Source organism: Lutra lutra, chromosome 7 (genome assembly GCF_902655055.1).
Source record: "Lutra lutra chromosome 7, mLutLut1.2, whole genome shotgun sequence".
Classification (NCBI taxonomy): domain Eukaryota; kingdom Metazoa; phylum Chordata; class Mammalia; order Carnivora; family Mustelidae; genus Lutra; species Lutra lutra.
In genome coordinates this window covers 148,269,312-148,341,400 of record NC_062284.1, presented here as the reverse complement: position 1 = coordinate 148,341,400, position 72,089 = coordinate 148,269,312, and the positions used below count along the sequence as shown (strand labels likewise).

General features: G+C 41.5%; 1 long non-coding RNA gene and 1 gene segment (V, D, J or C); one reads left to right on the top strand and one right to left on the bottom strand.

Moving 5' to 3' along the window:
• The first annotated feature begins 17,707 nt into the window (after positions 1-17,707).
• Positions 17,708-18,282, top strand: LOC125104237 (immunoglobulin heavy variable 3-23-like). The segment is given in 2 exon segments: positions 17,708-17,855; positions 17,957-18,282. Coding segments are annotated over 2 exon segments (372 nt in total).
• A 12,905-nt stretch (positions 18,283-31,187) lies between these two features.
• Positions 31,188-48,800, bottom strand: LOC125104258 (uncharacterized). The gene is made up of 3 exons (XR_007128629.1): positions 48,769-48,800; positions 37,417-37,420; positions 31,188-31,298 (listed from the first exon to the last, which is right to left on the bottom strand). It is a non-coding gene; the product is annotated as an uncharacterized LOC125104258 (long non-coding RNA).
• Between the last annotated feature and the right edge of the window lie 23,289 nt (positions 48,801-72,089).

The following is a 72,089-nucleotide window of genomic DNA, read 5'->3' as shown; positions in this document are numbered from 1 at the left end:
TCTGCTCGGCAGGGAGCCTGCTCCCTCCTCTCTCTCTGCCTCTCTGCCTGCTTGTGATATCTGTCTGTCAAGTAAATAAATAAAAAATCTTTATAAAAAATAAAAAAATAAATATTTTTAAAAAGGTAATTTATGGATAACAGAAGATATTGAGTATGTGATTGAATATGAGTGAGAGAAACAGTGGATGTCTGACAAATTCTTGACCAGAATGTCATGTGTCTGCAGGTATCCAGTGGGAGGTGCAGCTGGTAGAGTCTGAGTGAGACCTGGTTAAGCCTGGGGGTCCCTGCGACTCCTGTGCAGCATCTGGATTCACCTTCAGTCGCCATGCCATGAGATGGTCCACTAGGATCCAGGGAAGAGGCTGCAGTGGGTCTCAGGTGTTAGCTATGATGGAAGTAGCAAATGCCAGGCAGATTCAGTGAAGGGTCACTCACTATTTCCAGAGACAAAACCCAGAACATGTTGTATCTGCAGAAAAACAGCTTGAGAGCCAAAGACATGGATGTATTTTACTGTGGGGGAAAGACAGAGAAGGAACATCAGTGTGAACTCAGACAAACCTCCCTGCAGGGACACACCAGGGCATCGGCTAAAGAGGCACACAGATCACCAGGGGATACTTAGGTCACCAGGGGAGACTTAGGTGATCGGCAACATTCAAGACCAAACAGTACCCTTTCCACACCAGAAGCAGGTGCAGGTGGAGATTAAACACGTGTTTCCTGGAACAGTTTGGGGCTGCCTTTCCATAAACCAGTTTCCCCAACGAGAATTTCTAGAATTATTTGTTCTTACTTCTTACATCTGTGAATAGAAATGTGGGCTATCATAGAAGAAAACTCTATGTACATTCACAAAATGCAGGAAGTCACTTACACTTGATGAATCTTTTCCCTCAATGACAATTACGGACATTCTGATGTAAGCCTGCTAAGTCTGTAAAAGTTTCAGCTGGACTCAACAACACAGCATGACACAGCCCAGTGTAAAAGCTATGAGCCAGCATCATCATGTTCATGCTGGACATCAGGTACAGGGCCATCATGAAGCCAAAGCCAGAGAAGAATGGCCCCAATATGGGGGGTCATTGCATGGACCACATGCTCACAGAATCTATTTAGCTGACACCATCCAGAGGCAGAGGACCTGAAACACAGTTGGTACAGTTTGGTACAGTTGGTGAATCAGATGATATGATACACACTTACAAAAGATTATGAAATGTTAATCACCTCCATCATCAAAGCGTCTGTTGATTTCAGGGAATGCCTACCCACATGTCAGAAATGCTTCAGTAAACCTTAGAAAGGACACAAAATCTGGGATGTTTTTGTTGTTGTTGTGAGTTAGTGCTGGAAAATTCCATAGGGATCTGCAACATCAAGGGCACAGAACCTAGGCTTTCATACGAGATTTCCCATGTATGGAGCATGAGAAGACAGAGGAATGAGGCTTCTGGTGCCAGTAAAAAATCATCAGAAGATAAAGTGTCATGACTAATTCCATGCAACAATTACAAAAAGGAGTGAAAAGGAATATAAGTGATCAATAGGTGTAGAAGACCATCTGAGGGGCCCCTGGGTGGCTCAGTGGGTTAAAGCCTCTGCCTTCACCTCAGGTCATGGTCTCAGGGTCCTGGGATCAAGCCCCACATTGGGCGCTGCTCAGCATGGAGCCTGCTTCCTCCTCTCTCTGCCTGCCTCTCTGCCTGCTTGTGATCTCTGTCTGTCAAATAAAATAAATAAAATCTTAAAAAAAAAAGAAGACCATCTGAGTCCCTTGAAAATATGAATGATAATATATAAGCATACAATAATAATATTAAATCTATGAGAAGAGGGCAAGGGTAGTACCCAGTGTCTTAGGTGAAAGCTGTCCACTTCCCAAGATCACCAGCAGGTTCTGATGGTCTTGTGTCCCCTGTAAGCACACAAAGACTAGAAGCTTCAGCAGGATCCATGAGAAAGCTCAGGTGGAGGTGCTGGTTGGGAGGAGCCTTCCACCTCCAGAGATAAATTAGTCCTTCAGTTACTGATATCAGCCCAATGTGTTTAAATTCTACCATCACTACGTTGAAACCTAACACAAATTTAATGGAATGAGTGGGTGCGGACTTAGGGAGGCACTTAGGTCAGGAGTGTGCAGTCTCATAATAGGATTATGTCTCTCATACACCAGGAATGGGAAAGCTTTCTGCCCCTTGGGCCCATGTGAGTTAACAGGGAAAGGACCGCCTAAGACGAGAGTTCTCTCCAGACACCAAATCTGCCTGCAGCTTTGGAATGGCACTTCCCAGACTCCAGAACTGTGAGAAATGTGTGTCTAATGTTTGAAAGCACCCAGTTCGTGTACATTGTTACAGCAGCTGGAACACACGGAGACATTAGTGACACATGAACCTAAGCATTTTTTCTGGCATTTTCAGAGTTTGTGGCAGAGATGACTAATGGGATTTGAGTCTTACCATCATTTTACAGAGTTGTGTTATGCTGATTGCCATGAGCTGTGCAGCTCAGTCACTGGACATAATGTTGTTACCCCATGTCCCCAACATGAAACCTAGGTTGTGGGTTTCTGTGACTCTCCATCTGATCATGAGGGTAGGTTCCCCTTGATGTGTTCATTACTGGAAACCCTCAAGGCACCTACATTACTTGTTTATCCTTTATCGTGTTGTTTATATGCAATCCTTTTTCTAATGCATTTTGCACCAACTAGGTAACAACAAATAATGGCAATACCTAACAGCTCTGCCATCCTATTACCTAGTTAACCCAGGAACACACCTGTTTCAGTAAAGTTAAGTGCACTGATGATGAGTGGAACAGTTCTGAATTAGCAGAAGCAGTGGAGAGGTCCAGCTTTGTCCAAATTCAACAAGATTTGTACGCTTAGCTGCTGTCCCCCACTTGCACTCCACGACTTTAAGCCCAAGAGGATCAAGGAGGCAGTGGATAAAAGAGGTTCTCTAAGAGAGGGGAGCCCCTTGACTAGTGGTGGGGGTTGGTGAATGTGTGAGCAGCCCCTGGGGCAGAGGAATGTAGGCTCTCCCAGCAGTAGGATCATCTCCTCTGTCTATAACCAGGTCTCTGGGAAGCTCCATGTGGACATTCCCCACATGGGAGAAAGAGGGCCCTGGGCATGGTGAAGGGGGACCCCAGAGAGAACACTGTGGTCCCTAAGGGTACAGGGAGACCCTCCTCCCAGGGCACTCCCAGGAACTAGTACGCTTTCTCCCCTATTCCCAATTCCATACAAAGTCAGCTCCCACATGCCCATCGCTACCTGGACAATAGATGGAACACCAGCCCTCATTTACTTACATTTTTGTCCTCCTTACCCAGGACTTACCTATTTTCACCACCTCTTACATTTTCCTACATCTGTTCCATGGATTCATGATGTCACAGAGTCAAATTTCTGCACTGAGGTCCCTGCAGTCCTGAGAGCTGGGCACCATAGAAACAAAGACAACATTAGCAAACATTATAACTCCTAAAGACCAACCACAGGGTCTTTTACTCACCCTGAGCACAGAAGGTTCTAGGGAGGAAGACATTAAGCTGAGTTTGAAAGAGAAGCTTGGTGTTCCCTTCCCAGGTAACCTGAGACATAGAGACCCTACTAAACAGGCACCTTCAGGGGCTCTAGCCCCAGGATGAGCCACCCACCACCATCCAGACCCCAAATTCTCATGGGAAAGAGGAGGATGAGGGGGAGGCTGGAAGTGAGCTTTCACACAGGATCTAGAGTATGGAGATTCTTCAACTTGATATCTCTGTCCACTGTGGTCCTCATGGAAAGGTTCAGCATGTATGTTATGTTTTGGGGGTGTTGAGTATGAGAAGTTATTTCTAGATCATGGACATCAGCCCTTTGACTGTAGTGCCATTTAAGAATATCTTCTTCCATTTCATGAGTTACTCTTTATTTAGTTGACTACTTACTCTGTTGTGCAGATTTTTATCTTGATGAAGTCCAAAAAGTTCATTTTTTCTTTTGTTTCCTTTGCCTTTGGAGACATGTCTTGAAAGAAGTTGTAGTGTCCAATGTTGAAGAGGTTACTACCCATGTCCTCCTCCAAGATTTTAATGTGCTCCTGTCACACATTGAGGTCTTAAATCAATTTTCATTTTATCTGTATATGGTGTAAGAGAATGCTCAAGTTTCAGTCATCGACACACAGCTGTCCAATTTTCCCAGCACTAAGAGATTTTCTTTTTTCCACTGGAAATTTTTTTCCTGCTTTGTTGAAGATTAGTTGACCATAAAGATGACAGTCCATATCTGGGCTCTCTACTCTGTTCCATTGGTCTGTGTTTCTGTTTCTGTGTCAGTACCATGCTTTCTTGGTGATCACAGCTTTCTTGTAAAGCTTGAAATCCGGCAACATGATGTTCCCAGCTCTGTTTGTCTTCTTCCAAATTTACATAGCTAATTGGGATCTTTTCTGGTTCCATACTGATTTTAGGATTGTCTGTCCCAGCACATTAAAAAATGTTGCTGGTATTTTAACTGGGTTGAAATTGAAAGTATAGATTTTCTGGGAAGAATAAACATTTTAAAAACGCTTATTCTTCTGATCCATGAGCATGGAATAGTCTTCCATCTTTTTGTGTCTTCTTCAATTTCTTTCATGAGTGTTCTGTAGTTCCTTGAGTACAGAACCTTTACCACTTTGGTTAGGTTTATTCCCAGGTATCTTATGGTTCTTGGTGCTATACTAAGTGGAATCAATTCTATAATTTCCCATTCTGTATTTCCATTTTTAGTGTATAAGAAGGCAACTGATTTCTGTACATTGATTTTTTATCCTGCCACATTACTGAATTGCTGTAGGAGTTCTAATAGCTTGGGAGTGGAGTCTATAGGGTTTTCCATTAAAGTGTCATGTCATCTGTGAAGAGAGAGAGTTTGACTTCTTCATTGCCAATTTGGATACCTTTTATTTCTCTTTGTTGTCTGATTGCTGTTGCTAAGACTTCTAACACTATCTTGAACAAGAGTGGTGAGAGAGGCTCTGCCTGCCTCTCTGCCTGCCTGTGATCTCTGTCTGTCAAATAAATAAATAAAATCTTAAAAAAAAAAAGAGTGGTGAGATAGGGCAACCTTGTCATTTTCCTGATCTCAAAGAGAAGGCTGTCAGCCTTTTCCCATTGAGGATGATATTTGCTGTGTGTTTTTCATAGATTAGATGAAGTTGAGGACTGTTCCCTGTATCCCTATACTTTGAAGCGTTTTAATCAGGAACAGATGCTGATTTTGTCAAATGCTTTTTCTGCATCGATTGAGAGGCACATGTGCTTCTTCTCTTGTCCATTATTGATTTGTTCTATCACACTGATTGATTTGCAAATCTTGAACCATCCTTGCAACCCAAGGATGAATCCCACCTGGTCAGGGTGGATATATTTTTTTAAGATTTTATATATTTATTTGACAGAGATCAGAGGTAGGCAGAGAGACAGGCAGAGGGAGAGGGCAAGACATGCTTCCTGCTGAGCAGAGAGCTCGATGTGGGGCAAAAATTTCTCAATTTGCAATAATCACACCTTAGATAAACCTCATTAGCTACAATACTAATGTGGATAATCTTTTTAATGTGCTGTTGGATCCTATTAGCTAGGATATTATTGAGAATCTTAGCAACCATATACATTAGGGATATTGGTCTGAAATTCTCCGTTTTGGTGGGGTTTTTGCCTGGTTTGGGGACGAGGGTAATGCTAGGTTCATAAAAAGAGTCTCGAAGTTTTCCTTCTGCTTTAATTTTTGCAATATCTTTAGGAAAATATGTATTATTTTTTTCTTGGAAAGTCCGGTAGAATTCCCCAGGGAATCTGACAGGTCCTGGGCTCTTACTTTTTGGGAGGTTTCTAATCATGCTTCAATCTCATTACAAGACACTGGTCTATTCGGGTTGTCAATTTCTTTCTTATTCAGTTTTGGAAGGTTATGGGTTTCCAGAAATTCATCCATTTCATCTACGTTGCTAAACTAACTGACATATAACTGTTGATAATATTTTTTTATTTCTTTTCAGCGAAACAATATTCATTGTTTTTGCACCACACCCAGTGCTCCATGCAATAGGTGCACTCTCTAATACCCACCACCTGGTTCCCCAAACATCCCACCCCCTGCCTCTTCAAAACCCTCAGATTGTTTTTCAGAGTCCATAGTCTCTCATGGTTCATCTCCACTTCCAATTTCCCTCAACGCCTTTATCTTCTCCATCTCTCCTTGTCCTCCATGGTATTTGTTATGCAGAACAAATAAGTGAAACCAAATGATAATTGACTTTCTCTCTTGACTTATCTCACTCAGCATAATCTCTTCCAGTCCCGTCCATGTTGCTACAAAAGTTGGGTATTCATCCTTTCTGATGGAGGCATCATACTCCATAGTGTATATGGACCACGTCTTCCTTATCCATTCGTCTGCTGAAAGGCATCTTGGTTCTTTCCACAGTTTGCCAACCGTGGACATTGCTGCTATAAACATTGGGGTACAGATGGCCCTTCTTTTCACTACATCTGTATCTTTGGGGTAAAGACCCAGTAGTACAATGGCAGGGTCATAGGGAAGCTCTATTTTTAATTTCTTGAGGAATCTCCACACTGTTCTCCAAAGTGGCTGCACCAACTTGCATTCCCACCAACAGTGGAAGAGGGTTCCCCTTTCTCCACATCCCCTCCAACACATGCTGTTTCCTGTCTGCTAATTTTGGCCATTCTATATGGTGTAAGGTGGTATCTCAATGTGGTTTTAGTTTGAGTCACCTTGATGGCTAGTGATGATGAACATTTTTTCATGTGTCTGATAGCCATTTGTATGTCTTCATTGGAGAAGTGTCTGTTCATATCTTCTGCCCATATTTTGATATGATTATATGTTTTGTGTGTGTTGATTTTGAGGAGTTCTTTATAGATACTGGATATCAAACTTTTGTCTGTGCTGTCATTTGTGAATATCTTCTCCCATTCCGTCAGTTGCCTCTTTGTTTTCATGACTGTTTCCGTTGCTGTGCAGAAGCCTTTGATTTTGATGAAGTCCCAAATGTTTATTTTTGCTTTTGATTCCTTTGCATTTGGAGACATATCTTGAAAGAAGTTGTTGTGGCTGATATCGAAGAGATTACTGCTTATGTTCTCCTCTAGGATTCTGATGGGTTCCTTTCACACGTTGAGTCTTTTATCCATTTTGAGTTTATAAGAGAATGGTCGAGTTTCATTCTTCTACATAATGCTGTCCAGTTTACCCAGCACCATTTATTGAAGAGACTGTCTTTTTTCCACTGTATATTTTTTCATATTTTGTCGAAGATTAACTGACCATAGAGTTGAGGGCCCATGTCTGGACTCTCTAATCTGTTCCACTGTTCTATGTGTCTGTTTTTATGCCTGTATCATGCTCTCTTGGTGATCACAGCTTTGTAGTAAAGCTTGAAATCAGGTAACATGATGCCCCCAATTTCATTTTTGTTTTTCAACATTTCCTTAGTTATTCGGGGTCTCTTCTGATTCCATACAAATTTTTGGATTATTTGTTCCAGCTCTTTGAAAAATACTGGTGGAATTTCGATTGGAATGGCATTAAAAGTATAGATTGCTCTAGGCAGTATAGACATTTTAACAATGTTTATTCTTATGATCCAAGAGCATGGAATGGTGTTCCATCTTTTTGTGTCTTCTTCAATTTCTTTCATGAGTGTTCTGTAGTTTCTCGAGTACAGATCCTTTATGTCTTTGGTTAGGTTTATTCCCAGGTAGCTTATGGTTCTTGATGCTATCGTAAATTGAATCAAACTCTATTTGCACTTTCTGTATTTTAATTGTTAGTGTATAAGAAAGCCACTGATTTCTGTACATTGACTTTGTATCCTGCCACGTTATTGAATTGCTGTATGAGTTCTAGTAGTTTGGGGGTGGAGCCTTTTGGGTTTTACATATAAAGAATCATGTCATCTGTGAAGAGAGAGAGTTTGACTTCTTCTTTGCCAATGTGGATACATTTTATTTCTCTTTGTTGTCTGATTGCTGTTGCTAGGACTTCTAATACTATGCTGAACAAGAGTGGTGAGAGTGGGCATCCTTGTCATGTTCCCGATCTCGACGGGAAGGTTGTGAGCTTTTTCCCATTGAGGATGATATTTGCTGTGGATCTTTCATAGATAGATTTTATGAAGTCAGGAATGTTCCCTCTATCCCTATACTTTGAAGCATTTTCTTCAGGAACGGATGTTGGATTTTGTCAAATGCTTTTTCTGCATCAATTGGGAGGACCATGTGGATCTTCTCTCTTCTCTTATTAATTTGTTCTATCACATTGATTGATTTGCGAATGTTGAACCATCCTTGTAACCCAGGGATGAATCCCAGCTCGTCATGGTGGAAAATCTTCTTAAAGTGCTGTTGGATACTGTTTGCTAGGATCTTGTTGAGAATCTTAGCAACCATATTCATCAGTGATATTGGTCTGATATTCTCCTTTTCGGTAGGGTCTTTGCCTGGTTTGTGATCAGGGTAATGCTGGCTTCATAGAAAGAGTCTGGAAGTTTTCCATCTGCTTCAATTTTTTGAAACAGCTTTAGGAAAATAGGTGTTATTTCTTCTTTGAAAGTTTGGTAGAATTCCCCAGGGAATCCATCAGGTCCTGGGCTCTTGTTTTTTGGGAGGTTTTTGATCACTGCTTCAATCTTGTTCCTACATATCGGTCTATTCAGGTTGTCCATTTCTTTCTGGTTCAAATTTGGGAGTTTATAGCTTTCCAGGAATGCATCCATTTCGTCTAGGTTGCTTAGCTTATTGGCATATAACTGTTGATAATAACTTCTGATGATTGTTTCTACTTCCTTGGTGTTAGTTGTTATCTCTCCCTTTTCATTTATAATTTTATTAATTTGGCTTTCTCTCTTTTCTTTTAGATTAGTGTGGCCAATGGTTTATCAATCTTATTGATTCTTTCAAAACACCAACTTTTAGTTTCCTTGATCATTCTACAGTATCTCTGCTTTCTACCTCATTGATCTCTGCTCTAATCTTGATAATTTCCGTTCTTATGTGTGGAGTTAGTTTGATTTGTTGTTGATTCTCCAGTTCTTTAAGGTGTAGAGACAGCTGGTGTGTTCTGGATTTTTCAATTTTTTTGAGGGAGGCTTGGATGGCTATGTATTTCCCCCTTAGGATCACCTTTGCTCTATCCCATAGGTATCGGACCAAAGTGTCTTCATTCTAGTTACTTTCCATGAATAGTTTAAGTTTTTCGTTGATCCCCTGGTTGATCCAAGTATTCTTAAGAAAGGTGGTCTTTAGCTTCCAGGTGTTTGAGTTCCTTCCGCTCTTTTCCTTGTGAATGAGCTCAAGTTTCAAAGCATTGTGATCTGAGAATGTGCAGGGAATAACCTCAGTCTTTGGTATCGGTTGAGTCTGGATTTTTGAACCAGTATGTGGTCTATTCTGGAGAAGGTTCCATGTGCACTTGAGAAGAATGAGTATTCTGTGTTTTAGGGTAGAATGTTCTGTATATATCTATGAGGTCCATCTGGTCCAATGTGTCATTCAATGCTCTTGTTTCTTTATTGACTTTCTGCTTCGATGATCTGTCTATTTCTAAGAGAGGTGTGTTAAGATCTCCTACTATAAATGTATACATATCAGTATGACTCTTAATCTTGATTAACAGTTTTCTTATGTAATTGGCTGCTCCCATATTGGGGGCATAGGTATTTACAATTGTTAGATCATCTTGGTGGATAGTCTCTTTAAGAATGATGTAGTGTCCTTCTGTGTCTCTGACTACAGTCTTTAGTTTAAAATCTAAATTATGTGATATGAGAATGACTACCCCGGCCTTCTTTTGAGGCCCATTGGCATGAAAGATGCTTCTCCATCCCTTCACTTTCAGTCTGGGTGTATCTTTAGGTTCAAAATGGGTCTCTTGTGGACAACAGATTAATGGTCCTGTCATTTTATTCAATCTGTAAGCCTGTGTCATTTTATGGGTGCATTTAGGCCATTCACATTGAGAGTGATTATTGATAGATACGTTTTTATTGACATCATGTTACCTCTGAAGTCTTTCTTTCTGTAAATTGTCTCTATATTTCTGTTCAATGCTATTCTTAGGATTTTTCTTCTTTTATATACCCCCCTTAATATTTCCTGCATTGTCGTCTTGGTGGTTGCATAGTCTTTTAAGCCTTGGCGGCCTTGGAACCTCTTTATTTCTCCATCATTTTGAAGGTCAGTCTTGCTGGATAAAGTATTCTTGGCTGCATGTTCTTGTCATTTAGTATCCTGAATATATCTTACCCGCCCTTTCTGGCTTACCAGGTCTCTGTGGACAGGTCTGGCGTTATTCTGATGGGCTTTCCTCTGTAAGTAAGAAGCCTCTTTGTCCTAGCGGCTTTCAAGAGATTATACCTGCAATTATGATTCCTCAATTTGACTATCAGGTGCCTTGATGTTTCTCTGGAATCTATAATCTTGGGTGGAGACCGTTCGGCCTCTAGTACATGAATGTTGGTTCCATTCACGAGATTGGGAAAATTTTCATGAAGAACTTGTTCCACTATATCTTCTAGACTTCTTTCTCTCTCCTCCCCTTCCAGGATTCCAAAAATTCTGACATTGGAAAGTTTCATAGCATCATTTATTTCCCTGATTCTGTTTTCGTGGCTTCTAAGCTGTTTATTCCAGGCTTCCTCCTGATCCTTTCTCACTATCTGTTCATCCTCCAGATCACAAATTCTATCTTCTGTCTCAGTTACCCTAGGTTTGAGAGAATTTAGATTAGATTGGAACTCATTGAGAGCATTGTGAATCTCATCCTTGGTAGCTTTCAGCTCTGCCCTAACATTGTGAACATCATCTCTGGTCGCTTTTAGTTCGGCCCTAATCAATTCCGTTTGGTCATCCATGGCTTTCTCCAACCTAGCTATTGCCTGGATAATTGTTAGTCTGAATTCTCTTTCCGACATATTGTCTATGTTGATAGCCGTTAGCTCAGTTGCAGAAGTCCCATCCTCTGTATTTTTCTTTTGTTGGGCATTCCTCCTCCTACTCATTTTGGTAAGAGTTGACTGGACGGGTGTAGCTGGATGTATTGACCATGGTGCAGTCAAGGTGCACCTTGGAAGGTTTCTGAGCAATCAGGATTCCCCACCCAAATGAGAGAAAAAAGAAAAGAAAAAGACAAAGAGAGAGAGAGAGAGAGAGAGAGAGAGGAAAAAAGGGAAGATCAAAGAGAAGGTTCAGCCCAAATGGGCCCCAAAGTAAGATTTAAGAAGTATACAAACAAAAACCGACAAACAAAAAGACTGATAAAACCTTATGACAAGAGAAAAAAAAATATATATATAAGCAAATAAAGGAAGAACCTCATAAAAAGACCCCAAGTGTAAGATTTATATACTATCAGGACAGACACAAAAACACAGAAACACTGGTGGAAGAAAAAGATGGGAGAGTGGTTATAAACTCTGAGTGTGGGCGAGGAAGGTTGTTTTGATTCTTCCTGGATGTATCTTGATATCTTTGTTAAAGGACTCAACTTTCCTAAGATAAAAGGGGATTAAAAATTGGTTTATCTATAGGGGTAGCATTGATTGGAGAAAGGGGATTTTCTTGAAGTTTAACTCTATATGAATATTAGAAAATTAAAATAAAAAAGGAATAAACTAAACTAAACTAAAATTTTAAAAAAGGAAATTTAAAAAATAGAAATGTGAAAGAAAAACACAGGTGTATGTATCAAAAAGTTCAGGTTAGAAGTTATTATGGAATTTGATGTACTGGACATGTCGCTGTGATGGTAAATAGGTTAAAAAATTATCTATATAAAAAAGAAAATGAGCCAGAATAGTGGGAACAAATTAAAAATAAAAGTTGTCCTATGAAGTAGTGGGGGTTGTTCTCTTGTAGTCTTTTTTTTTTTTCTTTCCTGTTTGGTTTTCTGGGGGAGGGGCCTGCCACGTGGGTTTTCAGATGTTCCGTGAGTTAAGTCCTCCAGTCCCCCTCAAGGGGGTGGACTCTGAGGAAACCAGTTTTTTCAGGCTTTGTTCTCTGGAGGTTTTTATGTTTGTTCACTTTTTTTTTTCTCTCGCCTTGACCACTTTTGATAGTTTTTATAGGTTTAGAGGAAAGCAAACTGCACCCTGACCTCTCGTTCAGATATAATCCTCAGTCTGCTCTCCTGTGGGTGTTGCAGAGCCCATATAAATTCCCCCTTGGCCGCTGGCAGAGCAGTCGTGGTCCTTGGGGATGCAGGATCTTCTGCTTGTACCCAAAACCACGGCATTGGCCGCTGTCTGGGCAGCTCCAGACCACCAGAGAGGTTCCAAGCAGCGACTGCACACTGAGATTTTCCCACTGGCCCGTGTTGGGATTGCCTGGTATTTCTGGGTCTGAGATCGCTGGGCTTGCATGCACTTCTCTCAGAGGAGGGTGTGGGTCACACGCACCTCTCAGGCTCTGAGAGCAGGGCGTGGGTCCGAGAGCACCAGGCTGGGCCTTCGCGCACCTCTCTCAGGGGAGAGTTTGGGGCGAGCCCATGTCTCAGGCTCTGAAACAATGGCAGGGGTCTAAGAGAGCAGGGTGGGCCTTTGCACACCTCTCTCAGGGGAGGGTGAGGGACGCACACATCTCAGGCTCTGTTAACATGGCTCGGCATTCTCCATATGGTGAGGCTCCCAGCCCCTCACAGGAGCCGGACCCCATGTGTTCTCAGGTGCGCTAGCAGCTCAGGAACCAAGACCTGGTTTCTATGCTGCATTCTCTCTGGCTCAACGCTAGGGGAGGCTGTCCTGGTTCCTGGGACTTAAGCCCCTGTCCCTAGCCACCCCAATTCCCAGAATTCCCCCCCCATCCTTTGATCTTTTTGAGTGCTTTCAACCAGTCTCCAAGTTAATGCTGGTCCCCAGATGCAGGGCACTCTCGTATTAGGGGCATTACTTTCCAATCGGTCACCTCTGGTGGCTCCCTCCCCCTTTTGTGTATCTGCGGGTATCAGTCCAATGTTCCAACTCCGCTTTACCTGCCCACTGGCGTCTTCTGCCCCTGTAGTGATCCAGACGTGTATAATTCTGATCTCAGGCTGATTTCATGGGTGGTCATAGTTCTTTGGTAGGTAATCAGCTCAATTTAGGGTACAGGTTGAAAAGGCACCTCCTCCTATTTCCCCGCCATCTTGTCTCCCCCCACCCAAACAACTTATTAAAAAAATATAAAATCCTGCTATGTCCATTCTTTAGACAGGTGCTTATCATTAAAACCAGTGATTCTTTTTTAAGGTCTTTATTATATTAATTGCTTCAAACACATTCTATCTTGGTAGTTTTTACTTTAAAAAGTAAGAAACATCTTTAAGAACTGAAATCTCACCTCCAACAGGAATCTCTGCATTCCCACAGTACTTTTCCTGTCTCACGTTAATCAGTCACATTTTATCTTGTGTTCCAATGAGGTGTCCAGATCTCCTCTCCATTAAACACTGGAGCAGCTCCTGTGCATACCTGTTTATCAGGCAAAATACCACTTTGTGGGGACACACTGTGGAGAACCTCTGGATAGAACAAAACAGAGTCAAGTTTGCAACAGCAGGGGTTCTTCCCAGAAATTGTGGGAATTCTGACAATCTACATATATGCATGAGCTAGGAGCATTGCAAAATGGATAAGCTAGAGTGACAGACGTATTTCTCAGGAAAAGTCAGTAAGTTCCTATCAGAGGATGTGTTCATTGCTTAGGAAAATTTCAAAATGACCTCTGAGTGTGCCAGGACAAGCTCCCTCTAGGATATGTCCTAAAAGGAGAAGACTCTGACATTCTTTGGTAGATAAAAGTGCAGATTTTGAGCTTCAGAATGAAGGGGAGGCTTCACCATTAATGAAGGTAATTGACGTGGTCCTGAGAGAGAGAACCCAATTCTAGGCAGACCATGATGAGGAGACATAGATGGTCACTAAGAAGCAGAGGGTCTCTGGGAAGCCAGAGACAGTTGATAACCATGTCTCAATTCTAAGCTATTTGCACTGAAGTAATGTAAACCCTCTGCACTGTCACACATGACCATCTCATCATGGTAGTATCTGGAGGGGGTAGTTTGGAATGAAGAGAATAGGGTAGAAGTATCCTCCCCATCTGTACTTCTCAAGGACACTATTTCCAGAAACCTCAACCTAAGGGCTGCATTTATTCTCCTACCTGAATGGAACAAAATAAAAAGTGGGCAAATTAAGTTGCAAAAATTAAACCAGATGGAAACACATGAATGATAGTGATGCATCAGAGAACTGTTAATACACAGTGCAGGGTGGGGACGAGAATGCTAGAGAGGATGGACAGACAGAAAGGACCAAAACATGGACAGAAAGAGAAACAACAAAGCCAGAGATAATGAGACACAGTGAACAAACCCTCCAGCAATCCACAAGAGATACGAGGACTGGGGTGGAACTGCCCTTCTCACAGAATGAACGATGGAGACCTCAAACTCTGGGGCTGATAGCTGGGTGCTCTCCTTAACCGCTTCTTTCTCTCACTCATGGCCAATTAGTCAGCAAGTCTTGCCAGTGACAAGTTCAAGACATACTCAGAATCCAACCATTTCTCACCCCTTCACTGCTGCCATGCTGGACTGAGCTCCTATCAGTTTTCACTTGGAGTCCAGCAAGAATATCCTCACCTTGAAGATTCCAAGTTCCGATATCCCTGTCTCACTCCTAACTACTCTCCACACCAGAGTCAGTCAAAGGATCCTTTACCATATGGAGAAATAGAGGATTGCTGCTGGTTTATGGTCTGTCTTCCCTCCTCAAAGGTAAGCCCCATGAAGGCAAGTTATTCTATTTCTGTTCACTGTTGTATTCACAGAGACCAGGCAGGGCTACAGTTTGTGCAGTTAGAACCAAATAAATATTAGTTAATGAACTATACAAACAGTTATAAAATAGTACACTAGAATTCTGTGTAAAGAATAAAGGATTTGCATTTTGTCTTCATTTGTGGGTCTTCAGAAGGGTCGGGTCTGGAAATCATGTCATTTTTTTTTGTCATCATCACTGAGACTACAATGGTCTCTCCATAATGTTCACTGCATGAACTAGAGGAAAGAATGTCCGATAGGTTGACTACCTTCCATGGTGCCTAGAACTGGCCTGGGCAGGATATGGATGCTGTTCTGTACCCATGCACAAGAGCAGGTACATGTAAAGAGTAGAGTTCATAAGTAATGACCAGTCTGCAGGAAAACCACTACTCAACATGGGCTGAATGAATTCTGCACCAGCGACACACAGTCCAGATGTGATGAAGATAACTTGTCTTTGAGGACTAAGAAAATTGTAGGCATCTCTGCTTCTACCTTCTTGTGAACAAGTACCATGGTGGTATAAGTGTTCTGAGGAAGATGCTCACAGGGAACACTGGGAGCCACGAAGAAGTAAGTGATCATCATACCTGAGGAGTCCACGTAGTCAAGGAAGGACTTATGAGAAAGATTTTAGCTGAGCTGAACCATATCTCAGGACAATGTCTAGCAGATGAGAAAAAGCACATTGAGGGAAGAAGGCACAGACTGTGTGAAGGACCAGCACAAATAGTTGCCTTCCCAAGTGGATCCTGGGAGGAAGTTAAGAAAATGGGGAAGGACAAGAAATGCTTATAGCACATGTTCCTCTAAGGACAGAACCTGTGCTTTCCAATGCTCATGGACACTCCTCCTCTCAAACTACTCATTTCCCCCTAAAACGGTGACCAATAAAGGGGCTTAACAGAATTGAAAACATTGGTAGACAAAATCAGAGGAGGGAATCAACTATCTGGCTTCCACTCCAGTTTATGTGAGGACTGATGCATGTGTGTAGAGCACGGTGTTCCCTGTGACTGTCACCACCTACAAGGAAGAATGTGGCTTCAAACCAGCTCTGTCCCAAAGCATGACATGGCTGCCCGGGGGCTCCATGTGGGACAACACAGTCTTCTTCCTGATTGTGCAAGTCTGAGGCATTCCCATTGGATTTCCACTCCTTTGTTTTAAATGCACTTTGTACAAAGAAACGGACAGAATCTGAAACAGAGATCATGTTTTCAGGAAAGCATAATGGTTCTTATTTTCTGATTAAAATAGAAAACCAGGAGGGTGGCAGAGAGCAATAAATTTGCACTGTTTTGACAGAGGCTACATTCTAGTCACAGTTAATACCCACAGTCAAGGTCCACAATGGCTCAAAGTAAGTACTTGGATTCAGTAGGAGACACACATGTGTCAAGACTCCTAATGAGCTCAGTAATGCAGGAAAACTATTCTCAACAAAAGGAGATTCCACACGTGTCAGGTACACTCTGTGGGGGTGTGGGTAGTTGTGGCTCCAGAAATGGGTCCTCTCCGTGCACTGGTGACAAGGAAAGAAAGATCCTGGTTTGAGGCAAAGAGCAGCTGCTGTTCCCAGGTGGCGACTGCAGCTCACAGCTGAGGTTAGCAGTGGAACTGAGGGGAGAAAGTGGGAGTTATGGGCATAGTCAGAGGCTGACCACTTGACATGACATCCACAGCCTGGTGCCTGAGTGTCAGATTTGTTTGTGCAAGGGATTCTTCTGCAGCTGGACAGCTCCCCCCATGCTGTTCTTCCTCCTGGGGCCTTGCATCTTCCATGAACAGGTCTTTCTGAGCTTCTAACTCAACCTTCTCTGGTCCACCTCTTTCTGTCTATAGTTCTCTTCTCCACAGCCAGCAGAAAAAGTTCCTGAACAACAAGGGAGTTCTTCTCTTTTTGCAGCAAAGAACTCCTGGGTCAGGAGGCTGTGTGGATGAGGCTTGAAATAAGTGGCTTCTTTCTTCTCTTTCAGATCTTCTTCCAGCTGGTGCTTCCTACTGCTGCCTTCAGATCCGTCAGTCATTAAAACCAGTGATTCCTGATACAGACAGCAACATGACTGTACCCACAAGGACTGATCCTGAGGCACAGAAACCCCACAAAGAAAATACATAGAGTACAATGACCCATTTATGAATTCTACAAAATTAAAGCTAGTATAAGCTGACATGAGAAAGAACAATAGCTATGTGGGGACAGGGTGAATAAGGGAATGGGAAGGAGGAATTCCAGAAGGAAATGCTGGAAATTTTAGGGAGAATTGAAGCACTCACTGTCAATAATGTTGATTGTGACACCTGTGTTTATATATCACACACTCCGTAAATGAGCCGTTCATCTTGTGTCGCATATACACATCGAACTTATTATAGGTAATAACAAAGGTGATTCTAAAGGGACGTAGATAGAGTGAATGTTAAAGACATGAAAATACACCTACATGATGCTGATTTTCTCTGTATTTATGGTAAAGTATAACATCAGCAAAATCAATCCATCCCCATTACAGGAGGGCTTCCACATGCCTCATAGCCTGACACTCTGTCCTGCAGATGATTTGGGGTGGGGGGCAGCAATTCCTGTGGGGAGAGCACTGACCTAGATCCTGGGGTCAATCTCACCCCATATGTTTTCATGGACACCTTACAAACACAAGTATACACCCTGGAAAGTTATGTAATAAAAAACAATTATTTTCAAAATTGATCATTAGCACTAAATTAAAGGTAATCACAACTGCTTGGGTCACTGCCTTTCTGTCAGAATAGATCCCCAAGCTGAATATATAGTCAGAGGACATGCAAATAGGGCCCTCCATCTGCTGATTAAAACAGCCCAAACCTGACTCTGCAGCTGGGAGAGGAGCCCCAGCACCAGGATTCCCAGGTGTTCCAGTCAGTACTCAGGACAGGATACAGACAACTCACCATGGAGTTTGTGCTTGGCTGGGTTTTCCTTGTTGCTCTTTTAAAAGGTAATTCAGGGTGAACAAGAGTCATTGAGGATGTGAGTGGATATGAGTGAGAGAAATTATAGATGTGTGACAGATTCCTGACCAGGATGTCGTGCCTGCAGGTGTCCAGTGTGAGGTGCAGCTGGTGGAATCTGGGGGAGACCTGGTGAAGCCTGGGGGTTCCCTGAGACTCTCCTGTGCAGCCTCTGGATTTACCTTCAGTAACTATGGCATGAGCTGGGTCCGCCAGGCTCCAGGGAAGGGGCTGCAGTGGGTCGCATATATTAGCTATGATGGAAGTAGCACATACTACGCAGACTCTGTGAAAGGCCGGTTCACCATCTCCAGAGACAACGGCAAGAACACGCTGTATCTGCAGATGAACAGCCTGAGAACCGAAGACACAGCCGTGTATTATTGTGCAACAGACACAGTAAGGGGCCCATAGTGTGAGCCCAGACACAAACCTCACTGTAGGACTGGATCTGGACCACCAGGGTGTGCACACCACTCACCAATCCTGTCTTTAAGCCCAGGAGCAGATGCAGATGAAGGTTATGGGCAGGTTTCCTGTCAGGATCTAACGATTCCTATCCAGAGAACACTTTCCCTCAGGGACCTTCTCTGCACACATGCTTCTGTGCTTAACCCTTCACTCTCTGACTTTGAAAATTTGTTCTAATGGGAATACAATTATACCAAAATGCACAAAAAAACAGAATCACTCACATTGTTTATTCGTGTCTATAAATACCAATGAAGCACAAATATCCTGATGCTCTTCAAGTGAGCCTTTTAGGACTCCCAGCTGCTCTCACTTTGCATCACATGTCCACCCTCCTCAAAGTGCAAACTCCCTAGAAGCAGCATAAAGTGCATTCTGGACATGAGGCCACCAGAGGCATCAACAATTAAAAGCAAAAGAAGAGAGGTTCTTGGTTGGGGAGTCACTGTCTTAAACAATGCTCATAGCATCAATGTTAGTGACAACATGGGAAAGCAGTGTAACCCTCTCCAGGTGTGATGTGTAGTCGGGATATTATGCACACACATGCATAATTACACACACAAACACACACACATACACACACACGAATATGAAACCTTTTTCACTTTGCACTAATTTCTCTGCAGCAAAAGTGGTCCTAAGACAAAACTACACAGCATACAGGAAGACCTCAAGAAGCAAGAAAAATCTGAAAGAAACACTCTAACGTTACACATGAAGGAGCTACAGAAGGTATGATGACTAAAGCCTAAATATGGGAGAAGGAAGGAAATAGTAAAGATTAGAGCAGTAATAAATGATATAAAAACAAAAGAAAAAAACCAACAGAACAGAACAAAAAAGCAAGGTATAGATTTTTGGAAAAAGAAAAAAACAATAAAATTGAGAAACCTCTGCCTAGATTTATCAAAAGGAAAAGAGGAAACCCGAAATAAATGATATCAGAAATCAATATGTTTCTTTGTGGAATAAATAGGGTTTTGGAGGGGTAGGAGGGGCCGGATGGGGAAACTCGGTGATGGGCAATAAGGACACATGGTGACTGAGCACTGGGTGTTACACACAAATAATGAATTGTTGAACGACATCAAAAACTAATGATGTACTATATGGTGGCTAACTGAACATAATTTTGAAGTGAAATTTAAGGAGATAATGTGAGAAAATAAATACTTAAAGCTGGAATTCTAGGAGGGACATTTCCCAATCCAAATCCTGAAATAATACTCAAAATTTTGTGTTCAAACTAGAGGTGGCTGGTGTGGGGGGATGGGATAACTGCCTCATGGGCATTAAGGAGGGAACTTGATGGAATGAGCACTTGGTGTTATATGCACCTGATGAATCACTAAATTCTACCACTGAAACCACTATTGCACTATGTGTTAACTAAATTGAATTTAAATAAAAAATTTAAAACAAAATAAAAGGAAAGAAATAAATCCTATCTAGTCTTTCATTCAGAGACTTTGTTTCAGGAGTAGAGGAGCAAGATGGCAGCAGAGCAGGTACCTCATTTCAGCTGGTCCCTTCAATTTAACTGGATGTCCATCGAACCATTCTGAACACACACGAATTCAACATCAGATGTAAGAAAAATTATTCGGATTTCTACAAGCAGCAAAATGACTAGTTTTTGTGAGGTGGGAAGTGGAGAAACATAAATCTTTGGGGGAAATATCGGAAGATAAATGGAGATTGGAGGGAGTCTCCAAAAGGCAGCCACTGGAAAGTGATATTCAAATCAGAGCAAAAAAATCAGGACCTTCGAAATCTGCTCCAGCGAGAGACATTCTTTACTGAAATAGAGCACAGGGGATGAATGAGAGAGAATTCTGGGTGGATCACTGGGATCTCAGATCACAGGAAATCAGAAGTAATGGGGAAGCCTGAACCGATAGACTGCCCAAGCAGTGGCACAGGGAGACAAGTTATGGTCAGCAAGCTCAGAAGGGACTCTCAGCTCCAATCACCATAAACCACAAGTCAGGCCAGTTGGAAGACTGCTCTGTGCCTGACCACCCTGAAAAGGACTAAAGGTGTGGGCTGCTTAATATCCCATGGGATATATAAAATTATTTGTGACCAAAACAGGGCAACAGCTCTCAGGGCTGTGTGGTCCACGAAAGGACACTGGAGAGGCACCTGGCCGTGAACTGCAAACCATGCAAGAGGGTGCATGTGTGAGCCCATGGCTTGGTGCACAAAGTGGCTACATCCACAACTGGGTAACAACTCTCAGAATGATATGAAACCTGACAGGACACTGGGTCAGCACCCAGCTTGACCTAGGAGGTGCAGAAGAGAGTGCACATGAGACCACAGCTGCTAACAATTGCAAAGTCAGAAAGCACGGAGACACTCATGGGTCCCTGGAACTTTCCCCCAGAGAGTTGCAGTGGGCATCCATTATGCAAGTCTGTGGATTTTGGTACACATAGAAGTGGAGATGGATTGACCTGAGGTGGTGGTGGGGGTCCGAGCCACCACATTGTGGCTCTGGGCTGGAGATTCCCACATATTTGCCATGTTTGCTCTGACCCTCTGAGGAGAAGCAGAAAGCCACCAGGGAAAAAGAACCAGACACAGGGTCGGCTCCCATTCAGCCAATGACCCTGACAAGGGTGGGCAACTCCACCTGGACAAAGATGCCTGAGAAGCCAAGCAGCAGGCCCCTCCCCCAGAAGACAGACTGGGAGAACAGGTGAAGGATAAGGTTACTTCCCACAGAAACGTGAAACTCCAGCACCAGGGGAAAATTACATAGGGAGCTCCACTTGTTCCCTCACGACTTGCTTATACTCAGGATAAAAGTTTACATTTCTTTTTTCTTTCTTTTCTTTTCCTTGCTTTTTCTTGTTATACCGTGTTCCCATTTCAAAGAGAGTCTTATTTCCTAACTTCAGTTTCTAAATTTAAAATCTTCATTTTATAGATTTATGCCCCACATAACCCAATTTTTCTCTCTATTCAATTTATATATAAAATAAGTTCTGATTTCCTTAACGTTTTCACATATAGTGTCTTCTAACCTATACCAAAAATCAATCAGGAACAGGGAGATTGAGGCAAGATGGCAGAGGTGTAGGGGACCCAGTTAAAGCAAGTCCCTTGAATTTAGCTGCATATCTATAAACTATTTTGAACACCCATGAAATCAACCTGAGATGTAAGAATATAGATGTGTATTTCTACAAGCGGAAAAGTGGCTGTGTTCAGCAAGATGTCTATTATATCAGCTCTTTTTTTCATAGGCCATTTTGACTTGTTTTTTACAAACCTATATTTTTTAACACGTACATGCTTTATCTTAGCAAGTTGTTCACTCTATTCAGTTTTACCTTCTTATATATCCATCCTTTAATTTTCTAGTGATTTTGAGATTTAGTGTCCTCTAACATACGGGTCAACATTCACCCAGGAACAACTGAAGCACTCTATTTTGTCCAAAATGAAAGTTACAGCCACTCTTTACTTGCCCCTTTTTTATTTTCTACTCTCTCTATATTTTATATATAATTTTTGAATTTTTTCAACATTTTTAATTTTATTTTTTTTCAGTGTTCCAAGATTCATTGTTTATGCACCACACCCAGTGCTCCATGCAATACCTGCCCTCCATAATACCCACCAGCAGACTCACTTAACCTCCCACCCCCCTCCTTTCCAAAACCCTCAGTTTGTTTCTCAGAGTCCAAAGTCTTTCATGGTTTGTCTCTCCCTCCAATTTCCCCCAACAATCTTCTCCCCTATATCTCCCCATGTCCTCCATGTTATTCCTTATGCTCCACAAGTAAGCAAAACAATAATGTAATTGACTCTTTGCTCTGATTTATTTCACTCAGCATAATCTCCTTCAGTCCCATACATGTTGATGCAAAAGTTGGGTTTTCATCCTTTCTGATGGAGGCATAATACTCCATAGTGTATATGGACCACATCCTCTTTATCCATTCATCCATTGAAGGACATCTTGGTTCTTTCCACAGTTTCGCAACCATGGCCATTGCTGCTATAAACATTGGGATACAGATGATCCTTCTTCTCACTACATATGTATCTTTGGGGTAAATACCCAGTAGTGCAATTGCAGGGACCTAGGGAAGCTCTATTTTTAATTTCTTGAGGAATTGCCACACTGCTCTCCAAAGTGGCTGCACAAACTTGCATTCCCACCAACAGTGTAAGAGGGTCCCCCGTTCTGCACATCCCCTCCAACACATGTTGTTTCCTGTCTTGCTAATTTTGGCCATTCTAACTGGTGTAAGGTGATATCTCAATGTAGTTTTAATTTGAATCTCCCTGATGGCTAGTGATGAACATTTATTTTTCATGTGTCTGTTGGCCATTTGTATGTCTTCATTGGAGAAGTGTCTGTTCATGTCCTCTACCCATTTTTTGACATGATTATCTGCTTTGTGTGTATTGAGTTTGAGGAGTTGTCTATAGTTCTTGGATCTCAGCCCTTTGTCTGTACTATCATTTGTGAATATCTTCTCCCTTTCCATGGGTTGCCTCTTTGTCTTGTTGACTGTTTCCTTTCCTGGGCAGAAGCTTTTGATCTTGATGAAGTCCCCAAAGTTCATTTTTGCTTTTGTTTCCTTTGTCTTCGTATACATGTCATGAGAGATGTGGCTGTGGCCATTGTCGAAGAGGTTACTGCCTATGTTCTCCTCTAGGATTCTGATGGATTCCTGTCTCATGTTGAGGTCTTTTATCCATTTCGAGTTTATCGTTGTGTATGGTGTAAGAGAATGGTCAAGTTTCATTCTTCTACATATAGCTGTCCCATTTTTCCAGCACCATTTATTGAGGAGACATTTTTCCAATGTATATTTTTTCCTGCTTTGTCAAAGATTATTTGACCATAGAGTTGAGGGTCCATATCTGGGCTCTCTACTCTGTTCCACTGGTCTATGTGTCTGTTTTATGCCAGTACCATGCTGTCTTCATGATCACAGCTTTGTAGTAGAGCTTGAAATCAGGTAATGTGATGCCCCAGTTTTATCTTTTTCAACATTTCCTTAGCAATTCAAGGTCTCTTCTGATTCCATACATATTTTGCAATTGTTTGCTTCAGCTCTTTGAAAAATGCTGCCAGAATTTTGATCAGAATGGCATTGAAAGTATAGATTGCTCTAGGCAGTATAGATATTTTAACAATGTTTATTCTTCTGATCCATGAGCATGGAATGGTCTTCCAACTTTTTGTGTCTTCTTCAATTTCTTTCTTGAGTGTTCTGTAGTTCCTCCATTACAGATCCTTTACCTCTTTTGTTAGGCTTATTCCCAGGTATCTTATGGTTCTTCGTGCTATTGTAAATGGAGTCCATTCTTTAATTTTCCTTTCTGTATTATTATTGTTAGTGTATAAAAAAGCAATTGATTTCTGTACATTTATTTTTTATCCTGCCACATTACTCAATTGTTGTATGAGTTCTAGTAGTTTGGGGGTGGAGTCTTTAGGGTTTTCCATATAAAGTATCATGTCGTCTGCAAAGAGAGTTTGACTTCTTCATTGCCAATTTGGGTACCTTTTATGTATCTTTGTTGCCTGATTGCTGTTGCTAGGACTTCTAATACTATGCTGAACAAGAGTGGTGAGAGTGGGCATTCTTGTCTTGTTCCTGATCTCAAAGGGAAGGCTCTTAGCTTTTCCCCATTGATGATAATATTTTCTGTGGGTTTTTCATAGACAGATTAGATAAATTGAGGAATATTCCCTCTATCCCTATACTTTGAAGTGTTTTAATCAGGAACAGACGCTGTATCTTCTCAAATGCTTTTTCTGCTTCAATTGAGAGGACCATATGGTTCTTCTCTCTTCTCATTGATTTGTTCTATCACATTAATTGATTTGCGAATGTTGAACCACCCTTGCATCCCATGGATAAATCACACCTGGTCATGGTGGATAATCTTTTTAATGTACTGTTGGATCCTATTATCTAGGATCTTGTTGAGAATCTTAGCATCCATATTCATCAGGATATTGGTCTGAAATTCTCCTTTTTGGTGCGGTCTTTGTCTTTTTGGGGAATCAAGGTAATGCTGGCTTCATAAAAAGAGTCTGGAAGTTTTCCATCTGCTTCAGTTTTTTGAAACAGCTTCAGGAGAATAGGTTTTATTCCTTCTACCATAGTTTGGTAGAATTACCCAGGGCATCTGCAAGTCCTGGGCTCTGGTTTTGGGGAGGTTTTGATCACTAGATATCTATTACTAGATATTGGTCTATTCAGGTTGTCAATTTCTTCCTGATTCAGTTTTGGAAGTTTATAGTTTTCCAGGAAATCATCCATTTCACCAAGGTTGCTTAACTATGCATATAGCTGTTGATAATAATTTCTGGTGATGTTTCTATTTCCTTGATGTTAGTTCTGATCTCTCCCTTTTCATTCATAATTTTATTAATTTGGGTCTCCTTTCTTTTCTTTTAGATTAATTTGGCCAATGGTTCATTGATCTTATTGATTCTTTCAAAAAACCAGCTTCTAGTTTCAATGATGCATTCTACTGTATGCCTAGTTTCTATCTGATTGATCTCTGCTCTAATCTTGATTATTCCCCTTCTTGTGTGCGTAGTTGGCTTATTTGTTTTTAATTCTCCAGTTCTTTAAGTTGTAAAGGCAGCTGGTGTATTCTGGATTTTTCTTTTTTTTTTTTTTTTTTTTTTTTTTTTTGAGGGATGATTGAATGCTTATGTACTTCCCCCTTAGGACCGACTTGGCTGTATTCCATAAGCTTTGGACTGAAGTGTCTTCATACTCACTGGTTTCCATGAATTGCTTAAGTTCTTCTTTGACTTTCTGGTTGATGCTAGCACTCTTAAGCAAGGTGGTCTTAGCTTCCAGGTATTTGAGTTCCTTCCAAACTTTTCCTTGTGGTTGAGCTCCAGTTTCAAAGCACTGTGGTCTGAGAATATACATGGAATAATATCAATGTTATGGCATTTTTTGAGTCCAGATTTGTTGGTCTATTTTGCTGAAGGTTCCATGTGTGCTCGAGAAGAATGGGTATTCTGTTGTTTGAGGATGGAATATTCTCTATATATTGATGAGGTCCATCTGGTCCAATGTGTCATTTAATGCTCTTGTTTCCTTATTGATTTTCTGCTTGGATGATCAGCCTGTTACTGAGAGTGGTGTGTTAAGATCCCCTACGATTAATGTATTCATATCAGTATGTCTCTTTATCTTGATTAACAGTTGTCTTATGTAGTTGGCTGCTCCCATATGGGTGTGGGGCACAAATATTTACAATTATTAGATCTTCTTGGTGGATAGACCCTTTAAGAATGATGTAGTGTCCTTCTGTATCTCTGACTACAGTCTTTAGTTTAAAATCTAATTTGTCTGATATGAGGATCGCTAGCCCAGCCTTCTTTTGAGGCCCATTGGCATAAAACATGCTTCTCCATTCCTTCACTTTCAGTCTGGATGCATCTGTAAGTTCAAAATGGGTCTCTTGTAGACAATATATGGACAGGTCCTGTCGTTTTATCCAGTCTACAAGCCTGTGCCATTTCTTTGGAACTTTTAGGGTGTTCATGTTGAGGGTGATTATTGAGAGATACATTTTTATTGGCTTCGTGTTGCCCATGAAGTCCTTGTTTCTATAGACTGTCTCCATAAATTTCTGTTTTATGACGCTCTTGGGTTCTTTCTTCTTTTATAGACTCCCCCTTAATATATCTTGTAGTGCTGTTTTGGTTGTCACGTACTCTTTTAAACCTTGCTGGTCTTGGAAGCTCTTTGTCTCTCCATCCATTTTGAATGTCTGTCATGCTGGATAAAGTATTCTTGGCTGCAAGTTCTGTTCATTTAGTGCCCTGAATATGTCTTGCCAGCCCTTTCTGGCTTTCCAGGTTTCTCTGGACAGGTCTGAAGTTATTCTGATGGACCTTCACCTATACATAAGGAATCTCTTCCCCTTATCTGCTTTCAAAATCTTCTGTCTAAAATTATGATTCCTCAGTTTCACAATCAGGTGTCTCGAGTTTCTATGATCTTGGGGGCAGACCTTTCTCCTCTGGGACATGAACCCAGGTTCCCTTCACCAGATTGGGAAAATTTTCATGGAGAATTTGTTCAACTATATTCTTTAGTCTTCTTTCTTTCTCCTCCCCCTCAAGGATTCCAAGATTTCTGACACTGGAACATTTCATGGCATCATTATCTTTAACTAATTCTCTTTTCATGGCTTCTAAGCTGTTTGTTCCAGGTCTGCTCCTGATCTTTTTTCTCTATCAGTTTGTCCTCTAGATCACTAATTCTATTTTCAGCCTCAGTTACCCTAGCTGTAGAGAATTTAGATTAGATTGGAACTCATTGAGAGTCTTGTTAACATCATCCCTGGTGGCTTTCACTTCTGCCCTAATCTATTCCATGTTGTCATTAATGGTTTTCTCTAACCTAGCCATTGCCTGGAAAATTGTTAGCCTGAATTCCCTTTCTGACATATGGCTTATGTCCATATCCAATAGCTCTGATGGTGAGGGCACAGTCTCTGTATTTTTCCTCTGTTGGGCATTCCTCCTCTTAGTCATTTTTGTGAGAGATGGCTGAGGGTATGTGTAGCTGAATGTATCAACTGTGATCCAAGAAAAGTGCACCCCAGAACACTTCTGAGCAATCGGGAGTCCCCACCAAAAAGAATGAAAAAAGAAACCAAGAGAGGGGAGAGAGAGACAGGGAAAAAATGTAAGAAAAAAAAAAAAGAAGAAGACCCAGCCAGAATGGTCCCCAAAGGTAAGACTTATAATGTATACAAACAAAAACGGACAAAAAAAAAGGCCAACAAAAGTAAACGACAAGAAAAAAAGAACCCAGCCAAAATGAACCCTAAGTATAAGATCTATATACTACCAGAACAAAAACAAATATGCAGAAACACTAACAGAAGAAAAAGATGGGAGGGTGCTTATAAATCCTCAGTGTGAGTGAGGACGGTTATTTTTATTCTTCCTGGGTGTATCTTGATTTCTTTGTTAAAGAACTCAACTTTCTGGAGAGAAAGGGGGATTAAAACTGGTTTATATATAAGGGTAGCATTGATTGTGGAAAGAGGATTACCTTGAAGCTTATCTCTATATGAGTATTTTTTAAAAATAAAAAAGCAAAAGTAAAACACATGTATATGTATCAAAACAATTCAAGTTGAAAGGTTATTATGGAAATTGTTGTATTCAACATCACGTTGTAATGGTCAATGGGTCAAAAATATTTTTAAATTTAAAAAGAATGAGAATAGTGGGAACGATTAAAAATAAAAGTTGTATCTATGAAGTATACAAGTTTTAGAGCAATACCGGGAGCTTAATATCTTCTTTTCCCCTCGTACTGGGCTTTTACAGTTTCATGGGGACATTGGTGGTTTTGCTCTCCTTTTGAGGGGGGCTGGCTTTCTGGAGGAGGGGGCTTCTGTGTTGTTTTTCAGGCCGTCTTGCTTGGGTTGAGTCCTTCTGCCCCTATCACAGGGCTGCGCTCTGAGGATACCTGTTTTTCAGGCTTTTGTTCTCTGGAGGGTTTTTTTCCCCCCTCTGGCAGCTTTTGGCCATTCTTCAGAGGTTTAGGGGAAAGCAAAGTGCTCCCAGACCTCTGTTTCAGAGAGAAGCTTCAGTCTGTTCCAATCTGGGTGGTCCAGAGAACATGGACTCCCCCTCTGCCACCTCCCACCAGCAGAGCTCGTTCTCAGCCACCTTCTCAGGGGTTGCAGCAGCTCCGGATTGTCTCTACACCCTGGTGCTCGTAAAACCATGATGTTGATCCAGGGAGCTCGTTTCCAGTGGCTGCCTTGCTGGGCTGCTGTCTGGGCAAGTCCAGACCACCCTACGGATCCCAACTAGAGACAGCGCCCTGAGATTTTCATGTCAGCCCAGGTTGGGAGTGTTCAGACTCTCTGATGGTCCTAGGGCCCACCAGCTAGTACCCACACGGACATTTCTCTGGGGACAGTGTGGTACAGAGCTTAGGCCCCAGCTACGCAGTGCCTGTGTAGAGTGCAAAAGCCTGTGGTTCTAAAGAACGGATGATGGCATCCATCCAGACTCTCACACATGGGTGCCAGAGGCTCAGGGACCATGGCCTAGATTCTTCACTGCACTCTCTCTGGCATGGTGCCAGCAGTGTCTGTCTTGGGTCCCTGAGCTTAAGCCTGTGCCCCAGACTGCCCAACTCCACTAGTTTCCCCTTGATATCTTTTGCTCTTTTTAGTGCTTTTAACCAGTCTCCAAGTTAATGCTGTTCCCCAATCACAGGGCACTCTCGTATTGAGGTATTACTTTCCAATGGGTCGCCTCTGGTGGCACTCTCCCCCTTTTGTTTATCTTCCGATATCAGTCTGACGTTCCCACTCTGCTTTACCTGTCCACTGGCATCTTCTGCCCCTGCAGAGATCCAGAAGTGTATCATTCTAATCTCAGGCTGATTTCATGGGTGATCAGAGTTTTTTGGTAGATAATCAACTCACTTTAGGAGACTGATTGAAACAGCATCTCCTACTTCTCCTCCACCCTGTTTCCTGAGCAAAGGTGTTTATCAGGTGTAGCAGTAATTATTCAAACATTCCAGAGAAGAGGAAGTATCCTGAAAGTGGACTGAGAGGTAGCTGGCATGCTGGGAGAGAGTTCAGAGGAAGTGGTTTTGCCTTCCTTATGGAGCAAACTCCTCTTCAGCTGACTGGTATCTGTTATCTTCTGATATCAGTCCAAAATTTTTACTCAGCTTTACCTGTCCACTGGTGTCTTCTGGCCCCATAGAGATCTAGAAGTGTATAATCCGACATCTCAGGCTGATTTCATGGGTGTTCAGAGTGTTCTGGTAGATAATCAGCTCACTTTTGGCGACCAGTTGAAACAGTGTCTCCTACTTCTCCACCATCTTCTCCCCCTCCTTTAATTGAATTTAAATTAAAGAAATAAATGCCTCCATCAGAAAGGATGAATACCCAACTTTTGTAGCAACATATATGGGACTGGAATAGATTATGCTGAGTGAAATAAGTCAAGCAGAGAGAGTCAATTATCATATGTTTCACTTATTTGTGGAGCATAACAAAGAGCATGGAGGTCATGGGGATTTAGGAGAAGGGAGTTGGGGGAATTTGGAAGGGGAGGTGAACAATGAGAGACTATGGACTCTGAAAAACAATCTGAAGCGTTTGAAGAGGTGGGGAGTTGGGAGTTTGGGGGAACCAGGTGGTGGGTATTAGAGAGGGCATGGATTTCATGGAGCACTGGGTGTGGCACAAAAACAATGAATACTGTTATGCTGAAAATAAATTTAAAAAATGATTATAAAAAAAAACAAAAAAAAAGTTCATTCTCAAAAAAAAAAGCAAAAAAAAAAAAAAAGAACAAAAAACAATTTCCAACATCAGATCATTTTCTCTGTGGAAGATAAATATTTAAAGAAAAATTAAGACTAATGCATCACAATCTCTTCCAAAAAACTGATGAGAAATAAATATGCCCCAATTCATTGTATGACACCAGCATTACTCCAACACCAAAGCCAGGCAAGGACTGCACAAGAAGGGAATGTTCAGGTTAATATCTCCCTTGAACATACCTGCCAAAATACTGGCATACTGAACGCAAATGCACACTGAAATGATCGTACATGATGACCTAGAGTGTATCATCCCTCAGATGCCAGGTTCCTTCAACATACACAGATCAATAAATGGGACAAGGTGCTTCAACAGAGTGAAGAATTGAATCTACATCATCCTCTCCATCGATGCCTAAAACCGTTTGAAAAAATCAACACATGTTTATCACTTAAAATTCCCAATGATTGAAGAACAGAAGGAAATTACTTCCACAAAATCATGGTCATATATGAAAAGCCTAATACACCTGACACCATATTCAACAGTGAAAACATGATGCCTTTCCTGCCACATGAGAAGCCAGACAAGGTTGCACATTCCACCATAAGTTTCAACATGGTATCATGAAGGAGAATAAAATGTGCAATCCCAGTATGTCATCTGGTCCCTGGGTTATTGTGAATGAAAGTCACTTGAGAACCTGCCAGTGGACAGACAGACTGAGCCTCCTTTGCCCACTAACAGCAATAAACAAATCTGTGGGAAATTTCCCTTCCCTGTACCAGGAGGGGAGAACCATCCTCACCCACACAATAGGGAATTTGGGACCCAGAACACTGTGCAAATAAATCTTGTTAGTTCTTCACTAATTTACTAACCCAAACCCAAATTGTTGCATCAAATCTTCACAAATCCAATGTTTGGTTGTCTAAGAGGCACAAGTGCTGCCTACTTTTGTCATTCACTAGGTGGCATATTTTTGGGAGCTCATGCACATGCAGACTGAAATTCATTTTCCCCTTAGACCTGGCCTATGTCCATTGAGTTATTAGGCCAAAAACCCAGAAGAAAAGAAGGGAAAACTTTCTGGCCCTCACCTGGAAAACCTTTGCAAAGAGATTGGCAGTAAAAAAATAAAAGATATTAAAATCAATAGACAAGAAAAAAAATATTTGTCTCCATATGACATGGTCTTATACATAGTCAAAGCCCACAAACTTCTTAAAGAAAAATCTTAGATTTTTTTTAATGATTTAAGGAAACTTCAGGGTACTAAATCAACATGCAAAATAAAGCAATGCTTCCATACACTAACAAGAAATTATCTAAAAAGAAATTAACAAAATAATTTCATTTACGCTGGTACCATAAATAAAATAATTAGGACTAAACATCATTAGAGGGGTAAAATAATGTATAATCAGCCTACATTAATGAAAGACTTTTTAAAATGCACAAAGAAATGATAAGACAAGTCCATGGCAAAAATCGACAAGGTAAGAAGCAGTAAATGTTGGAGAAGTTACAGGGGAAAGGGAGCCCTCTTACACTGTAGGTGGGAATATACATTGGTAAAGCCAGTTTGGAAATCAGTGTGGAGTTGCCTCAAAAAATTAAAAATAGAGCTACACTCCATGGTGAATAAAATAAAACAAACATAAAAAGATAAAAAAAAAACTTTAAAAATAGAAATAAATAAATACATAAATATAAAAAAATAGAACAACCCTATGATCCAGCAATTGCACTACTGGGTATTTATCCCATGATACAGATGTAGTGGGAAAAAAAAAGGACGACATGCATTCTAATGTTCATTGCAGGAATGTTCACAATAACCAAACTGTGGAAAGAGCCACAATGCCCTTCAATAGATTAATGGATAAAGAAGATGTGGTCCATGTGTCTGATAGCCATTTGTATGGCTTCACTGGAGAAGTGTCTGTTCATATCGTCTGCCCATTTTTTGATATGATTGTCTGTTTTGTGTGTGTTGAGTTTGAGTTCTTTATAGATCCTGGATATCAAACTTTTATCTCTACTGTCATTTGCAAATATCTTCTCCCATTCCGTGAGTTGCCTCTTTGTTTTGTTGACTGTTTACTTTGCTGTGCAGAAGCTTTTGATTTTGATGAAGTCCCAAAAGTTCATTTTCGCTTTTGTTTCCTTTGCCTTTGGAGACATTTCTTGAAAGAAGTTGCTGAGGCTGATATCGAAGAGGTTACTGCCTAGGATCTCCTCTAGGATTCTCAAGGATTCCTGTCTCACGTTGAGGTCTCTTATCCATTTTGAGTTTATCTTTGTGTACGGTGTAAGAGAATGGTTGAGTTTCATTCTTCTACATATAGCTGTCCAGTTTTCCCAGCACCATTTATTGTAGAGACTGTCTTTTTTCCACTGTATATTTTTTCCTGTTTTGTCAAAGATTATTTGACCATAGACTTGAGGGTCCATATCTGGACTCCCTACTCTGTTCCACTGGTCTATGTGTCCGTTTTTATGCCAGTACCATGCTGTCTTGGTGATCACAGCTTTGTAGTAAAGCTTGAAATCAGGCAACGTGATGTCACCAGTTTTGTTTTTCTTTTTCAACATTCCCTAAGTGATTCGGGGTCTCTACTGATTCCATACAAATTTTTGGATTATTTGCTCCAGATCTTTGAAAAATACCAGTAGAATTTTGATCGGAATTGCATTAAAAGTATAGATTGCTCTATGAGGTACAGACATTTTAACAATGATTATTCTTCCAATCCAAGAGCATGGAATAGTCTTCCATCTTTTTGTGTCTTCTTCAATTTATTTCATGAGTGTTCTGTAATTCCTCGAGTACAGAAAAAATGTTCATCATCACTAGCCATCAGGGAGATTCAAATTAAAACCACATTGAGATACCATCCTACACCATATAGAATGGCCAAAATTAGCAAGACAGGAAACATCATGTGTTGGAGGAGATGTGGATAAAGGGAAACCCTCTTACACTGTTGGTGGGAATGCAAGTTGGTGCAGCCACTTTGGAAAGCAGTGTGGAGATTCTTCAAGAAATTAATAATAGAACTTCCCTATGGCCCTGCAATCGTACTACTGGGTATTTACCACAAAGATACAGATGTAGTGAAAAGAAGGGCCATCTATACCGTAGCAATGGCTACGGTCGCCAAACTGTGGAAAGAACCAAGATGCCCTTCAGTTGACGAATGGATAAGGTAAATGTGATCCATATACACTATGGAGTATTATGCCTCCATCAGAAAGGATGAATACCCAACTTTTGTAGCAACATGGACGGGACTGGAAGAGATTATGCTGAGTGAAATAATTCAAGCAGAGAGAGTCAATTATCATATGGTTTCACTGATTTGTGGAGCATAACAAATAGCATGGAGGACAAGGGGAGATGGAGAGGAGAAGGGAATTGGGGGAAATTGGAAGGGGAGGTGAACCATGAGAGTCTATGGACTCTGAAAAACAATCTGAGGGTTTTGAAGGGCCGGGGGTGTGGGAGGTTGGGGGAACCAGGTGATGGGTACTGGAGAGGGCACGGATAGCATGAAGCACAGGGTGTCATGCAAAAACAATGAATAATGTTATGCAGAAAATAAATTTTAAAAATTAAAAAAAGAGAGAAATGGATTAAAAATGCAAAAAAAAAGAAGATGTGGTCTAGATATACAATGGAATATTACTCAGCCATCAGAAAGGATGAATACTGAGTTTTTGCTTCAACATGGAGAGAACTGGAGGAGATTACGCTGAGTGAAATAAGTCAAACATACAAAGCCAATTGTCATATGATTTCACTTATTTGTGCAACATAAGGAATACCGTGCAGGACATTAGCAGAAGGATGGGGTGAAGGGGAGAAATCAAAGTGGCAGATGAACCATAAGAGACTACGGGCTCCAGGAAACAAACTGAGTGTTTTAGAATGGAGGAGGGTAGGGGGATGGATGAGCCTGGTGATGGGTATTAAAGAAGGCACAGGTTGCAAAGTGCACTGGGTATTATACACAAAGAATGGATCATGGAACACTACATCAAAAACTAATGATGTGGGACACCTGGGTGGCTCAGTTGGTTAAGCAGCTGCCTTCGGCTCAGGTCATGATCCCAGCGTCCTGGGATTGAGTCCCGCATTGGGCTCCTTGCTCGTCAGGGAGCCTGCTTCTCCCTCTGCCTCTGCCTGCCATTCTGTCTGCCTGTGCTCGCTCTCTCTCCCTCTCCCTTTCTGACAAATAAATAAATAAAATCTTAAAAAAAAAAAAAAACTAATGATGTGCTGTATAGTGAGTAACATAGCACAATAATTTTTAAAATGCTGTAATAGGAAAAAGAAGAAAAGACAATTCTGTTCATACATTAAAATACTATATACTGACACAGTGCCATCTAAACAAAGTGATCTACAAACAATTGAATCTTTGTTATAAACTTGTAAAGAATTGACCCTACATCTGGAGCTAAGTAATACTCAGAGTATATGCAAATAGGGTCTTCCCTCCACTGAAGAAAACAGCCCAGCCCGGACCATGCAGCTGGGAGAGGAGCCCCAGGCCTGGGATTTCCACGTGTCCACATTCACTGATCAGGACAGAACACAGAGAACTCACCATGTAATTTGTGCTTGCCTGGGATTTCCTTGTTGCTCTTTTAAAAGGTAATTTATGGAGAACAAAAGATATTGAGGATGTGAGTGGATATGAGTGAGAGAAATCATGGGTGTGTGACAGATTCCTGACTGGGATGTCTTGTGTCTACAGGTGTTGAGTGTGAGGTGCAGCTGGTGGAGTCTGGGGGAGACCTGGTGAAGCTTGGGGGGTCCCTGAGACTCTCCTGTGCAGCCTCTGGATTCACCTTCAGTAACTATGGCATGATCTGGGTCCGCCAGGCTCCAGGGAAGGGGCCAGAGAGGGTCGCAGTTATTTGGTATGATGGAAGTAAAACGTACTCTGCAGACTCTGTGAAGGGCCGATTCACCAAATCCAGAGACAACGGCAAGAACATGCTGTATCTGCAGATGAATAGCCTGAGAGCCGAGGACACGGCCGTGTATTACTGTGTGAAGGACACAGTGAGGGGCCCTCAGTGTGAGCCCAGACACAAACCTCAAACTACAAGAGTATAAGACCAGCAGAGAGTGCACACTACTCATCAATTCTGTCTTTAATCCCAGGAGCAGGTGCAGATGAAAGCTATGGCAGGTTTCCTGTCAGGGTCTGGGGTTTCCTCTCCATAGAGCAGTTTCCTCAAGGGAGCCTCCTTCACATTATTCTGTGCTTACCTATTCACTCTCTGACTTAGAAACTTATTTGTAGCAGGAAGACAAATATACTAACATGCCCAAAACACAGAGTCAAGTACATTAGTTTCCTCTTGTCCTTAAATACCAATAAATTACAAATATCCGGATGCAGGTAAAAAAACATTTAAAGTAATCACAGTGGCGCTCACTGTGGATTACAAAATCCTCCACAGAGCCAGAAGATCACACACACACACACACACACACACACACACACACACACACACATACACACACACACACACACACACACACACACGAGTATAAAACCTCTATCACACTCATGTAATTTCTCTGAAGCAAAAGTGGTCCTAAGACCAAAATACACAGCATACAGGAAGACCTCAATAAGCAAGAAAAATATCAAATAACCCACAAACATTACACCTAAAGGGGCTAGAAAAAGATCAACTGAAACCTGTATATAGCAGGAGGAAGGAAATAGCAAGATTAGAGCAGAAATAAATTATATAGAAACTAGGGAACATCAGAAGAGATGAAAGAAACCAGGGTCTGATTCATTTTTTATAAATCAATTAGCCAAGTGGGGGAGACAGGATAGCGGGGAAGTAGGAGGAGGCGCCATTTCAACCTGTACCCTAAAGTGAGCTGATTACCTACCAAAGAACTCCGATCACACATGAAATCAGTCTGAGATCAGAATTATACACATCTGGATCTCTACAGGGGCAGAAGACACCAGTGGGCAGGTAAAGCAGAGTGGGAACGTCAGACTGATATCAGAAGATAAACAAAAGGGGGAGGGAGCCACCAGAGGCAACTTATTGGAAAGTAATACCCCAATACAAGAGTGCCCTGCATCTGGGAGCCAGCATTAACTAGCAGTCTGGTTGAAAGCACTCAAAAAGAGCAAAGGATCTCGGGGGGGAAATTGTGGGAATCTGGGCAGTAGGGACAGGGGCTTAAGTCCCCAGATGAAGGACAGCCACCCCTGGCGCTGAACTAGAGAGAGTGCGGTGGAGAAACAAGGTCTTGGTCCCTGAGCCACCATTGGGCCAAAGAACACGTGGGGTCTGTCTCCCCTGAGGGGCTAGGAGCCTGGCCAGACAGCAGAACGCCTCACCATGCTATCAGAGCCTGAGACGAAAAAGCACCACACCCTCCCCTGAGAGAGGCGCCAGCCTGGTGCTCTCAACCTGGAAAGACCAGGCACTCCCAACCCAGGCCAGTGGGAAAATCTGAGTGTGCAATTGCTGCTTGGAACCTCTCCGGTGGTCTGGAGCTGCCCAGACAGCCGCCACTGCCATGGTTTTGGGTACAAGCCCGAGATCCTGTGTCCCCAGGGACCGCAACTCGGAACCAGCTCTGCCAGCAGCCGAGGGGTGTCTTATGTGCTCTGCAGCACCCACAGGGAAGCAGACTGAGGCTTCTCTCTGAGAGGGAGGTCGGGGTGCAGTTTGCTTTCCTCTAAACCCCCCCAAACCATCAAAAGCTGTCAAGGCGAGAGAAAACAAATGAACAAACATAAAAACCTCTAGAGCAACTTTTGTAGCAACATGGACAGGACTGGAAGAGATTATGCTGAGTGAAATAAGTCAAGCTGAGAGAGTCAATTATCATATGGTTTCACTTACTTGTGGAGCATAACAAATAGCATGGAGGACAAGGGGAGTTAGAGAGGAGAAGGGAGTTGAGGGAAATTGGAAGGGCAGGTGAACAATGAGAGACTATGGACTCTGGAAAACAATCTGTTTTGAAGGAGTGGGGGGGGTTGGGAGGTTGAGGGAACCAGGTGGTGGGTATTATAGAGGGAACGGATTGCATGGAGCACTTGGTGTGATGCAAAAACAATGAATACTGTTACGGTGAAAATAAATTAAAAAAAAAAAAAAAACCCTCAGAGAACAAAAGCCTGAAAGACCGGTGTCCTCAGAGTCCACCACCTTGAGGGGGGGTGACGTAACTCAGGGATCATCATTGACTGAAAACCCACGTGGCAGACCCCTCCCCCAGAAAACCAACCAGGGGGCGAAAAAAGGAAAAAAAAAAAAAGACAACAAGAGAACAACCACCACTACTTCATAGGACAACTTTTATTTTTAACTCGTTCCCACTATTCTGGTTCTTTTTTTTTATATAAATAATTTTTAACCTATTTATCATAACAGTGAGATGTCCAGTACATCAAATTCCATAATAACCTTTTAACCTGAACTTTTTGATACATATACCCGTGTTTTTCTTTTGCTCTTCTTTTTTTTTTAATTTTTTTTTAAATTTTAGTTTAGTTCAGTCTAGTTTATTCCTTTTTTATTTTTATTTTCTAATATTCATATAGAGTTAACCTTCAAGGTAATCTCCTTTCCCCAATCAATGGTATCTCTATAGGTAAACCAATTTTTAATCCCCCTTTATCTTAGGAAAGTTGAGTCCTTTAACATAGATATCAAGATACATCAAGGAAGAATCAAAATAACCTTCCTCGCCCACACTGAGAATTTATAACCACTCTCCCATCTTATTCTTCTGCCAGTGTTTCTGTGTTTCTGTGTTTGTCCTGATAGTATATAAATGTTATACTTGGGGTTCTTTTTGATGAGGTTCTTCCTTTTTTTGCTTTTATATATATATATTTTCTCTTCTCATATACTTTTATCAGTATTTTTATCTGTTTTTGTTTGTATACTTCATAAATCTTACCTTGGGGCCCATTTGGGCTGAGTCTTCTCTTTTATCTTCCCTTTCTTTCCTGTCTCTGTCTCTCTCTCTCTTTTGTTCTTTTTCTTTTCTTTTTTCTCTCATTTGGGTGGGGAATCCTGATTGCTTAGAAGCGTTCCAGGGTGCACCTTCACTGCACAATGGTCGATACATCCAGCTACATCCGTTCAGTCATCTCTAATCAAAGTGACTAGGAGGAGAAATGCCCAACAGAAGAAAAATACAGATGATGGGCCTTCTGCAACAGAGCTAATGGCTATCAACATAGACAATATGTCAGAAAGGGAATTCAGGCTAACAATTATGCAGGCGATAGCTAGGTTGGGGAAAGCCATGGATGACCAAATGGAATTGATTAGGGCAGAATTGAAAGCCACCAGGGATGATGCTTACAATGTTAGTGCAGAACTGAAAGGCAACGGATGATGTTCAAAATGCTCTCAATGAGTTCTGATCTACTCTAAATTCCCTAAAAGCTAGGGTAACTGAGACAGAAGATAGAATTAGTGATTTGGAGGACAAACAGATAGAAAGAAAGGATCAGGAGGAAGTCTGGAACAAACAGCTTAGAAGCCACGAAAACAGAATCAGGGAAATAAATGATGCCATGAAGTTTTCTAACGTCAGAATTACTGGAATCCCTGAAGGGGAGGAGAAAAAAATAAGTCTAGAAGATATAGTGGAACAAGTTGTCCATGAAAATTTTCCCAGTTTCACGAATGAACCACTGTTCATGTACTAGAGGCAGAACAGTTTCCTCCCAAGATTATAGATTCTTGAAAGTCTTTGAGAAACCTAATAGTAAGAATGAAGAATTATAATTGTGGCCAGAGCCTCTTGAAAGCAGCTAGGACAAAGAAGCTCCTTGCATACTGAGAAAAGTGCATCAGAATAACGTCAGACCTCTCCACAGAGACCTGGAAAGCCAGAAAGGGCTGGCAAGATATATTCAGGGCACTAAATGAGAAGAACATACAGCCAAGAATACTTTATCCAGCAAGACTGACATTCAAAATGGATGGAGAGATAAAGAGTTTCCAAGACCAGCAAGGCTTAAAAGACTATGCAAACACCAAGCTGCCACTGCAGGAAATATTAAGGGGGGGTTCTATAAAAGAGGAAAAGTCCTGAGAATATCATTGAACACAAATATAGAGACAATCTACAAAAAGAAAGACTTCAAAGTAACAAAATGTCAATAAAAACGTATCTATCAAAATCACTTTCATGTGAATGGCCTAAATGCACCCATAAAACAGCACAGTGTTGGGCTGCCTGGGTGGCTCAGTGGATTAAGCCTCTGCCTTCAGCTCAGGTCATGATCTCAAGGTCCTGGGATCGAGGCCCACATCAGACTCTCTGCTAGGCAGGGAATCTGCTTCCTCCTCTCTCTCTCTCAACTTGTGATCTCTCTCTCTGTCAAATAAATAAAATCTTTTTAAAAATAAAAAAAAAAAACAAAAACAGGACAGTGTTGTAGATTGGATAAAACGACAGGACCAAGATATATGTTTTCTACAAGAGACCAATTTTGAAACTAAAGATACACCCAGACTGAAAGTGAAGGGATGGAGAAGTATCTTTCATGCCAATGGGCCTCAAAAGAAGGCCGGGGTAGCGATTCTCATATCAGATGAATTAGATTTTAAACTAAAGACTGCAGTCAGAGATACAGAAGGGCACTATATAATATCTTTTTTTAAATTAATTATTATCTAATTTCATTTCAGCATAACAGTATTTGTTCTTTTTGCACCAAACCCAGTGCTCCATGCAATCCATGCCCTCTCTAATACCCACCACCCACCTGATCGCCCCAAATTACCACCCCCACCCCTTCAAAAGCCTCAGATTGTTTTCCAGAGTCCATAGTCTCTCAGGGTTCACTTCCCCTTCCAATTTCTCTCAACTCCCTTCTCTCCATCTCCCCTTGTCCTCCGTGCTATTTGTAATGCTCCACAAATCAGTGAAACCATATGATAATTGACTCCCTCTGCTTGACTTGTTTCACTCAGCAATATCTCTTCCAGTCCCGTCCATGTTGTTACAGAAATTGGGTATTCCTCCTTTCTGATGGAGGCATAATACTCCATAGTGTACATAGACCACATATTCCTTATCCATTCATCCATTGAAAGGCATCTTGGTTCTTTCCAGTTTGGCGACCCTGGCCATTGCTGCTATAAACATTGGAGTATATATGGCCCTTCTTTTCAGTACATCTGTATCTTTGGGGTAAATACCCAGTAGTGCAATTGCAGGGTCAAAGGGAAGCTCTATATTTTAATTTCTTGAGGAATCTCCACACTGTTCTCCAAAGTGGCTGCACCAATTTGCATTCCCACCAACAGTGTTAGAGGGTTCCTCTTTCTCCTCATCCTCTCCAACACATGTTGTTTCCTGTCTTGCTAATTTTGGCCATTCTAACTGGAGTAAGGTGGTATCTCAATGTGGTTTTAATTTGAATCTCCCTGATGGCTAGTGATGATGAACATTTTTTTCATGTGTCTGATAGCCATTTGTATGTCTTCACTGGAGAAGTGTCTCTTCATATCTTCTGCACGTTTTTTTATATGATTGCCTGTTTTGTGTGTGTTGAGTTAGACGAGTTCTTTATAGATCCTGGATATCAACCTTTTTTCTGTACTGTCATTTGCAAATATCTTCTCCCATTCCGTGGGTTTCCTCTTTGTTTTGTTCACTGTTTCCTTTGCTGTGCAGAAGCTTATGATCTTGATGAAGTCCCCAAAGTTCATCCTAGCTTTGGTTTCAATTGCCTTTGGAGACATGTCTTGAAAGAAGTTGCTGTGGCTGATATCGAAGAGCTTACTGCCTGTGTTCTCCTCTAGGATTCTCATGGATTCCTGTCTCACATTGAGGTCTTTTATCCATTTTGATTTTATTTTTGAGGACACTATATAATTCTTAAAGGGACAATCCACCACCGTGATCTAACAATTGTAAATATCTAAACCCCAATATGGGAGCAGCCAATTACATAAGAAAACTGTTAATCAAGATAAAGAGTCATATTGATATGAAGACATAAATAGTAGGAGATCTTAACACACCTCTCTCAGAAATAGATCATTGAAGCAGAAAATCAATAAAATCATTAAAGAAACAAGAGTATTTAATAACACATTGGACCAGATGGACCTCATAGATATATATAGAGAACATTCTACTCTAAAACAACAGAATACTCATTCTTCTCAAGTGCACATGGAACCTTCTCCAGAATAGACCACATACTGTGTCACAAATCAGGACTCAACCAATACCAAAAGACTGAGATTATTCCCTGCATATTCTCAGATCACAATGCTTTGAAACTGGAGCTCAATCACAAGGAAAAGTGAGGAAGGAACTCAAACACCTGGAAGCTAAAGACCACCTTGCTGAAGAATGCTTGGATCAACCAGGAGATCAAAGAAGAACTGAAACAATTCATGGAAACCATTGAGAATAAAAACACTTCGGTTCAAAACCTATGGGATACAGCAAAGGTGATCCTAAGGGGGAAATACATAGCCATCCAAGCCTCCCTCAAAAATATTGAAAAATCCAGAACACACCAGCTGTCTCTACACCTTAAAGAACAGGAGAACCAACAACAAATCAAACCAACTCCACACATAAGAGTAGAAATAATCAAGATTATTGCTGAGATCAATGAGATAGAAACCAGAGATACAGTGGAACATATTAATGGAACCAGAAGCTGGTTTCTTAAAAGAATCAATAAGATCAATAAACCATTGGCCACACTAATCCAAAAGAAAAGAGAGAAAGCCCAAATTAATAAAATTATGACTGAAAAGGGAGAGATCACAACTAACATCAAGGAAGTAGAAACAATCATCAGAAGTTATTATCAACAGTCATATACCAATAAGCTAAGCAACCTAGACGATTACGGGTGCATTCCTGGAAAACTATAAACTCCCAAAATTGAACCAGGAAGAAATGGACAACCTGAATAGATCGAAATCTAGTAACGAGATTGAAGCAGTGATCAAAAACCTCCCAAAAAACAAGAGTCCAGGACCTGACGGATTCCCCGGGGAATTCTACCAAACTTTCAAAGAAGAAATAACACCTATTCTCCTGAAGCTGTTTCAAAAAATTGAAGCAGAAGGAAAACTTCCAGGCTCTTTCTGTGAAGCCAGCATTACACTGATCCCCAAACCAGGCAAAGACCCTACCAAAAAGGAGAATTTCAGACCAATATCACTGATGAATACGGATACTAAGATTCTCAACAAGATCCTAGCAAACAGGTTTCAACAGCACATTAAAAAGATTATCCACCATGACCAGGTGGCATTCATTCCTGGGCTACAAGGATGGTTCAACATTCGCAAATCAATCAATGTGATAGAACAAATCAATAAGTGAAGAGAGAAGAACCACATGTTCCTCTCAATTGATGCAGAAAAAGCATTTGACAAAATCCAGCATTCATTCCTGATTAAAATGCTTCAAAGTATAGGGATCGAGGGAACATTCCTGAACTTCATGAAATCTATCTATGAAAAACACACTGCAAATATCATCCTCAATGGGAAAAAACTTGCAGCCTTCCCATTGAGATCAGGAACACGACAAGGATGCCCACTCTCACCACTCTTGTTCAACATAGTATTAGATGTCCTAGCAACAGCAATCAGACAACAAAGAGAAGTAAAAAGTTTCCAAATTGGCAATGAAGAAGTCAAACTCTCTCTCTTCTCAGATGACATGATTCTTTATATGGAAAACCCCAAAGACTCCACCCCTAAACTACTAGAACTCATACAGCAATTCAGTAATGTGGCAGGATACAAAGTCAATGTACAGAAATCAGTGGCTTTCTTATACACTAACAGTGAAAAGACAGAAAGGGAAATTAGAGAATCGATTCCATTTACTAAAGCACCAAGAACCATAAGATACCTGAGAATAAACCTCACCAAAGAGGTAAAGGATCTGTACTCAAGGAACTACAGAACACTCATGAAAGAAATTGAAGAAGACACAAGTAGATGGAAGACCGTTCCATGCTCTTTGATTGGAAGAATAAACATTTTTAAAATGTCTATACTGCCTAGAGCAATCTATACTTTTAATGCCATTCTGATCAAAATTCCACCGGTAGAGGAGGAGTCAAGATGACAGAGAAGTAGCAGGCTGAGACTACTTCAGGTAGCAGGAAATCATCTTGATAGCTTATCTAAAGATTGCAAACACCTACAAATCCAATGGGACATCGAAGACAAGAAGAACAGCAATTCTAGAAACAGAAAATCAACCACTTTCTGAAAGGTAGGACTTGCAGAGAAGTGAATCCAAAGCGACGGGAAGATAGACCGTGGGGGGAGGGGCCGGCTCCCGGCAAGCAGCAGAGCAACGGAGCACAAAATCAGGACTTTTAAAAGTCTGTTCTGCTGATGGACATCGCTATAGAGGCTTAACCGGGGTGAAGCCCACACGGGGTCAGCGTGGCCTCGGGTCCCGCAGGGTCACAGAAGGATTGGGGGTGTCTGAGTGTCACAGAGCTTATAGGTATTAGAACGGGGAAGACGGCTACAGAGACAGAGCTGAGGACTGAGCTCTAAGCTCGGGGTTACCTTGAACCAGTCGCAGGCTCAGTGAGCTCAGAGCGCGGCCGGAGGCAGGGTGACGGGAGTAATTGGGCGCTGTTCTCTGAGGGCGCACTGAGGAGTGGGACCCCAGGCTCTCGGCTCCTCCAGGCTGGAGACTGGGAGGCAGCCATCTTCATTCCCGTCCTCTGGAATTCTACGGAACAAAAGCTCCGAAAGCAAACCCGAGTGGATTACTCAGCCCAGCCCAGGTAAGGGCGGTGCAACTCCGCCTGGGGCAAAGACACTTGAGAATCACTACAACAGGACCCTCCCACAGAAGATCAACAAGAAATCCAGCCAAGACCAAGTTCACCTACCAAGGAGTACAGTTTCAATACCAAGGACAGCAGCAGAATTCCAGAGGAGGAGAAAGCAAAGCATGGAACTCATGGCTTTCTCCCCATGATTCTTTAGATTTGCAGTTAATTTAATTTTTTTTTCTTTTTCATTTTTTTCTCTTCGTCTGCTAACTTTTTTAACTTTTACCCTTTTCTTTATTAACGTTTTTAACTAGTTTATCTAATATATAAACATATATATATATATATATATATATATATATTCTTTTTATATTTTTTCTTTATTCGTTTTCTTCTTTTAATTGTTTCATTTTTTTTTTTCTGAACCTTTTTATCCCCTTTATCCCCTCTCACGATTTGGGATCTCTTCTGATTTGGCTAAAGCATATTTTCCTGGGGTTGTTGCCACACTTTTAGTATTTTACTTGCTCCTTCATATACTCTTACCTGGACAAAATGACAAGGCGGAAAAATTCACCACAAAAAAAAAAAAAAAAAAAAAAGAACAAGAGGCAGTAGCAAAGGCTATGGACCTAATCAATACAGACATTGGTAATATGTCAGATCTAGAGTTCAGAATGACGATTCTCAAGGTTCTAGCCGGGCTCGAAAAAATCATGGAAGATATTAGAGAAACCCTCCCCGGAGAGATAAAAGCCCTTTCTGGAGAAATAAAGGAACTAAAATCTAACCAAGTTGAAATTAAAAAAAGCTATTAATGAGGTGCAATCAAAAATGGAGGCACTCACTGCTAGGATAAATGAGGCAGAAGATAGAATTAGCGATATAGAAGACCAAATGACACAGAAAAAAGAAGCTGAGCAAAAGAGGGACAAACAGCTACTGGACCATGAGGGGAGAATTCGAGAGATAAGTGACACCATAAGACTAAACAACATTAGAATAATTGGGATAGGGACGCCTGGGTGGCTCAGTTGGTTAAGCAGCTGCCTTCGGCTCAGGTCATGATCCCAGCGTCCTGGGATAGAGTCCCACATCGGGCTCCTTGTTTGGTGGGGAGCCTGCTTCTCCCTCTGCCTCTGCCTGCCATTCTGTCTGCCTGTGCTCGCTCGCTCTCCTCTCTCTCTGACAAATAAATAAAATCTTAAAAAAAAAAGAATAATTGGGATTCCAGAAGAAGAAGAAAGAGAGAGGGGAGCAGAAGGTATATTGGAGAGAATTATTGGAGAGAATTTCCCCAATATGGCAAAGGGAACAAGCATCAAAATCCAGGAGGTTCACCACCCTCAAAATCAATAAGAATAGGTCCACACCCCGTCACCTAATAGTAAAATTTACAAGTCTTAGTGACAAAGAGAAAATCCTGAAAGCAGCCTGGGAAAAGAAGTCTGTAACGTACAATGGTAAAAATATTAGATTGGCAGCAGACTTATCCACAGAGACCTGGCAGGCCAGAAAGAGCTGGCATGATATATTCAGAGCACTAAACGAGAAAAACATGCAGCCAAGAATACTATATCCAGCTAGGCTATCATTGAAAATAGAAGGAGAGATTAAAAGATTCCAGGACAAACAAAAACTGAAAGAAGTTGCAAATACCAAACCAGCTCTACAGGAAATATTGAAAGGGGTCTCCTAAGCAAAGAGAGACCCTAAAGTAGTAGATCAGAAAGGAACAGAGACAATATACAATAACAGTCACCTTACAGGCAATACAATGGCACTAAATTAATATCTCTCAATACTTACCCTGAATGGTAATGGGCTAAATGCCCCAATCAAAAGACACAGGGTATCAGAATGGATAAAAAAACAAAACCCATCTATATGTTGCCTACGAGAAACTCATTTTAGACCCAAAGACACTTCCAGATTTAAAGTGAGGGGGTGGAAAAGAATTTACCATGCTAATGGACATCAGAAGAAAGCAGGAGTGGCCATCCTTATATCAGATCAATTAGATTTTAAGTCAAAGACTATAATAAGAGAAGAGGAAGGACACTATATCATACTCAAAAGAACTGTCCAACAAGAAGATCTAACAATTTCAAATATCTATGCCCCTAACGTGGGAGCAGCCAACTATATAAACCAATTAATAACAAAATCAAAGAAACACATCAACAATCATACAATAATAGTAGGGGACTTTAACACTCCCCTCACTGAAATGGACAGACCATCCAAGCAAAAGATCAACAAGGAAATCAAGGCCTTAAATGACACACTGGACCAGATGGACATCACAGATATATTCAGAACATTCCATCTCAAAGCAACAGCATACACATACTTCTCTAGTGCACATGGAACATTCTCCAGAATACATCACATCCTTGGTCCTAAATCAGGTCTCAACCGGTATCAAAAGATTGGGATCATTCCCTGCATATTTTCAGACCACAATGCTCTGAAGCTAGAACTCAATCACAAGAGGAAATTTGGAAAGAACCCAAATACATGGAGAATGAACAGCATCCTTCTAAAGAATGAATGGGTCAACCAGGAAATTAAAGAAGAATTGAAAAAATTCATGGAAACAAATGATAATGAAAACACAACGGTTCAAAATCTATGGGACACAACAAAGGCAGTCCTGAGAGGAAAATATATAGCGGTACAAGCCTTTCTCAAGAAACAAAAAAGGTCTCAGGTACACAACCTAACCCTACACCTTTAAGAGCTGGAGAAAGAACAAGAAAGAAAGCCTAAACCCAGCAGGAGAAGAGAAATCATAAAGATCAGAGCAGAAATCAATGAAATAGAAACCAAAAAAAAAAAAAAAAATAGAACAAATCAACGAAACTAGGAGCTGGTTCTTTGAAATAATTAATAAGATCGATAAACCCCTGGCCAGACTCATCAAAAAGAAAAGAGAAAGGACCCAAATAAATAAAATCATGAATGAAAGAGGAGAGATCACAACTATCACCAAAGAAATACAGACAATTATAAGAACATACTATGAACAAATCTCCACCAACAAATTTGACAATCTGGAAGAAATGGATGCATTCCTAGAGACATATAAACTACCACAACTGAACCAGGAAGAAATAGAAAGCCTGAACAGACCCATCACAAGTAAGGAGATTGAAACAGTCATCAAAAATCTCCAAACAAAGAAAAGCCCAGGGCCAGACGGCTTCCCGGGGGAATTCTACCAAACATTTAAAGAAGAACTAATTCCTATTCTCCTGAAACTGTTCCAAAAAATAGAAATGGAAGGAAAACTTCCACACTCATTTTATGAGGCCAGCATCACCTTGATCCCAAAACCAGACAAGGATCCCATCAAAAAAGAGAACTACAGACCAATATCCTTGATGAACACAGATGCAAAAATTCTCGCCAAAATACTAGCCAATAGGATTCAACAGTACATTAAGAGGATTATTCACCACGACCAAGTGGGATTAATTCCAGGGCTGCAAGGTTGGTTCAACATCCGCAAATCAATCAATGTGATACAACACATTAATAAAAGAAAGAACAAGAACCATATGATACTCTCCATAGATGCTGAAAAAGCATTTGACAAAGTACAGCATCCCTTCCTGATCAAAACTCTTCAAAGTGTAGGGACAGATGGCGCATACCTCAATATTATCAAAGCCATCTATGAAAAACCCACCGCAAATATCATTCTCAATGGAGAAAAACTGAAAGCTTTTCCGCTAAGGTCAGGAACACGGCAGGGATGTTCATGATCACCACTGCTATTCAACAAAGTACTAGAAGTCCTAGCCTCAGCAATCAGACAACAAAAGGAAATTAAAGGCATCCTAATCGGCAAAGAAGAAGTCAAACTATCACTCTTCGCAGATGATATGATACTATATGTGGAAAACCCAAAAGACTCCACTCCAGAACTGCTAGAACTTGTACAGGAATTCAGTCAAGTGTCAGGATATGAAATCAATGCACAGAAATCAGTTGCATTTCTACACCAACAACAAGACAGAAGAAAGAGAAATTAAGGAGTCCATCCCATTTACAATTGCACCCAAAACTATAAGATACCTAGGAATAAACCTAACCAAAGAGACTAAGAATCTATACACAGAAAACTATAAAGTACTCATGAAAGAAATTGAGGAAGACACAAAGAAATGGAAAAATGTTCCATGCTCCTGGATTGGAAGAATAAATATGGTGAAAATGTCTATGCTACCTAAAGCAATCTACACTTTAATGCAATTCCTATCAAAGTACCATCCAGTTTTTTTCAAAGAAATGGAACAAATAATCCTAAAATTTATATGGAACCAGAAAAGACCTCGAATAGTCAAAGGAATATTGAAAAAGAAAGCCAAAGTTGGTGGCATCACAATTCCGGGCTTCAAGCTCTATTACAAAGCTGCCATAATCAAGACAGCATGGTAGTGGCACAAAAACAGACACATAGATCAATGGAACAGAATAGAGAGCCCAGAAATAGACCCTCAACTCTATGGTCAACTCATCTTCGACAAAGCAGGAAAGAATGTCCAATGGAAAAAAGACAGCCTCTTCAATAAATGGTGTTGGGAAAATTGGACAGCCACATGCAGAAAAATGAAATTGGATCATTTCCTTACACCACACACGAAAATAGACTCAAAATGGATGAAGGATCTCAATGTGAGAAAGGAATCCATCAAAATCCTCGAGGAGAACACAGGCAGCAACCTCTTCGACCTCAGCCGCAGCAACATCTTCCTAGGAACATCCCCAAAGGCAAGGGAAGCAAGGGCAAAAATGAACTATTGGGATTTTATCAAGATCAAAAGCTTTTGCACAGCAAAGGAAACAGTTAATAAAACCAAAAGACAACTGACAGAATGGGAGAAGATATTTGCAAATGACATATCAGATAAAGGGCTAGTGTCCAAAATCTATAAAGAACTTAGCAAACTCAACACCCAAAGAACAAATAATCCAATCAAGAAATGGGCAGAGGACATGAACAGACATTTCTGCAAAGAAGACATCCAGATGGCCAACAGACACATGAAAAAGTGCTCCACATCACTCGGCATCAGGGAAATACAAATCAAAACCACAATGAGATATCACCTCACACCAGTCAGAATGGCTAAAATGAACAAGTCAGGAAATGACAGATGCTGGCGAGGATGCGGAGAAAGGGGAACCCTCCTACACTGCTGGTGGGAATGCAAGCTGGTGCAACCACTCTGGAAAACAGCATGGAGGTTCCTCAAAATGTTGAAAATAGAACTACCCTATGACCCTGCAATTGCACTGCCGGGTATTTACCCTAAAGATACAAACATAGTGATCCGAAGGGGCACATGCACCCAAATGTTTATAGCAGCAATGTCTACAATAGCCAAACTATGGAAAGAACCTAGATGTCCATCAACAGACGAATGGATAAAGAAGATGTGGTATATATACACAATGGAATACTATGCAGCCATCAAAAGAAATGAAATCTTGCCATTTGCGACGACGTGGATGGAACTAGAGGGTATCATGCTTAGCGCAATAAGTCAATCGGAGAAAGACAACTATCATATGATCTCCCTGATATGAGGGAGAGGAGATGCAACATGGGGGTTAAGGGGGTAGGAGAAGAGTAAATGAAACAAGATGGGATCGGGAGGGAGACAAAGCATAAGTGACTCTTAATCTCACAAAACAAACTGAGGGTTGATGGGGGGAGGGAGGTTGGGAGGGGGGGTGGGATTATGGACATTGGGGAGGGTATGTGCTATGGTGAGTGCTGTGAAGTGTGTAAACCTGGCGATTCACAGACCTGTACCCCTGGGGATAAAAATATATGTTTATAAAAAATAAAATTAAAAAAAAATGACAGCTATCATATAATCTCCATTATATGAGGAAGGGGAGATGCAATGTGGGGGGTTTGGGGGTAGGAAAAGAATGAATGAAACAAGATAGGATCGGGAGGGAGACAAACCATAAGAGACTCTTAATGTCACAAAAGAATCTGAGGGTTGCCAGGAGGAGAGGGTAGGGAGAGGGTAGTGGGGTTATGGACATTCGGAAGGTATGTGCTATCATGATTGCTGTGAAATGTGTAAACCTGGTGAATCACAGACCTGTACCACTGGGGCTAATAACACATTATATGTTAATACAAAATTTTTTAAAAATTATATTTAAAAAAAAAAGAAAGAAAGAAATGGCCTGCGCAGAGACACCCTGATCTGCTCTGTCTTCCTGAAAGCTGGACATTAGTCTCCCATGGGAAAGGCACCCTCCCTGGACCAGAATGAGACAGACGTCCTTAGCACCAGAAATGGAAGTTTAAGGCCCAGATGACTGTACAAACACACTTTACTTCCACAGTAACTTGAATTTGTTTGTTTATGTTTCCAGAACGGAAGTGCCACACACGAAAAGCCTGAGTGGAGGAGTTGAGTCTGCTTCTGGTTTGGATGAAATATCTCCTCACAAGAGCTTGATGTTGTGTGTAGAGGGTCCCTGTGGATCTCCTTCAAGGTCAGCAGTGCTGCTGGGGACTGGGAGCACTCTGGTGACAGCAACAGTGTGCCATCCTTCATCCTCTACTCAGGGCCATGGACAATTGGAGCACACAAAGTACACCAGCATAGGCAGGACCTGTGTCCCCCAGGCCTGGGAGTCTGGGCACTGGGCTCATGACCAGCAAGAGGAGGCCTGAAAATTTCAGGATTCTAGGCTGTGCTCGCTGCTGCTGGCATAGTGTGGACACCAGCAAGTGTGAGCCTGGTCCTGTGGCTGAGACAGTCTGGAACAGTCATCCCCTGACCATCATTGGACTATAGCTGGGAGCCCTGATGACCCCATGCCTGTGGGGGAAGATGACCTGCAGTGCCAAGTCAGCTGAATCAGAGGACACTATTCCAGGTCACCTGTTAAGTGGGGCAGCAGAGGGACAGGTGAGGGGATCAGCTCTCTCCAAGACCTGCCTCTGTTCCATAGGACCACTCATCACTAGGACTGCTCTGGTTCTGTCTATTCATGGGGCTTGGTTCTGCTTGTCATCTCCACTCCTGACACCTGCCCCTTGGATCTCAGGCAGCACTTTCACCCAGATCTGTGTTTCTGCCAGAGACTTCATAGATATTCCTGGATGGACTAAGACTAGGGACAGGTATTGGTCAAGATGACTAGGAACTAAGGAACAGATCTGTGGCCCAGGATGGAGAATCCAAGACTTGGTCAGGAAACGGTAGGGACCCAGTCTTCAAGCTGATGTCACTGTTGTCCCTGAGCATGCCTACAATCTCCTCCTTAGATAGATATGTGCCCTGCAGTCCCTCAGTGGTGACCTGGTGTGCTGGTCCTGTGTGGGGAGAGGAATTATAATTCCTAATGGCAAACCCCTGTGAGCCAGGAGGACTGGGTGTAAGATGTGACCTTCAGAGTTTGCTCCAGAGGTTACCTCTCATTCCTTAAGCACAAGACAGCCCAATGAGAAAACTGTGTCCTGTTGCAAGTGCAGAGTGGGGTGCAGGATTGGCAGCATCCTTGCCCCCTGAATGCACTGCAACATGAGGTCCTAGATCATATCTGAGGGGCTGTGGCTTACCTGTGGGGTCAAGGATGTCCCATACACCGTGTCTGCTGGAATCTGTGGGTGTTCAGAGAATCAGGAATGTGACTTCCTTCTTTTGGCTCACCCTATCACCTCAGGGCAAACTGTAAATGGGGACCTTGGCATTGCTAATTATGTAAAGGACTTGCTAATATTAAAGAACGAATGCCCAGAGAAGATGAGATTAATATGGAAGGGATAAAGTATACAAGGAAAGCAGGAAGTAGTTGTAAATTATATCAGGAGACAATGTGAACCTGGTCATTTATAACCTTATGAGAATCTGTTCTCTACAAACATATATGTGTTTACATGTCATACGTGAGAGACAGAAGCAGAGGAGCAGGACAGAAAGAGGGAATGTGCAACAGAGAAAAATGATTTTTCTGTAATAAATTCATAATTCATAAAGTCTTCAGAGGAACTGGAGTGTCCTGACTGTAAGATCCACATTGATGTAGAAATCAAGGTGAAAACCAAGATCCTCCACCACTGCCCCTAAGCCCATGTCCAGCTTCCCTGTCATCCTCCTCCTTCCCATCAGGAATTGGGCTCTGGTTGGTGGTGGGTGGGCCCTGGTGCTAGGACCCCTGAAGGTGCTTGTGTATTAGGGTCTCCATGTCTCAGATTGTGTGGAAAAGGAACACCAGAGCTTCCCTTCCCAGCTCATATTAATGGGTTCCTCCCTAGAACCATCTGTGCTCAGGGTGGGGAATGGACCATGTGGGTTGGATTTTAGGTGCGTTTTTGTTTGTTTGAATTCAGTTAACAACACATAATACCTCATTAGACTCAGATGTCGTGGTCAATAATGCCTCAGTTGTATATACAGATTTCTGTTCCATGGATGCAACTAGAAGGTATTACGTTGACTGAAATAAGTCAATCAAAGAAAGACAATTATCATATGCTTCAAGCATATGTGGAATGTAAGAAGTAGAGGATCATAGGGGAAGGGAGGGGAAGCTGAATGGGATGTCCTGAGACAGGAAGACAAACCATGAGATACACTGAACTATAGGAAATAAACTTAGGGTTATGAAAGGGAAGTGGTTGGGGGCAATGGGGTAACTGGGTGGTGGGCATTGAGGAGGTCACATGATGTGATGAGCACTGGATCTTGTACACAATGATGAATTACTGAACACTACATCTGACTAATAATGTACTTTACTTGGCTAATTGTATTTAAATAAAGTTTTTTTTAAAGTAAAGAATATCCACATAACATCCAATATCTCAGCCTTGCCCTCCATACGGAGGAGCTTGTTTCCTTATGTCAATGCTGGAGTATAGCTCCAAACATCCCTTTTGTAGATGGAGACTGGAGATCGCATCCACTGCCATCATCTGGGACCCCATATCTGATTTGTGGGAGCAAATGACCCAAACTGGGCAGTCAGGGTCTGGAGTCTGGACAACTGCCTGTCCTCCAGGTTTGTGAACAGGTAATTCTGCAGGTTGAACTGCAGCCCACTGTTGGACAGCCTGGTAATGGAATACAAGAGAACATTCTAAAGGTTTCAAACGTTCATAAGCTCCAGCCAAACCCTCTCAAGCAACTGGTGCTAGAGGACAGTTCAGGCAGGACTGGAGCCTAGATCGCTAGGACCAGGCTCACTGGGCCCTCACACCACCAACATGGGGACACCAAGAACTGGTGACTGTCACCAGCGTTCAGGATCTTTTAATGCCTCCCCTCCTCCGTGGGGACCCACATGCAAATCACCTGGGGTGCTCCCAGAAGAAATAGACATCACAGGCAGAGGTCAACGTGCTGGGTCTCCATCCTGCAGGCAACCATGCAGCTGCTTTGGTCCCTCCTCTGCCTTCTGGCAGCTCCCCTGGGTGAGGATCTGGGGGCTCTGGGATAGACGGTGGCCTTTCTGTGGGATGGGACAGACTCACCATGACTCTCCTTGTCCCCAGGTGTCCTATCTCAACTTACACTTCAGGAGTCAGGCCCAGGACTGGTGAAGCCCTCACAGACACTCTCTCTCACATGTGTTGTCTCCGGGGGCTCTGTCACCAGCAGTTACTATTGGAACTGGATCCGCCAGCGCCCTGGGAGAGCACTGGAGTGGATGGGCTACTGGACAGGTAGTACAAGCTATAACCCGGCTTTCCAGGGCCGCATCTCCATCACTGCTGACACATCCAAGAACCAGTTCTCCCTGCAGCTGAATTCCGTGACTACCGAGGACACAGCCGTGTATTACTGTGCTAGAGGCACACTGAGGAGACATCAGTGTGAGCCCAGACACAAACCTCCCTGCAGGGACACAGGAGGGGTGGGGCTGCAGGTGGCCCCAGAATCCACCAGGGGGTGTTCAGGACACCAAGGAGCTCTCAGATCACCAGGGGAAACTCAGATCACTTTCTGGAGCTCAAGAGACAAGGAGCGCTCAGGACAGAAGTGGTACTCAGGTCACCATGGGGCGCTCAAGACCCACCAATACATTTTCTGCACCAGAAGCAGGTGCAGGTGGAGATTAAATGCGTATTTCCTGGCACAGTCTGGGGTTTCCTTTCCATAAACCAGTTTCCCCAATGAGACTTTCTAGAATTGTGACTTGTTCTTATTTCTTACATCTGTGAATAGAAACGTTGCCTATAATAGGAGAAAACTGTATGTACATGCACAAAAGACAGGAAGTCGCTTACACTTGATGAATCTTTTCCCTCAATGACAATTACGGACATTCTGATGTAAATCTGCTAAGTCTGCAAAAGTTTCAGCTGGACTCAACAACACAGCATCACACAGCCCAGTGTACAAGCTGTGAGCCAGCATCATCAAGTTCATGCTGGACATCATGTACAGGGCCACCATGAAGCCAAAGCCAGAGAAGTATGGTCCCAGTGTGGGGTGTCATAGTGTGGAGCACATGCTCACAGAATCTATTTAGCTGACACCATCCAGAGGCAGAGGACCTTAAACACGCTTGGTACAGTTGGTGAATCAGATGATATGATACACACTTACAAGAGATTATGAAATGTTAATCACCTTCATCATCGAAGTGTCTGTTGATTTCAGGGGATGCCTCCCAGCATGACTAATTCCATGCAACAACTACAAAAAGGAGTGAAAAGAAATATAAGTGATAAATAGGTGTAGAAGACCATCTGAGTCCCTTGAAAATATGAATGATAATATATAATCAGACAATAATAAGAAGGCTATGAGTAGAGGACAAGGGTCTTACCCAGTGCCTCAGGTGAAAGCTGTCCATTTCTCAAGGTCACAAGCAAGTTCTGATGGTCTTGTGAACCCTGTGTGCACACAAAGACTAGAAGCTTCAGCAGGATCCATGAGAATGCTCAGGCTGAAGTGCTGGTTGGGAGGAGTCTTCCACCTGCAGGGAATAACTAATTGATCCTTCAGTTACTGATATCAGCTCAATGTGTTGAATTTCTACCATCACTACATTGAAACCTAACACCAATTTAATTGAATGAGTGGGCGGGGACTTAGGGAAGCACTTAGGTCAGGAGCGTGCAGTCTCATAATGGGATTAGGGCTCTTATACACCAGGACTGGGAAAGCTTTCCGCCCCTCTGCCCCATGTGAGTTTACAGGGAAAGGATCGCCTAGGACGTAGGTTCTCTCCAGACACCAAATCTGCCTGCACCTTCACATGGCACTTCCCAGACTCCAGAACTGTGAGAAATTTGTGTCTAATGTTTAAAACCACCCAGTTTGTGTACATTGTTACACCAGCTGAAACACACGGAGACATTAGTGACGCATGAACCCACTTATTTTTTCTGGCATTTTCAGAGTTTGTGGCGATGGTAACTGATGGGATTTGAGTCTTACCATCATTTTACAGAGTTGTGTTATGCCTATTGCCATGAGCTGCGCAGCTCAGTCAGTGTACATAACGTTGTTACCCCGTGTCCCCAATATCAAAACCAGGTTGTAGGTTTCTGTGACTCGCCATCTGATCATGAGGGTAGGATCCCCCTTACATGCTCATTACTGGAAACCCTCAAGGCACACACATTACTTGTTTATCCTTTATCATGTTGTTTATATGCAATCCTTTTTTTGTGTGTGTGATTTTTTAAATTTCTTTTCAGCCTAACAGATTCATTGTTTATGCACCACACCCAGTGCTCCATTGAATATCTGCCCTCCATAATACCCACCACCTCCCCCAATTTCCCACCCCCCGCCTCTTCAAAACCCTTAGGATGTTTTTCAGAGTCCATAGTCTCTCATGGTTCATCTCGCCTTCCAATTTCCCTCAACTCCCTTCTCCTCTCCATCTCCCCATGTCCTCCATGCTATTTGTTATGCTCCACAAACAAATGAAACCATATGATAATTGACTCTCTCTGCTTGACTTATTTCACTCAGCATAATCTCTTCCAGTCCCTCCCTTGTTGATACAAAAGTTGGATGTTCATCCTTTCTGTTGGAGGCATAATACTCCATAGTGTATATGGACCACATCTTCCTTATCCATTCGTCCATTGAAGGGCATCGTGGTTCTTTCCACAGTTTGGCGACCGTGGCCATTGCTGCTATAAACATTGGGATACAGATGACCCTTCCTTTCACTACATCTGTATCTTTGGGTTAAATAGCCAGTAGTACAATTGCAGGGTCAAGAAGGTGTATGGATGAGGCTTGAAGCAGGTGGCTTCTTTCTGCTCTTTCAGATCTTCCTCCAGCTGGTGCTTCCAACTGCTGCCTTCAGAGCTGTCCATTATTAAAACCAGTGATTCCTTGAGGAATCTCCACACTGTTCTCCAAAGTGGCTGCACCAACTTGCAATCCCACCAACAGTGTAAGAGGGTTCCCCTTTCTCCACATCCCCTCCAACCCATGTTGTTTCCTGTCTTGCTTATTTGGGCCATTCTAACGGGTGTAAGGTGGTATCTCAATGTGGTTTTGATTTGAATCTCCCTGATGGCTAATGATGATGAACATTTTTTCATGTGTCTGATAGCCATTTGTATGTCTTCATTGGAGAAGGGTCTGTTCATATCTTCTGCCCATTTTTTGATATGATTATCTGTTTTGTGTGTGTTGAGTTTGAGGAGTTCTTTATAGATCCTGGATATCAATCTTTTGTCTGTACTGTCATTTGCAAATACCTTCTCCCATTCTGTGGGTTGCCTTTTTGTTTTCTTGACTGTTTCCTTTGCTGTGCAGAAGCTTTTGATTTTGATGAAGTCCCAAAAGTTTATTTTTGCTTTTGGTTCCTTTGCCTTTAGAGACATGTCTTGAAAGAAGTTGCTGTGACTGATATCGAAGAGGTTACTGCCTATGTTCTCCTCTAGGATTCTGAAGGATTCCTGTCTCACGTTGAGGTCTTTTATCCATTTTGAGTTCATCTTTGTGTACGGTGTAAGAGAATGGTCGAGTTTCATTCTTCTACATATAGCTGTCCAGTTTTCCCAGCACCATTTATTGTAGAGACTGTCTTTTGTCCACTGTATATTTTTTCCAGTTTTGTCGAACATTATTTGACCATAGAGTTGAGGGTCCATATCTGGGCTCTCTACTCTGTTCCACTGGTCTATGTGTCTGTTTTTATGCTACTACCAGGCTGTCTTGGTGATCACAGCTTTATAGTAAAGCTTGAAATCAGGTAACGTGATGCCCCCAGTGTCACTTTTGTTTTTCAACATTTCCTTAGTGATTCGAGGTCTCTTCTGGTTCCATATAAATTTTTGGATTATTTGCTCCAGCTCTTTGAAGAATACTGGTGGAATTCTGATCAGAATGGCATTAAAAGTATAGATTGCTCTAGGCAGTATAGACATTTTAACAATGTTTATTCTTCTGATCCAAGAGCATGGAATGGTCTTCCATCTTTTTGCATCTTCTTCAATTTCTTTCATGAATGTTCTGTAGTTCCTCGAGTACAGATTCTTTACCTCTTTGGTTAGGTTTATTCCCAGGTATCTTATGGTTCTTGGTGCTATAGTAAATGGAATCAATTCTCTATTTACCTCAAAGATACAGATGTAGTGAAAAGAAGGGCCATCCATACCCCAATGTTTATAGCAGCAATGGCCATGGTTGCCAAACTGTGGAAAGAACCAAGATGCCCTTTTGTGCACGAATGGATAAGGAAGATGTGATCCATATACACTATGGAGTATGATGCCTCCATCAGAAAAGATGAATACCTAACTTTTGTAGCAACATGGACAGGACTGGAAGAGATTATGCTGAGTGAAATAAGTCAAGCAGAGAGAGTCAATTATCATATGGTTTCACTTATTTGTGGAGCATAATAAATAGCATGGAGGACATGGGGAGTTAGGGGAAGGGAGTTGGGGGAAATTGGAAGGGGAGGTGAACAATGAGAGACTATGAACTCTGAAAAACAATCTGAAGGGTTTGAAGAGGTAGGGGGTGGGAGGTTGGGGGAACCAGGTGGTGGGTATTAGAGAGGGCACAGATTACATGGAGTACTGGTGTGGTGCAAAAACAATGAATATTGTTATGCTGAAAATTAAAAAAAAGAATAAGTTTTTTTTAAAAGAAAATAAATAAAATAGTAAATAAATAATTTTAAAAAAATAAAATAAAATCTCTGAAAAAAAGCGTGGGTGGATTCTGCAAACGAAAAGAAACTACAAAAGTATTATGGACCAGAAAGAAACAGAAAGCCTACAGAAACAGGGACCTTACGGGCATACAAAAACAGTAATTTCAAAAAAAAAAAAAAAACCCCAGCAATTTCATATCTTTCAAAAGTTACTCTCAACATGAACTAAATGAATACTCTCATCCAGAGACACAGGGTTTCAGATTGGGTAAAAAACAAGACCCATGCATATGCTGTCTACAAGAGACTCATTTTGAACCTAACGATACCTCCTGATTGAAGGTAAGGGGATGGAGAATCATTAACGCCAACAGAACTGAAAAGAAAGACAGGGTAGCAATTCTCATATCAGACAAATTAGACTTTAAGCCAAAGGCTATACTGAGATGTAGAGGGACACTATAACACTCTTCAAGGTCTATCAAACTACAGAACTATTATGAAAGAAATTAAGGAAGACCCAAAGGGATGCAAAAACTCTCCATGCTCGTAGATTGGAATAATAAACATCATCAAAATGTCTGTGCTGCTGAGTGCAATTTACACTTTCAATACCATCTGTATCAAAATGCCATTGACAGTTTTCACAGCACTGGAACAAACAATCCTACAATTGGATGGAGCCCAAAAAGACATCAAATCACCAGGGAAATGTTGGAAAACAAAACCAAAGCCGGGGCCATCACAATTCCTGATTTCAAGTTCTATTACCAAGTCGTAGTCATCAAGAGAGTATGGGATTGGTGCAAAAACAAACATATAGATCAATGGAACAGAATAGAGACCCTAGAAATGTACCCTCATTTCTATGGTCAACTAATCCTTGACAAATCACAAAAGAACATCCAATGGAAAAAAAGACAGTTTTCCATAAATAGTTCTTGGAAAACGGGACAACCACATGTAGAAGAATGAAACTGGATCATTCTCTTACACTATACACAAACCTAAACTCCAAATGGATGAAGGACCTCAATGGGAGACAGAAGTCCATCAAAATGCTAGAGAACACAGGTAGTAACTTCTTCGCACTGCCCACAGCATCTTCTTTCAAGACACCTCTCTAAGGCAAGGGAAAGAAAAATAAAAATTAACTTTAGGGACTTCATCACGATAAAAAGCTTTTGCACAACAAAGTATACAGTCAACAAAACTAAAAGTGAGTCCACGGAATGTGAGAAGATATTTGACATTTCAGAAAAAGGGCTGGTATCCAAGACCTAAAAAGAACTTATCAAAATCAACACCCCCCCCCAAAAAAAAAGGAAAAAAAAAACAATCCACTCAAGAAATGGGCAGAAAACAAGAACAGTCTCCAAAGAAGACATAGAAATGGCTAACAGACACAAGAGAAAATGTTCAACATCACTAGCCCTCAAGGAAATGCAAATCAATACCACAATGAGATGTCACATTTATCTGTTAGAATGGCCAAAATAAACAAGACAGGAAACAATGAATATTGGCAAGGATGTGGAGAAAGAGGAAACTTCTCACACTGTTGGTGGGAATGCAAGCTGGTATCGCCACTCTGGAATGCAGTATGGAGTTTCCTCAAGTAGTTAAAAATAGAGCTACCTTTCAACCCAATTGCACTACTGCGTATTTATCTCTAAGATACATCTGTAGTGAAAACAAGGGGCAACTGCACTCCAATGTTCATAGCAGCAATATCCACAATAGCCATACTGTGGAAGGACCTGAGATACCCTTCCACAGATGAATGGATAAAAAAGATGTGGTCCATATACACAATGGAATATTATTCAGCCAACAGAAAGGATGAATACTTACCATTTACATCGATAGAACTGGACGATATCATGCAAAATGAAATAAGTCAATCAGAGAAAGACAGTCATCTTACGGTTTCACTTATATGTTGAATGTAAGAGACAGGGCAGAGGATCCTAAAGGATAGGAGGGAAAACTGAAAGGGAAGAAATCAGAGAGAGAGAAAATCCATAGGAAAGTCTTACCTCTGGGAAACAAAGTGAGGGTTACAGAAGGGAGTGGGTGAAGTATGGGGAAGCCGGGTGGTGATTAAGGAGGGCATGTGTTGTAATGAGCACTGGGTGTTATATGCAACTAATGAGTCATTGAATATTGTGTCAAAAACTAATGATGTACCATAAGTTGACTAATTGAACATAATTATAGAAAAGTCCTTGTTTCCTTATTGATCTTTGTTTAGATGATCTGTCCATTGCTGTGAGTGGGGTGTTAAATATCCTACTATTATTGTACTATTATCAATGTGCTTCTGCATTTTGATATTAATTATTTATATACTTGACTGCTACCAGGTTAAGGGCATAAATATCTACAATTTTTAGAAATTCTTACTGACTAAACACTTTTATTATGATATAGTGCCCTTCTTCATCTCTTATTACTATCATTGGATTAAACACTATTTGTCTGATATAAGCATGGCTACCCTAGCTTTCTTTTTTTTAAGATTTTATTTATTTTTTTGGCAGAGACAGATCACAAGTAGGCAGAGAGGCAGGCAGAGAGAGGAGGAAGCTGACTCCCTGCCAAGCAGAGAGCCCAATGTGGGCTCGATCCCAGGACCCTGAGATCATGACCTGAGCCAAAGGCAGAGTATTAACCCACTGAGCCACCCAGGTGCCTCCCTAGCTTTCTTTTGATGTCCACTGGCATAATCAATAATTCTCCATCCCCTTACATTCAAACTGAAGGCGTCTTTGGTTCTAAAATTAGTCTCTTGTAAGCAGGAAAGGATGGGGCTTGTCCCGTAAGATCTGGAACCTGACAGGGATGTCCACTCTCACTACTTCAAGGCAGTACTGGAAGACTAACCTCAGCAATCAGAGAACAAAAATAAATAAAAGGCATCCAAACTGGGAAAGTAGAAGTCAAACTTTCATGCATCACAGATGACATGAAACTCAATATAGAAATCCCAAAAATTTTTGGCAAAAAATTTGCTAGAACTGATGCAGCAATTCAGCAAAGTGACAGGATGTACAATCAATGACCAGAAGTCAACTGCATTTCTATACACTAACAATGAGGCAGAAGAAGGATAATCAAGCAATTGATCCCCTTGATAATTGCACCCAAAAAAAAAAAAAGATACCTAGGAATAAACCCAAATAGAGAAGTAAAGGATCTGTACTCTAGAAACTACAGAACACATATGAAAGAAATTGAGAAAGACATAAAGAAATGGAAAAAACATTCCATGCTTTTTCATTCTCAATAAAGCAGGAAAAAAATATCCAATGGAAAAAGTCCCTTCAGCAGATGGTTTGGGAAAGTTTGACAGCAACATGCAGAAGGATGAAACTGGACCGTTCTCTTACACCATACACAAAGATGAACTCAAAATGGATGAAAAGCCAAAATGGGAGTCAAGAATTCACCAAAATCCTAGAGAAGAATGCAGGCAGCAACCACTTTGATCTCAGCCACAGGGACTTCCTGACAGTCACGTTTCCAAAGGCAAGACAAACAAAGGGCCTCATTGCGTTAATCACACTCATTCTGAAAACAAAGAAAATAACACAGCCACAATTTCACCATATATGATACAAATATTTTGCATAGAATCAAAATAATCTAAAACCTTCCCCAGAAGAGGAGATGAAGCTCTTCAGTGGTGTTTTCTCTTCTCATTGATATCATTCAACTGAAATATTATGATGCATAATTAAGAATTCTTTTTTTTTTTTTAAGATTTTATTTATTTATTTGACAGAGAGAAATCACAAGTAGGCAGAGAGGCAGGCAGAGAGAGAGGAGGAAGCAGGCTCCCTGCCGAGCAGAAAGCCCGATGCGGGGCTTGAACCCAGGACCTGGGATCATGACCTGAGCCGAAGGCAGTGGCTTAACCCACTGAGCCACCCAGGCGCCCCCATAATTAAGAATTCTTAAATGCAATTATATAAAATCAATACATCTTATGTTACATGGCAAAGAAAAAGACAGGAAACAAAACAAAATCATACACATATTAAAAAAAATAAAGGGACGTAAGCATGATAGCTAAGGTCCTCATTTCTGTAACTGATAAAGACTGAAAACTGGGATATAGAGCTGCTTTAATACTCTACCAACGATGTATTCTCCCTGTTGTCAGCCAAATCTTCAAGCTGTGCCAGGCCATTACCTGACAGGATGACCAACATCTTCATTCCAGAAGGATCTTGAATTTGCCTCAAATTTGCAAGATGTTGCCACTGAATTAATGCTGTAATCCTGCCTTCATGAGGGAAATTCTGTCATATAAAACAGGTGCTCCAGGGAGGTAGAAAATGTGATAAGACAAGTGAGGTCCATGTGAGGAACTAACTGAAGGTTTTGGAGGAGACTGGTGTAGGAGGTTGGTTGAGCTTGGTGGTGGATATTGTGGAGGGCACGTATTGCAAGGAGCACTGGGCATGGTGCATAAACAATGAATTCTGGAACACTGAAAAGAAATTAAAAAAATAAAATTATCCTCTGATTTCACTTATTTGTGGAGCATAACAAATAGCATGGAGTACAAGGGGAGTTAGAGAGGAGAAGGGAGTTGGGGGAAATTGGAAGGGGAGGTGAACCATGAGAGACTATGGACTCTGAAAAATAATCTGAGGGGTTTGAAGGGGCGGGGGGTGGGAGGTTGGGGGAACCAGGTGGTGGGTATTAGAGAGGGCACGGATTGCATGGAGCACTGGGTGTGGTGCAAAAACAAGGACTACTGTTATGCTGAAAATAAAAAAAAAATTAAAAAGTAAGAAAAGAAAAAAAATACTTTTTAAAAAAATATATATAATTTTTTTTAAAGACTAGTGAGTTCCTGGAAGAGATTATGCTGAGTGAAATAACTGGAAGAGATTATGCCGAGTGAAATAAGTCAAGCAGTGAGAGTCAATTATCATATGGTTTCACTTATTTGTGGAACATAACAAGTAGCGTGGAGGACATGGGGAGTTAGGAGAAGGGAGTTGGGAGAAATTGGAAGGGGAGGTGACCAATGAGAGACTATGGACTCTGAAAAACAATCTGAAGGGTTTGAAGAAGTGGGGGGTGGGAGGTTGGGGGAACCAGGTGGTGGGTATTAGAGAGGGCACGGATTGCATGGAGCACTGGGTGTGGTACAAAAAACAATGAATACTGTTATGTTGAAAATAAATTAAAAAATAAAGATTAAAAAGAAAAGACTAGTGAGTTCCACCTTTAACTGGTATCTGAATACCATACAGAAAAATAAGTGAACCAGGTTCAACTTTTTCTTCCCCTCTGAAGTAACTGTAGGACTCTCCCCATGAGGCCATATATGTAGGTTAGGAGAGAGAAATCAGTACAGCAGGATGGGAGATCATGGGCATGTAGAAAATTCTTCATGTGACTTACTTGTGTCTTCAGGATCTCTTCAGACACCATCATTTCTTCCATCGGCTGATGGAGTATCAGTGTACATGCTCCACTTTATGGCTTGGACATTCAAATAACAGACACTTCAAGATGGACAGCTCAATTTCCATGGCAACGCAGTGACTCGGGCTTGAACCTATAGTTCCTAAGATCCAGGAACAGGCTTCCAGCTATTTCTCAAAAGAAGAATCATGATCTGCAAAGAATGGTGGTGCTTTACTCGAAAATTTTAAAGTCCAAGACTGTGATTTACCTATAGGGGACTGCCACAGATTTTAACAACTTGTGCGGCACAAACTGGACATGGGAATGGGCAGGGGGTGAACTTCATGATCCCTACATCCTCTATATCCATGATGATGGCACTAATCTTAGCAGTTCTTCAAGAAGCATCTATCAGCATAATGTCCTATTATAGAAAAGGTAATTATATACATCAGTATGTTCATCCTCACAAGATACCACTACACCTGCACTAAATATGGCTACAATACAAGAAGGCAGGCAATACCATATGCCAACAAGCATGTACAGAATGGAGGGCTATTATTCATTTCCAGCTGAAATTTCACCTGCAGAAAAACATATGTAATTAGATCCCATTGTAAGAAAGCCTGAGAAGTCCTAGGCTCTATCCTCTACAAGCTGGTGGGGATGGTGGAGTAAATCATTTTCAGGCTGTTAACCAGGGGATCCCTTGATGTATTGCTCAGTCCAAGAGTAGGATAGGAAAAGAGGAGATGAGCAATTCAGGCAATGAGATTGACATAAAAGGGTGCCTTCCTCCTACTTATGCCTTTGTTCTCTTCGGGTTCTCAGTGGGTTGGAGGATACTCACCTCCACTCGGAAAGGAAATCTGTTACACAAAAAGGATCCAATGGTAATATCACCTAGAAGCACACTGACTCCTACGGAAATCCACGGTTTCTGTGCAAGACTTGTAGACTCAGCCTCTCTGTAGTGTGGGGGATGGACTCCTCTGTGACCTCAACTTTCTAAGGGGACCAAGAAATATATCTTCCTTTTTTAAATATCTTCGATATTTTCTTGCTTCAAAGATGGTGTGATAAGTACCCAGTGCTTTATATATTGAGGCTCAAAATGGCACTCTGTTTTATTTCAGTATATCTTAACCTTATTTCCCTTCCTCCTTTGATCCAGTGGTCCTATGAACCCAACTGCTGTTTTAATGTGGAAATCCCAGTGAATATTATTCAATAAGTATGTCATTTTGCAGTAAGTGACTGTTGCCACCTGAGGTCCAGGCACATACTCTGACCCAACAAGTCACAAGGAGAAGAAAACATTTGTCAGCAATGAGACAGTCACTTTGAGCAGGAAGTCGGAGGTGCTCCAAAAGGACGAGAATGGTGGGGATATTGTCAGCAGCACTCAGTATCCCAGTGCAGTGGACATTGCTACATTGTGAATGGTTTGGCTGGATAACAGTGTTCTTTTTTTTTTAAGATTTTATTTATTTATTTGACAGACAGAGATCACAAGTAGGCAGAGGCAGGCAGAGAGAGGGGGGAGGGAAGCAGGCTCCCCACTGAGCAGAAAGCCTGATGCGGGACTCGATCCCATGACCCTGGGATCATGACCTGAGCTGAAGGCAGAGGCCTTAACTCACTGAGCCACCCAGGTTCCCCGATAGCAGTGTTCTTGATGCACAGGATCCTTTCAGGAATGGAAAGTACTGGATCTGGAGACAGAACACAAGTCCTCTGCTCACCCTGTGGGGTCAAAGGGACTGATCTAAGAAAACCTAAACTGAGGTTGATCAGAACTGCACCTGAAACTGAATTCCTCCATCTTGTCATTTCCTCTAAGACTCTACCTTCTTTGGTGTACTACAAAACGCAGTTATGTTGGGGGCTTGGTGCTTCAGAAAGGTCTCTGTTGTGTACTGGTGTGTACTGTGTACTGTTTGTTCTCTGCTGTTCTGTTTTAGCAGGAATTGCCTTCAGGCCAGTTGTCTACAGAGCCCCTCTTTGCCTGCGGTGGTCTGTGTTAAGTCCTTGGCCAGAAACTGGGGACTTTTAAGTGGGTGTGCTCTGCTGGGCTTGTTAAATGAGACCTGATACCACTTCCTTAGAACTGAGGCCCTGCAGAATTCCCTGGTCAGTTGTGGAGTGTGCAGTGTGCAGCCACTCTGGAAAACAGGGTGTAAATTCCCCAAATACTTAAAAGTAGAACTACACTATGACCCAGCAAACACACGACTGGATATTTACCCAAAGAGCCCAAAAAGACTAGTTCACAAAGAACCTCAAACCCCTATATTAACAGCAGCATTATTTACAATAGCCAAACTATGCAAACAGCCCACATGTCCACTCATTGATGAATGATAAAGAATATGTGGTATATGTATAGAGAGTGGAACGTTACTCACTCATACAAAAGAATGAAATATTGACATTTCCAATGACTTGGATGGAGCTGGAGAGTTTTATGCTAAGTGTATTAGTCAGTGAAAGACAAATAACATATAATTTCACTCATATGTTGAATTTTAGAAACAAAATAAAGGAGAAAAGGGAGGGAAAGAAAGAGAAAACAAGAAACACATTCTTAACTACAGATAACAGACTGATGGTTACCAGAGGGGTGGCAGATGGAGGTGGGTTATGTAGGTTTGGGTCTTGTTAAATATGCCCTACGTTAAATAACCATAATTGAAATAAAAACTTAAAAAATAATTGCAAATGGCTATCAGACACATGAAAAAATGTTCATCATCACTAGTCATCAGGGGGATTCGAATTAAAACCACATTGAGATATCACCTTACACCAGTTAGAATGGTAAAAATTAGCAAGACAGGAAACAACATGTGTTGGAGGGGATGTGGAGAAAGGGGAACCCTCTTACACTGTTGGTGGGAATGCAAGTTGGTGCAGCCTCTTTGGAGAACAGAGTGGAGATTCCTCAAGAAATGAAAAATAGGGGGCACCTGGGTGGCTCAGTGGGTTAGAGCCTCTGCCTTTGGCTCAGGTCATGATCCCAGGGTCCTGGGATCGAGACCCTCATTGGGCTCTCTGCTCTGCTGGGAGCCTGCTTCCTCCTCTATCTCTGCCTGCCTCTCTGCCTACTTGTGATCTCTCTCTCTCTGCAAATAAATAAATAAATAAATAAATAAATAAATAAATAAATAAAATCTTAAAAAAAAGAAATTAAAAATAGAGCTTCCCTATGGCCCTGCCATTGCACTACTGTGTATTGACCCCAAAGATACAGATGTAGTGAAAAGAAGGGCCATCTGTACCCCAATGTTTATAGCAGCAATGGCCATGGTCGCCAAACTGTGGAAAGAACCAAGATACCCTTCAACAGACGAATGGATAAGGAAGATGTGATCCATATACACTATGGAGTATGATGCCTCCATCAGAAAGGATGAATACCCAACTTTTGTAGCAACATGGGCGGGACTGGAAGAGATTATGCTGAGTGAAATAAGTCAAGCAGAGAGAGTCAATTATCATATGGTTTCACTTATTGGTGGAGCATAACAAATAGCATGGAGGACATGGGGAGTTGGGAGAAGGCATTTGGGGGAAATTGGAAGGGGAGGTGAACAATGAGAGACTATGGACTCTGAAAAACAATCTGAAGGGTTTGAAGGGGCGGGAGGTGGGAGGTTGGGGGAACCAGGTGGCGGGTATTAGAGAGGGCATGGATTGCATGGAGCACTGGGTGTGGTGCAAAAACAATGAATACAGTTATGCTGAAAATAAATTTTAAAAAATGTTCATTAAAAAATAATAAGGGACGCCTGGGTGGCTCAGTTGGTTAAGCAGCTGCCTTCGGCTCAGGTCATGATCCTAGCGTCCTGGGATCAAGTCCCACATCGGGCTCCTTGTTTGGCGGGGAGCCTGCTTCTCCCTCTGCCTTTGCCTGCCATTCTGTCCGCCTGTGCTCGCTCTCTCTCCCTCTCTCTCTGACAAATAAATAAAAAAAAATCTTAAAAAAAATAATAATAAAATAAAATAAAGTAAGAAGCAAATAATAATAATAATAATTGCAAACAGTAATTATGTTCATTCTCCTGAACTTCACAACATACCACAGAAGGATTTTTCCATTAAACAATGTTGATATTATTCAGGGATTTACTAATTACCACTTCTGTGAAACTGAATGGTGAACAAACTACCAAGATCCAAATTCCCGAACTCCTGTTACTATAAAGTGATTCATTCTGGGAAGCATAACTAATCCTTAGATTTTTAAGGCTTTATAGCTTGTAGGGTTAGGGAGTCACTTGCCTATTTTTAAATTTTGCTTCTTGACCATTCATTTGCTTTAATTTAACTTTCGTATAACTGGCCTTCTGTTTATGTCCTTTTTATGAGAGGGAAGAAAAGACCAACACAACTGGTAAACATTAACATACTCTATGTATCTCAACTCTACTCGGTTAAACCAGTAACACCAGGAAGCTCTTGGAAAGGTATGGATGATATCCTATGAGGGGCAAAACTAAGGTCCAGTCCTGAGTCCCTGATCATGGAAGGATTGGTCCACATGTCAGATGTGGTGGAAGAAATGAGATTCTGTTGGAGATGCTTCAGTGTGAAATCATGTGGTGTGTATGCTTGTCACCATTGCATTTTTACATTTCAAACATTTAAGATTCTACATATTATGTGGTGTGATTTTTTCTAAAATAAAACAATTATAGGCAGGCATTTTTAACAGCTAGTACAGAAAATCTACACTCATATATTTAGTGAATGTTTTTAAAGTTTCAGAATAATTTGAATAGTTTCTCTAATTTAGGTTGAAAGAGAGAAATTATGTCTCAAAGTTCATAATCATTGGGATCTAGACAAATGAGACTCAACTCTTTACATTTTCACATTTTCTCCCTGACTGGTTATAGGCATTAATTAACTAAAACAGTCATGACTCTCTATGTGGTGCCATATGGGTTGGCATTTCCTTACTTGTCTGTGCCCACACCTCATTGGCAGCTGTCCAAACACCCTGCATCCACATCCTGCCCAAGTGTGGTCGTCCTGAGCTCCTGGGCCAGGCTGGTTCACAGCGATGCATCTGAGAACTCATGAAGCATGGACAAGTGTCAGCTGGCCTTTCCTTGCACCTCCCCTTCCTCTGCAGGAACAAGCCCAAGATTGAGGATGCATGTTTATGATGTGTTGTTTACCTGGTCCTCACTGCTTGACACCACACATGTATTCCAGTACCTGCTGCATTTTTCTTATTTTATTTTTAATTTAAATTTTATTAGTTACCACACAGTGTAATATTGGTTTATGGAGTATAATTCAGTGATTCATCCTTACGTACAACACCTAGAGTTCATGAAAACTGGTGCCTTCTTTCATGCTCATCATCCATCTCCCCAATCCTCACTCATCTCCCTCCAACAACCTGCGGTTTGTTCTCTATTACTAAGAGTCACTTGTGGTTGTTTCCCTCCCTAATTTTTTTCTTTTCCTACTTTGCTTATGTTCATTTGTTTTCCTTCATAATTTCCACATATGAATCATAAATGGGAGAAGATATTTGGAAAAAAACATATCTGATAAAGTTTAATATCCATAATCTATAAAGACTTTACCACTCTCAACATGCAAATAATGCAGTTAAGAAATGGTCAGAATAAAGGAAGGAATAAACACTTATTGAAAGACGACATCCAGATGGTTATCAGGTACATGAAAAGACGCTCAACATTAGCCATCATCAGGGAAGCACATATCAAAACCATTGAAAGATGTCACCTCATGCCTATCAGAATGACTAAAATCCAATACCTGCTGAAGACAATTCTCAGACCAATGACAATTTCACTAGTGATTCACATCAAATATAATTGGAAACATATAGAGACATGGTTTCTAGGACTATTCCTCCCAGGACAAGCAGCTGACCCTCACCTTACTGAGAGAGGAGACATTTCCCCATATAGAACCTATGAATTTATAACCTCAGGAGGGAAAGACCTAAGCGGCCTGAGAGCACCTGATAGATCATAGGAACTTGATCCAAGATTCCTGCTCATGTCTGAATACAATAAATATTGGATATTGTAGCCTACGAGCAGAGTGAGGGGCTCAAGTAAAGGAAATAAGTATGAGGACATATCCTACCAATAGGACAATCTGTAGTGGTTACACTGAGAGGGTAACTCCTTGCATGTTGGATAAATGGGGAAGAGAAAAGAGGAGTCCCTGTATATCTGCAAGGGTCTGTGACATCTGCTGGTGCACTGGGACCAAAAGTTTGCACTCAGGATCCCTCTGACTCAAGAACAATGGAGCTCATGATCCAGGAAAACAGGTTGGTTGATGGCTTGTCTCTCTAGAGTTTCCAGCTAAATGCTCTGTTAACTTCTCCCAGACAGAAACGGAAATACAGAAGAGTCCTCCATTTTTTTGAATAAACCATTAAAATTACAAAAACCAAACTTGCCAAGGGTGAAACACTGGGATAAATATAATTGATATCATCATGACAATAAATATGAGCATAGAAGTACAATGACCTCCATTTCAGAAATTAAGAATTGTCTTTAACTAACAGCATGCGTTCTGATCTCAGGTGTTCTGACGTTAATTGTTTAAATAATAATTCCATTATTTTACCTTTTTTATTAATCATTTTTTAATTTATTTTCAGCATAACAGTATTCATTGTTTTTGTACCACACTCAGTGCTCCATGCAATCCGTGCCCTCTCTAATACCCACCACCTGGTTCCCCCAACCTCCCACCCCCCACCTCTTCAAACCCTTCAGATTGTTTTTCAGAGTCCATAGTCTCTCATTGTTCACCTCCCCTTCCAATTTCCCCCAAATGCCTTCTCCTAACTCCCCATGTCCTCCATGCTATTTGTTATGCTCCACAAATAAGTGAAACCATATGATAACTGACTCTCTCTGCTTGACTTATTTCACTCAGCATAATCTCTTCCAGTCCCGTCCATGATGCTACAAAAGTTGGGTATTCATCCTTTCTGATGGAGGCATCATACTCCATAGTGTATACGGACCACATCTTCCTTATCCATTCGTCCGTTGAAAGGCATCTTGGTTCTTTCCACAGTTTGGCGTGGGCAAGCTTTTTCCCATTGAGGATGATATTTGCAGTGTGCAAGCTTGTCAAAACCAGTGTAAAGTGTATGCTGGATATGAGCCTACAGAGGCATCAACAATGCAAAGCAAGAGAATTAACAGCCCTGGTAGAGTCTCAATCTTGAACTATACTCACAGTATCAATGTTAATGACAATGTGGGAAAGAAGAGGAAACCTGCTTCAGGATGTTGTGTGGATACAGAGTTGGAAGATCATACACATACACACAGAGACACACATACACACCCAAGTGAATATAAAACTTTTTTTTAATTTTAATTTTTTTCAAAGTTCCAAGATTCGTTGTTTATGCTCCACATCCAGTGCTCCATACAATGCATGCCCTCCTTAATACCAAACACCAAGCTCAACCATCCCCACATGCCCTCCCCTCCAAAACACTCAGTTTGTTTCTCAGGGGCCACAGTCTCTCATGGTTCATCTCCCCCTTCAATTTACCCAAATTCACTTTTCATTTCCTTCTCCTAATGTCATCTGTGTTATTTCTAATGCTTCACAAGTAAGTGAAACCACATGATAACTGACTCTCTCTGCTTGACTTATTTCACTCACCATCATCTCCTCCAGTCCCAACCACATTGATACAAAACCTGGGTATTCATCCTTTCTGATGGATACATAATACTTCATAGTGTATATGGACCACATCTTCCTTTTCCACCCATCTTTTGAAGGCATCTTGGTTCTTTCCACAGTTTGGTGATTGTGGCCATTGCTGTTATGAACATTGGGATATATATGGCCCCTTTCTTCACTACATCTGTCTCTTTGGGGGTAAAAATTCAGTCGTGCAATTGCAGGGTCATAGGGAAGCTCTATTTTTAATTTCTTAAGGAAATTCCACGCTGTTTTCCAAAGTGGCTGCACCAGCTTGCATCCCGAAAACAGTGTGAGAGAGTTCTCCTTACTCAAAATCCTCTACAACACCTGTTTCTTACTGTCTTGTTAATTTTAAAGTTTCAAAGTATAGGGATAGAGGGAACTTTCCTCAATATCATAAAATCTATCTATGAAAAACTCACAGGGACTATCATTCTCAATGGGGGAAAGCTGGCAACCTTCCCTTTGCGAACAAGAGCATAACAAGGATGCCTACTCTCACCATTCTTGTTAAACATTATGCTGAGTGAAATAAGTCAAGCAGAGAGAGTCAATTATCATATGGTTTCACTTATTTGTGGAGCATAACAAATAACATGGAAGTCATGGGAAGATGGAGAGGAGAAGGGAGTTGAGGGAAATTGGAAGGGGAGATGAACCAGGAGAGACTATGGACTCTGAAAAACAATCTGAGGGTTTTGAAGGGGTGGTGGTGGGAGGTTGGGGGAGCCAGGTGGTTTGTATTACAGAGGGCACATATTGCATGGAGCTCTGGGAGTGGTGCATAAACAATGAATTCTGTTACGCTGAAAAGAAATAAAAACAAAAAGAAGTCTTAGCAACAGCAATCAGGCAACAACAAAAAATAAATAAAAGGTATCCAAATAATCCACACACTTAAGCCACTCCTAACTGGCTGCACCAACCTGCATTCCCACCAACAGTGGAAGAGGGTTCCCCTTTCTCCACATTATCTCCAACACACGTTGTTTCCTGTCTTGCTAATTTTGGCCATTCTAACTGGTGGAAGGTGGTATCTCAATGTGGTTTTGATTTGAATCTCCCTGGTGCTAATGAGGTTGAACATTTCTTCATATGTCTGATAGCCATTTGTATGTCTTCATTGGACAAGTGTCTGTTCATGTCTTCTGCCCATTTTTTGACATGATTATCTGTGTTGCGTGTTGAGTTTGAGGAGTTCTTTATAGATCTTGGATATCAACCCTTTGCCTGTACTGTCATTTGTGGTTCACTTTTCCCTTTCCGTGGGTAGCTTCTTTGCTTCCTTGACTCTTTCCTTTGCTGTGC